We start from the raw sequence: 70561 nt of genomic DNA, 5'->3' as shown, positions 1-70561 counted from the left end.
CTCTGACCACCATCCTTGCTCCATGGGGATATTTGGGAGATGAAACCAGACTCAAGGAGCAATCTGCTCTCCCCACCCTGTGACACTTCAGAGAGGCTCAGCAGCAGCCTCAAGATGCAAAGATTTATTTCACATTGCAGGGTGCGAGAAGGCACAAATCTGAGGCCTCACATCAACATTTTTAGTGATTTTTATCTCAGAGTGAACTGTTATTCTACAATTACGCATAGCTGGCATATGTCAGTATTACTGATTTTCAGTCCCAAATGCACTGCCATGGAGACACAATGTGTCCTTCCCCCCAATCCCAACTTGCTTCTGTCAGGGTTGAGCACTGTGGGGAGGGAGCACAGAGGACACAGAGGAGCAGCCCCACCCTCAGCTGGCCTGCTACCCCAGCAGGTGCCAGCTCCCCAGGGAAGAATTCCATTTGCCGAAGGTTCATATCAGAGGGGGCATCTCGCTCAGAAAAGTCACCAGTCCTGGCACCGAGGGCTACAGAGAAGGGGCCCCAGACCAACAAAGCCCAATGGCATGGCCCACCCAAGAGGAGACTCCACCTTCCCAGCAGCCTCCCCTTCCCATCACATTGGTACATAGTCAGGATAAAGTAAGAGGAAGAGCAGAACCTGAGAACCCCAAATTCCTCTGCACCCCCCAAAAGCAAGTGGCAAGAGCAAATGGCCATACTCGCTGGCCAGGAGCCACAGCCAGGTCCTGCTGGGCAGCAGGTTGTGGCCCTGCAGAATGGACTGAAAGCCCTGAGCAGGAAGACAGAACCCAGACATTTCTAGACTCTGAAATACTCTTACTCCTACCGCCCTCTGTCACCCTCCATGATCCCTTCTGTCTGAGCTGTCCTGATCCTCAAAAAGGCCCAGCCCCCTTCCTCTGCCAAGACTTCTCCCTGCAGCTACCTGACCCTTATGAGTAGCAAGTGGGGCACTCCAGGGCACTCTGGGATTGCAGAGGGTATAACGGAGTCCACTGGGGATCACCAAGCCATGCATGGGATCCACGAAGTGCTGCACTCTTGGTTGCTCTTCTCCTTTTCTTGATCGGGGTGGGTTGGGGAGAGGTACAGCCCTCCTGGGGAACCAGAGCAAGCCCCCAGTGCCCTAGAAAATGGAGTGACAGCCCTTTGATTGTCCAGCAACCCACAATTTGTGCTTCCCAAGGGCAGTGGCAACCCCAGACAAATGTGCAGGCTGGTTTGAAAAAACAGTCCTGAAGAAAGGAACAACTCTGCCTTACTGCTGGGAGCCCTGCCTGGCAACAGTCCCCCCAAACTCAGACCCCAGGTCCTGACCATCCTGCGGGGAGAAGGCAGCCGGGCACAGAGGAGGCAGGACTGTCATTAGAAGGGTCTCCCAGTGGTGCAGTAGCACAGCTCAGTGGGACTGGTAGGGGACTCAGTTCACCAACAACTAAGCTCCCTCCCATGTTGTACTGGAACCAAACACGGGGCTTCAGAAAGGATTTGCTGAGCGAACAAATGAATGAAGATGGGAAAGGAAAGGTGGAAAATCCCATGCGGTTGTAGAATCTTCCTCATTTCAAAAATGAGAAAACAAATTCAGAGAGGGGAGGCAACTTGTCCAAGGTCATTCAGAATCAGTACTACATCCCATCACCCTTTGCTGCCTCAGAAGAGCCCAGGGAGATCTAAGACAGAAGAGGGAACAGAATGAGAACCCAGGATGGGTCTGGGAGGCACAGGGCAGAAGTCAGCAGTGGCCATAAGGAAGGAAAAGGAAGATGGTGGGAAGGCATCACCTGTGGCTAAACAGCTTACAGTAAGGGAAGCACCTTCAGAGTCCAGGGGTTCCTGCAGAAGTTAGGGGTGGATCTGGAGTTCCAGTAAGAAAAAGTTTTCCTCCTCCAAAAATCTGAGTGAGACTAGACAAACCTTAAATGAAGCTTCGGGGAAGACAGGACATTAGGTATGGGGATGAGTGCCCATGGTAACAAAACTGCCTACCATTTTGTAAGTCTGGGATAACTGAGTCCTGAAACAGAGGCAACCCTATGGGTCCCCAAACCCACACTATGACACTATGTGTCATAGTGTCAGGAACCGAAATTTGGGGGGCACAGGCTGGGCCTTCAGCCTATGAAAACCTTAGTTTCTTAGCCCTGATGGGGAAGTCTGGGCTCCTCAGGTAGAAGATAAGGACTCAGATGCCCTAGTCTCCCTATTTCCCACCTCCCACCTCTTTTCTGAACTGATTTCATCTTTAAGGGCCACTTCCCATCTTAGCCATTTCAAAAAGCCTTCTTAACTGCCCTGATTTCCAGTCACATTGCTCCTGACATGCCTTGGGCCTCCCAGTTAGTTCTTTGGTCTCTTCGGGACGTGGAAGGCCACCTCCCTAAGGCCCCTGGTGAGTGGGAGAGGAAAGGGGATGAGCATGCTGTCAGCAGCTGCTTGTCCCAGCCCATCCACACCTGCCACGGCTCAGGGCTCCGGGGCCTGCAGGAGATGGCTGTGTGGGGCAGACAGGTACGTTTTGTCAAGAATGTCAGCTGCTGCCCTGCTTCTGCAAGAGGGACTAGGGTGGCCTTGTACCCAGGAAAGGGTCCATGCTGCTGGTAGGCTGGAGGAGCTCAGTCCTCTCTGCCCCCAACTTTGTAACCAACAAGTTAATCCCAGCGTAAGCCACTGTGGGAAGCTGGGAAATAGAATGAACCCAGAAAAGGGCCAGTCACTGGGCTCAGAACACTGACTGGGTTCCTCTGTGCTCCAGGGTCAGGGAAACTGGGACAGGAGGTCCCACACAACATCCTGCCCCCCCACAAACACACATGTCTGTGTGTCCTCACTGTGATGTGAACTAGCTAACCAAGGCTTCAGTCCCTTCACCTGAGGAATCTGCCTGGCAGAACTGGGATATGTCCAATTGTCCAGCTCCCAGGGACCTCCTCACCATCACTCCTGGTGCAGGCCTAATGACTTAAACAGCAGGTGGTGAGTGGTAGAAGCCGGTGGGAAGCCACAGAGCTGCCTTGCACAGTGCCTGTCCTTCACGGCGGCCAGCCTTCCTCCCCAGCTCATGCCTCCTCTTAGCCAGCTCCAACCAGGCCACAGGACACTGAGGAGAAGCTGGGGAGGAACTGAAGATCCCACACAGACAGCCTGGGCACTGGCCACCCACTCCTTCACCCTGGCAACACGAGCCTCATCATGGGGCACTAATTAAATCCCCCTAATGAGGAAATAAGGATGCAGAAGCCAGAGCCGCCATGGCCTCCCCGGCCCACCGCCCTCGCCTCTCCATCGGACTTATCGCTCGTCACAGGATGTTTACAATAATTTTTAATTTGTGCAATTATTAATCACTTTTCTATCTGCCTCATTTGCATAATAATTAGTCATCTCACTGTTTGGCATGCCTGTGAATGACAGTGTTTTAAATTGAATTAAGATTTTAATATTCTATTTTCCTGCTTTCTTCCCTTCCACACGCTAATCAAAGTCAGATTTGGCAGCCAGAGGGAGGGTGGGGAGGAGGTTGGCAGGCACTGGACTTGGCCCGCTCTGAGTAGGAGCTGTGGAGTAGGGCATGTGGAGAAGCCAACAGCAACCAGCTCCCACCCCCACCCAATTCCCGGCACTGAGGGGGTTAAGCCAGCCTCGGCTAATTGCACAGAGGTAATGAGTGACACGAAGGCAGAGGCAACAGGCAAGAAGGGGGTCACACTGACTCTGTGGTACCAAGAGATCAAGAAAAGCACTTTCATTTATTTTCTTTTTCTAAATAGGATTCTTTATGCAAGGGCAAGTTGGAAAGCACATTACAGGCCAGTAATTGATCCCTAGTTACTAGTCTAGGTTAACTTTGATGGCTCTGAGTCCCCCAGGTGGGGAAGCAGGCTGGAACAGTGTAAATCCTATTGTAGTTTTTGAAGTACAAGAAAACAAATCTCCACAGTTGAGTTTGGCTCATCTGCCCCCTTCTCCATGCACCAACAGGCCCTCTGTACTACTGGGTGCCTCACAGAAGTGTAACAGGGAGTGCGGGATTTCTGGTAAGGGCAACAAGCAGGACACATGGTCCCATATTAGGTGTAGCTGTGGGTTTATGAATCTCTTTTCTTACCCTCAAGCCCCTCTTCTGTCCATTCCAGGAATTCAGCTCCAGCCCACAAGAAGGCCTGCTCCATCACCGCCTCCCTGCTGCTACTGCTGTTCTGCCTCACATGTTGCCATGGCAATCCCTGAGCTACCCAGGATACCCACTGCTCCAGAATTCTCTACTTGGGCAGGGCAGCTCTCCCTACAGGTGGCTTAGAACACTCCCCTTTTACCTTGGTATGATCACCAACACATACTCTGCAAAGCCCAACATTGGCCTCTCCCTCCAGGTGAGTAGGGAGAGAACTGTGGCTAGTAATGGGAGTCAGGCCATCATAGCAGAGGAGGTGGGGACTACACTCCAACTCAGTCACCAAGACTTTCCCCTGGCTAGAGTAAGGGGAGGACCCCACCTGAGTATAGAAAGCCCTTCTTCTCACAAGGAGCAAGGTCTCCAAACTCTCCTCCTGGGGATTAGGAAAAGGCAATAGGGAAGAAGGAAATGGGGTCTTGTTGCCTGAGGAGGACTGGGTGGGAGAAGGTAGAGTTGGCAGTTTCCAGGTGCCCTTCTGCACAGGGCTCCAAGACTGGTCTGAAGGTCTCTCCTGCAAGTCAGTCAGTCTGGTCAGGCAGAGAAGTGCCAGTCTACCTTGGGGCCCCTCTAGCTGAGGATATCCCAGAGTGCATGAGCCCCCCTGCCAGTGCATCCTAGAGTGCTAACCCACCTAGGAAGGCACTGGCCTCAGAGCTGGTAGTTCTAGAAAGCCACTTGCCTAGTCTTTGCCTGAAAAGCAGGATCAAGATTTATCAGAATTCAGGAAATGCACAGTCCAATCTGGGAATGACAGGGAGTTTTTGAGACAGTAAGCCCCAGGGTCTCAAGCCAAACTAGAGGAAGACACCTGTCCCCAGGCCAAACCAGAGGAAGCCCTTTGTAAACCAGACCCAGATGAGCCAAGATGCTACTCTCTGTACATCATCCTTCAGGAGACCCCAGCCCTATACAGTGAGACACATAGCTAGTGCCACAGCAGCCTCTGCTGGCTGCCTTCACCTTCCACACCTCAGCTAGGGACAAAAAGAAGACCAGAAGAAGCCCTCCCAGCTGTCATTACCAAAAGTTTCAGGTGACCTACAGAACCCTGGTTTAAACCTATTGACTCAGCATAATTGTTAATAGTGTACATGTACATGTGTGCACGCACACACAGACACACACACACACACAGCCACACACACACTTTTAGCAGTATCCCAGTCTGAACTGGGCACTAGTAGCTGGGCACTATAATCCTAGCTACTTGGGAGGCTGAGATCCAGAGGATCATGGTTCAAGGGCAGCCTGGGCAAATAGTTTAAGAGACCCCATCCCAAAATAACCAGAGCAAAATGGACTAGAGTTGTGGCTCAAGTGGTAGAACACCTGCTTTGCAAACAACGCAAAGCCCTCAGTTCGAACCCCAGTCCCACCAAAAAATAAAAAAAGACCAAAAAAAAAAATAGTATCCCAAATGGGATGATAAATTAAATGGCCTCTAAGCCACAGTCAAATTCAGAGTCTGAGTCCTATCCCCAGAGGTGAAGCTACTCCCTTTAGTCAGTACCACAGAACAGGGAATTCAGAGTCCCTGTCCTGGACCACAGCACAGGTATTGTGACAGTCCCACTTAGGGGGAAAAGGGGAGCAGATGTTGAAGGAAAACATCTGATAGAAGGAACAGAAAGGAGGACAGAGGAGCAGACAGTGCGACAGTGCAAGAGGCTGGGAAGCACTGAGGGAGTAAAATGCTCCCCGTGTCCAGTAGATGGCAACACTGAACAGTCCACATCAGCCCATTCCCATGGCTGCCTCATTCAGTTTTGGATTTTGGTCACTCTGCCTGTGGCTTCTGGCCTCCTACACTGCCTCTCTTTCCCTTTATCCTGCTCTTCATCTACTCTTCCCCAGATGACTCCCTAATGTGAACTACAAAATGAATAGGTGAAGACATTTTGTAAGCCCTATACCAACCACTCACCCCTGCCTAGGAGAGAAGTAAGACAGCTCAGAATAGTCTGCTCCAGGGCAGCTGGACTCCTGGAGCCTTCCTCCTGTGCTGGTGCCTGGGTGATGAAGGGCTCCTAGAGAAAGCCCTTTTCCTCCTGGGGTGGGAGTTCTGAGTGCAGAAGTATAGGGACCAGTGTGCCTTTCGTTAGGTGGGGGTGCAGCCATACAAATCAGGGAATTTCTAAGTGTTCTGTCACTCAAAGAAATTAATACAAATTAGCTGAAATAAACCCATGCACACTCTACATCAGGAGTCATCAGTTGTGCCTAGGATGGCAGCTACAGCCCTCACATTCCATAGCTCCCTGTGAGACAGAGAAAGGAGAGAACTCTGCTGGCACAGACAGGTTTTCCCATGCTGCCTTCCCCTCCTGAGTCCCATCTCTAGGTGAAGCAGTGGGCAGACCTGGGGGAGCCTGTCCTACACCCACACAGCTATAGTTTCCTTGACTGGCCCTGGGGCCTCCATCTCAGACCTCCTTCCACACTGTCCCTCCAGCCTAATGCCAAGATTCCCCAGGCACATGGGAAGAGCATAACTAGAGTCTTATTCCCCTTTGGACCAGGCAGGGGAGGATTATTATAAAAAGGAAAAGTAAGGGTCACTAAATTCCCAGGAAGACTTCAAAGACTCCCAGCCTATCATATTTGTACATTGTTCATAAACTAGCTGCTGAGTTCTGCAGGCTCACACTTGCACAGTTCTTACCTACAATGGAACCTCAACCTAGCATTTAGTTGAATTCAACAAATATTTATTCAATGTCTTATATAGGCCAGGCTTTGAGGTGCATGCTGGGGACTGTGGCCTCTACCTTTAATAAAATCTAAGTCTGGCAGGGGTAGAAAAACATATCACAGTTCACTGTAGCATAAGGAAATCTATGCTAGAGTCAGGTATGTACACACATTTTTGGAACCATATCCAAAAAGGAAGCATTTAATCCTCCCACTCTGTCGGTAGCCAGGGCCAGGGGAAACTCTAGGAAGGAAATGACACTGGAGCTGAGCCCTGAAAGATGAGGAAGGTTTTTCTAGAAGGGGTAGGAATAGGGGAAAAGCAGGACTTGGAAAAACCAGAGGCCTAGAAGTTGTGTTCAGCCAGGCAAAGTATGAAGTCCAGAGCCTGCAGGGAGAATGTGGGTAAGTAGGGAAGGGAGGTCCTTGAGAGAAGGCTGAGGACATTGAACACATCGTATAGAGAGGGGCTTCACCTTGAGCCTTATTCCTGTAGCCTCTGGAGGTGCTCCTGTCCTCAGTCTCTCCTGTCACTACTGGGATGACCTTACTTCCCTCACCTGGCTCCCACAGAAAGCCACAGACTCGCTGTCACTGAGCTGGCAAAAGCTACTCCATGAATACCTGACAGGCAAGTTCCATGTCCTAATGAACACTCATCTGATGTTACAGACATGACCATCCATCAGCATGGTTGCCTAGACCCCCACTAAGGACCTGGCAGCAGGGTGGGGTCTTAAGGTCTGCACTCACTCTGCTCTACTCCCACCCAGAGCAATTACCCCCAAATAGACTCATTCATCAGTATGGTGGAATAGCACAGGCTTTGGAAACTCTGTGGTCTTTAGCCTCAGTCTCTAACCCTAAAAAATGGCAAAATTAGTTGTGATGAGATGATGGTTGTGGTGAGTGGAGAGCACCTGTATTTAATGTTAAGTACATGATAGCTATTAGTTCTGGGTGTGATACCTTGGGCTGGGAGCTGGGGATTGAAGATGAGTCAGTTTCTGGCCATAGGACCTCACAATGAACAAATAGCAGGACAAATGCTGTCCTTAAAGTGCCACAAAAACCCAGAGAAAGGCTGAATTGGTAAGTGGACCAAGCAAGAGTTTTCTCAGTAGCCTGACACAGAATTTGGGTATCTCCCAGAAGGCAGCTGGTTGCTTGAGTAGTGGCTTTGTCTTTGCCAATGCTTTCTCTTTAGTTCACACTGTAAGACATTCCAAACTATGACTCAGAAGCTAAGTGCTCTCTAGCAAGATTGCCTCTGGAGATTAGGCACAAATAGCACCCCCATTCCAGCCTCCTCTTCTTGGGCACCAAGAAAAACTAGGACAAGACCCAGCATCCCACCTTCCACCTTTCATGTTGAGAAAACACAGAAGAACAAGAGAGTGTGATTTCTAGATGCTAAAGGCAACTATACTGAGTCCAACCTTTGACTACACAGATAAGAGACAGGGGAACATGGCTTCATCTCATCTCACCTCTGTATAAAAGAGATCTGGGGACTTCTGACAATAGTGCATCAAGAACCAATGGTGTGACTTGGTCACTATGAAAGTTAATTCAATTAAAAGCATTAATTAAAACATACTACTCTACTCAGATCAGAGCTCCCTGATCATTGCAGCCCAAGCTCACTATAACTGATGTTAGCAAAGGGTTAACTCAGCTGAAAAATTCAGCTATAAAAACTCTGTTTTTATCCACCTCAAGATGGACAATTCAGACAATGGTGAAGCCAGGGGGGAAGACAATTGAAAATGGCTAGAGTTGCTCAGGAATGGAATATACATATGTCCCAGGAGGGGTGACAGAGTGGAAAGTATCCAAATGAGGGCAGGAATGGCATTTCACAGAAATATGATTTACCAAGGTATCCCAGCACTAGAGTGGGTGTGAAGACTAGTTCTTGTTGAAAACCCTTTCTAGGGCTGGTGGAGTGGCTCAAGTGGTAGAGTACCTGCTAGGATTGATATAATACTGAATTTCCATGAACTACAGGGGCAGGGGAAGGGGGGGGGGACAGCAGTTGATCTAGTAAAATGATAGAAAATATTTTTAAATTAATTGGGGTGAGGGGGAATGGAGTGAATAGAAGCCATTTAAGGCAACTTAACTCTAAGATTCCTTCTTTATGATTCTAGATTCTGAAAGGGAGTCAGCTACTGGCAAATCCATACAGCTGACAAAATGCAGCTCTACCCGCAGTCTCAGGACACTTGGTAGGTGTGGAGGAGGGGAGCTGGAAACAGGCTAAGAAAAGACAGACATCAGACATGTGAAAGGCCAGAGCTTAGGTGCACAGGCATGAGCACACGCATGCACATGCACACACATACACGATAGAGATCCAAAGTTGGACTTGAGACTGGTGACAAGACCCAACAATCCCGAAACTTAGTAGTTCCACAACCCCCTTCCCTTAGCACCAACAGTAGGCTGTCGGTGGGGACACAGTTGCATCCACCACCTTTCCCTAGGCCAGTGCAGTGGCTTTTCACATTCAGAGAAGGCCCAGGGCAACCTAAGACACCAACCTCTGAACCAATGCCCACTTGTCACAGCACAAGTGTCCATTCATAAGCTGAGGGACATAGGACAAAGTGAGCAGATAAACTACTGCTAATCTGACCCAGGTCAGTGGGTCAAAGTGTAGTCCTTCAGCTACCTCTGAGCACTCTTAACTGTGAGCCCATGTCCTCTAACCACCCCTCTACTACCTGGCATTGCCCTTCTCCCTCTGCTCCCTGTCCCCCAAGTTCCTGCTCTCTACAACCCTCCCTCTAGCTAAAGCAGGGATGACAGGGAGAGAAAGACACAGAATACTTCCTTTCCTAGGCCCTGCTCACCTTCAGGGAATCAACGGCAGCCCCTCCCCACAGAATTCTCATTACCCACTCACTACAACCCGGTTTCCCACATTCAAGGCAAGCAAAATGGCCCCAGGCAGTGAGGGAGAACTACAGGGAAAGGAATCTGAAAGTCTAAATCCTGCAGGACACTTACACACTCACTCTACTCTGCCTCCTCCACTTGACACCAGTCAGTCAAAACTCTCACTTTCTTCATCAGCCCAAAGGTGCCTACTCTCTCCCAATCTCCCACCCTTGAACATCAAATGTTGAGTTTGACATTCTACTTCTGTCCAAAACATGACTAGCACAGGGAGCCCTCTCCTTCTCTCCCTCTCCCTAGGGAAACTGAGGGGTCTTCTTAAGGTCCCCAGGTGAAAACTTGCAGCATTAAAGCAGGGAAGGGAATAAAACCCTGACTGTGTTCTCTGAGCTCCTTCTTTCTCCTGCCCTTTAGTAGATACAGACCCCAGGGTACCTGTGCCATACCATGGGGAAGATCACCCACTTCAGTGGAGTTCCTCCAGACTATCAGAGAGTCTGAGGTTAGCTATCTTCATCGTAAGCCACACCCCTAACCTGTCAAACTTTCAAAGCCAAAAGATACAACCCAAACCTGAAATGCTGATTAAGAATAGCTGCTTTTCATCCCAGCAACAGTGGCTCATGCATATAACCCTAGCTTCTTGGGAGGCTGAGATTAGGAGGATTGTAGTTCAAAGCCACATGAGCAAATAGTTCACAAGACCCCTTCTCCAAAATAACCATAGCAAAATGGACTGGAGGTGTGGCTCAAGCAATAGAGTGCCTGCTTTGTAAACATAAAGCCCTCAGTTAAAACTCCAGCCCCACACACACACAAAAAAAGTAATTGCTTTTCAAAAGTGCCCTTAATATGTAAGGAACCATCCCCCACAATACCCACTGATCCAGCCTTAAATAAATTCAAATTGAGTCCTGTTCTGTCCCATTGCATTGGGACATCCACTAGCACCCTCCTCTGCCCTTGGTGGAACAATGGGTTGCCCACTGACTGCCAGGAAGTAGGTGGAGAAGAGGTCAATCCCTGCTCTTCCCTGTACTCTAGACACCCCCTTTCCTAGAGGTAGAAGACCTCACCTGCTTGATTTACTCTCCTTCAAATAGTGCAGCCTTCAATCCTATCCTGAAAGAGACCCTGGTTGTCCACACACAGCTTGAGAACAGCATACCTGGTGTTCAGGTAAGGTCAGGAGTAAGCCCAGCATGCATCAACTGAGACTGGGATATGCACCACATACTCAGCAGACATGCTCTGGAACTATCTTAACTATTTTAGGAGAAAATACTATTTATTAATCACCTACTGCATACCAGACACTATGCTAGATACTTTATTTCAGATCCTCTCTATTACCACAAGAGGGTATATTTTCCTGATTTTAACATAAGGAAATTGTGGCTCAGAGAAGTAGCTTGCTAGAAGGTAACACCTATCTGGTTTCTAATGGCTGCTTACTCTAGAAAACTGACCTCCACCGCTTCCTCTACTCAGTCCCACTATTGATCCTCCTAAATGAAGAGAACTCCCCACTAGAGGAAGGAGCTGCAGGGGGCTGCTTTTCAGACTCCAGAAGTCCAAGAAATAATCCCAGAAGATATTAAACACTACCTGCAGTCTCTTGACATCCAGTACTTCAAGCCTCCATGGTCCCGCTTCAGTACAATCCACAACCACGGAAAACATATCCAGTCCTGGGAGACACAACCTAGGACTTACAAGCCCCCAACTAAGGTGAGGCAAAGCCTGGCAGGGAGCATTCTGCATAAAGCAAAATCAGAATTCTCTGTCCCCAACCACCTTACTCCCCAACCCAGGGGATTCCTGTCCTCCAGACAGATCCTTGCAGAAGAACCACAAACCCAGGTGAACTGTAGTAAGGAGAAAGGGCTCAACACCTAGCTCTAAGGTCAGCAAGGATCCCTTGGGGAGGATGCCACACCAAGCACCCTCACCCAGCCTTCCCTTCCTCCTGCTTCGACTGAGCCAACTGGCAGCCCTGCATCTAGGTGTTGACCAAGCCATGTAAGAGCCAAGGATGGAATCCAAATTAACCTCATGACTTCCCCACCTAAAAGAACCTTCTGCATACTTTCTTCTCCCCTTAGATGACCACAACATGACCACTACTCATCAGATTTCCTTCCAGAGCCTTCCTCTTGGTCAGTCAATACTTCCAGTTAAAATGTAGAGCAGAAAAGTAGCACTAAGAAAGCATCTGGGTCACCCACAGCGTATCAGCAAGTATCAGAGGGACTTCCAAATCCCAGTGTGGAGTCAAGTCCTCGCACCTGGCCCAGACAAGCACAGCCAGGAGATCATGTGAGTAGCCATGATGATCAGCAAGCTGCAGCGCTGCTGGGGAGAAGGGCAGAAGAGGGGCTATTTCTCAACACAAAGGTCATAAGGTCAAAAGTCAGTCATCCTTCCATCTCATACAGAGCCATCTAAGGCAATATTGCGAAGAACCCATTGTCTTGGAATCTTGGCTTTCCCTCTAGCTCAGCTTCACTTAGTCCTCTCACCTCACATAAAACAAGTAAGCGCAAACTGCATGTTGTTCATGATCGACATTTAGCCATTCCTCTGCGTGTCCATGGGAGACATAAACTCCAACTGCAGCCAGGAGGCTGGGTAGCCAGGCCGACCTGCCCATAGAAGAAAATCAGGCATTACACCTGCCTGTTCTTGTCCTAGCTTCTCCCATTAAAGCCTGCTTCTGTGATGCTCACAGCCCTCTAAGTCATGCCTGCCCAATTAGAGGACCTAGCTGAAACCCAAAGGCAGTAACAGGTGCTTCACAAATGTTAAAGAAATGATAGGCCCATTCCAAAGTTGTAGATGAGGGGAAACTGTTACCCCCAAGTGACCAGGGACACAGAGCCTATGACAAGGACAGCTCTGCTCCCCAGCAACAAACATAGTTCCAAATTCCTAGTTTCCAAGGATCCCGTTCTCCAAGCTTCAGCCGCTAGCAGCCTGCTCCAGGGTGTTTTGGACATGCTCCCCATGGTCCTATGCTATGGCTACAGGTGCCTTGTCCCTCTGCTGAGTCGCAGCATGACAACCGAGCAGTGCGAAAAGAAACAGAGATAAAATAAATTAAAATTTCACTTCCAGAGAAGAAATAAAGAAATTTTAATTTGAAAGTACCTGAAAATACATTGTCTAATTTAAGCAAACCCACAAATGAGAGGCAAGAAAACAGTGCCCTTCCGATTGGAGTGCCTGCATTGGCTCACAAGGGAACCCCTACCTGTAGAAACATTTGTTCCCCATGCAGCAAACATATCCAGTATATGCAGAAAGAAACAACCCCCGGCTGGTCCACTACTCATGTGCATCAGGAACACAGCTGGCCAAAGCAGGAGACAGCTATCCTTGGGGGAGTGACCACTGCCGAGTTTGATGGAGACACAGTGCCCAGAGTAAAGTGATCAAGCTCTCTGTCAAGAGGTAATCAGCATAAGAGTCCTAAACCTTCCTTTACGAAGCAAGAACAAGGGAGAATTTACCTCAATCCCACTTTTCTTGGGAAGCCCAAAAATGTGACTTTCCCTACTCTGCAACCATTCAGACTCTGAGCTCTCCCTGCTGCACAGGTGACACACACATGCACTTAACAACAGCTTGACACATAGTACTTAATGAAAGGCAGCATTTAAAACCTTTCCCAGACATGCATTCTTCTCTTCCCAGATGTCTTATTTACCTCCTCTCAAGCCCTTGGTAAAAAAAGTCAAAGGTAAGTGTCTCTGTAACACGTTTGGTGTCCTCAAAGCCAAGCTCCAAACTGAAACCACCAACAAGCAATTCTTCCAGGACTGGGGAGCTCAGCCCCAAGTGCACTATGGACTGCCCAAAAGCAATGAGAAGCCCTTGGTAAGATCTGTGGGGTCAGGAGAAAGTCCCCTGACCTCCCCCTCACCTCTCATCTTGCTCCCAGGGTGAGGATGGGTGGGGCAGAACTGCAGGAAGAGGAAATATGATGTTTAAGTTTTGGTTTTTTTTTAATTTTTATTTTATTCATATGTGCATATGATCAAGTTTTGGTTCTTTCCCAATTCAGAGCAATGTTGAACAAGTTAGCCTCTCTGCACAAATGTTTCCTCACCTGCCAAAAGAAAATAAAGAAAACCAACTCTGCTTACTAAGCACTAGACATTGCATTTTTACCTGTGACAGAATAAAGTCACACTCCTTGTAATTCCTTAGCTGGCAGAGGATGCAGAATGTGATATGCAGTGGGTGGGGAGGTAGGCAGGGGAAGTACTCCTTTGTCTGACTGCTCTCTGTCCCCAACCAAGGCAGTGAAGCCACAGGCACCACTTGGAGATCAAACCACCGCCAGGACTGCCTACATGCCCTTGTTTTCTGAAAGGGTGGAGCTGTGTAAGCCCAAAACCAACAGCTTGAAGTTTGAGGCAAGCAGCTTCTCAGCTGAGCACAGGAAATCAGTCAGGTACAACGGATAGACTGAGTCACTCCCATGCACAGTAACTTAAGTCTGCACATGGCAAGGAAAGCTGTGTCACAGGGGAGGTGTGACTCGGCTCCAGCCGAGTCTCTCTGCTTTACTTCCATAGGCCAGCTACAGAATGTGCACCAGAACACCAGAACACCAGGAGAAAGAGGCTGCCTGCACAGCCTCTGTGAAAATACACACTTCAGAATACATATCCACCAACCAGCTGACATTTACAACTGAGGTTGCTACTTCCACAGCCTTCTGAATGTTTGCAAGGCACATCCTCACCCGAATCCATGCCTTGTGAAGCTAACTGAGCAAGGGTGGATACCCTCTTTAGAAAGGAGTGAGGCAAGCTGGGTGTGATGGTATACACCTGTTATCCCAGTACTTGGGAGGCTGAGGCAGGATGATTGTGAGTTCAAGGCCAGCCTAAGCTACATAGTGTGAGCCTAGGCTATATAGTGTGACGCTGTCTCAAAAAGACAAAAAACAAACAAACAACAACAAAGATCAGTGTGTTCTAGGAGACCCTCTAATCAATGAACCAATGAGTGAAAGCACCAAGCCTGAAGACCAAGCCTTCACAGGTCAGCACCACCATTGATTTCATTATATTCTATCCAAGCCAGAGTGTCTGCTCTTCTGTTGTTACTGTTTTATTTTTAATTGAGATATAATTCACATAAGGTTTAGTTTAGTTTTGTTTTGGTGGTATTGGGGTTTGAACTCAGGGCCTGTGCTTGCCAGGCAGGAGTTCTACCACTGGAACCACACCCCCAGCTCAGGTTCAGCCTTCTAAATAATACAGTTCAGTGGATTTTTCCAGTATCATTCACTGTCTTTTGAGTCTACTCTCTCCTCTGACAGTAGTGAAGAAGGCACATAAAAGGAAGGAGAGCAAGAAACTTTAATTTCGATTAAAAGAAAAGCAGTCTTCCAGGTACAGAAAAGTTTCCAAAGCCCAAGTAAGAGAAATTCTGATCCAAATCTAATACTAGGTGTCTCTCTTGAGAATCTTTCCCATATTGGAGACGGAATTGTGTTCTGGATCCAAGGCAGGGACAGGAAGAGGGGAGATACACAACTGAATTTAGCCACCATATCCCTAAGACAAACTAAGATCAGTATTTTGGAAAGTGTGTGTGTAGACCCAGGCCCCTGCTCTCTTTAGTTAAGAAAAGGCGTGCCACACTGCCATCTAGTAGCCAGCTCAGGAAATGAGTCAGCCACAGGCTAGGCATTCTTGGCTCTCTGCCCTACAGAATGTGCTCTTATCTTATTTAAAGGCAAAGGAACTAGAGAGAAAGAATTTATACATTTTTACCAAGGCCTACCAAATACAGCACTCACCTGGAATAGAATCTGTTTCCCCTATACTATAGTCTCTTCTTGAAAACAGAGCAGTATATACTGTAGTACAGACAATAACTGTCCAACATCTATTTTTCCCTTCTTGGGCACACATATTTCTCAGGCTCCTTGTGTTAGGGGACAACCATGTGACTAAGTTCCAGCCAATGGAATATAAGTGAAGTGTGTGCCACTTCTAGAGCTGGCCCACAACATCTGCAGCAGTCCTCCAAGCTCCACTCAACTAAAATAACAACACCCAGACCAACCTTGGAAACCAAGTTGAAGCTGGCATCAGCCTGGTCCCTAATGGACCTCCTAGACTGCACCCCCCCCCCACCACCACCACCACTTCAACCTAAACTAGCTGAGCATTATAGGAGTGAGGAGGGTAAGAAAACCTCTCTTTGGAGTCTGCTCGAGCAGTTTAGTTGACCCTAAGTAACCGGCAACTCGTGTCAATTACATCACAGCAAGACCTGGCTTCTGGGCTGATGGAAGGTCTTTCACAGCACACTGCACGTTCTTCCCTGCCGGCTCTCTTTGGTTTCCTTCCCCCTTCACTCTCCATTCTAGTCCCACTTGATTTCTTCCCACAGATGCTAGTGAGTTAAGGTGTAGATTCTCTTAAAAAATAATGTGGGCTAGAAGTATGGCTCAGTGGTAATAGGTATTAGGCCCTAAGTTCAATTCCCAGAACCCCCCAAAAAATGTTTTGTTCAATTAGCTAATTTTTGCTGTAAATTTCAGTGTTCGTTATCTTCTTCACCTGGAGTCTACTATGTCAATAAATTCCTAACAGCATGCATCTGACTTTTTAAAAACAATGTATGTATTGCCTTAGCGATGATAACTAAGGTACTTCTTGCTATCTAAACTACACATGAATATCCTTCTATGTAATTACTTGAGTATTTGTGCAAGTTTCTCTGAAGGTTATAGCCAGAAGTGGAACTGCGTTGATGCATATACATATTTAATATATTATTTTTTACTGTTCAAAAACAAATTACTACCCTAAATACAAATTACCCCCCAAGTATTGTAGCAGCTTATAACAGTAACAACTCACGGAATGAGAGAAAATATGTCCAAATCACATATCTGGTAAGGGATTTGTCACCAAAACATTTGAAGCTTTTAAATCTTTTTTTTTTTTTTTTGGTGGTATGAATCAAATCTGGGGGCCTTACACATGGCACAGACTAGGCAAACAGTCTACCACTAAGTTACGTCCCTAAGTTCCCACAAATAATTCTTCACATAAAAGCATGTGTGTGTGAGTTGGTTCCTCGTATATATGACAAATGAGATAAGGATTTGAATTAAGAAGATATATAAAGACACTCAACATCATTAAGCCATTACGAAAACGAAAATCAAAACCACAATCTTCATGTCCATGAGGATGGCTATAATCAGAAAGATAAAACCAGGCATGGAGGTACATGCCTGTAATCCTAGCACTTGGGAGACTAATGCAGGAGGATCATGAGTTTGAGACCACCCTGGGCTACATAGTGAGTTCAAGGCTAACTTGGACTACATAGCAAGCCCCCATCTCAAATTTAAAAAAAAAAAAAAATATTTATATATATATATATATATATATATATATATATATATATATAAAGGAAGGCATGGCGACACATGCCTCTAATCCCAGCACTCAGGAGGCTGAGGCAGGAGGATCAAAACTTCAAGGCCAGCCTGGTCTACATAGCAAGTCTGTGTTAAGAAAAAAAATAAGTAGAAAATACTGGTAAGAATGCAGAGAAATCAAAACTCTAAAACTTTTCTTTAGAAGTGTGGCAGTTTCTCAAAAAGTTTAAAACATGAAATTACATATAACTTAACAATTTCACTTCTGAAGAAAAATGAAAACTTGCATCTAAAAACTTGCATGAATTGCTCATAGAAGCACTATTCCTAATAACTGAAAAAGTTAAAACTCAAGTGTCCATCAAGTCATGTATGGATAAAGAGAATGTATACATCCACACAAAGGAGTATCATAAAAAGGAATAAAGTAAGATACATGTCACAACATGGACAAACTTACGTAAAGTAAAAGCCAGTCGCGAAGGACCACCCACTGTATGATAGCTCTATTCATATATTATAGATAGGCAAATCTAAAGATGGAAAGTAGATTAGTGATTGTCCATTGCAGGGGAAGTTAGGAGACAACCAGGAGTGACTGGTAAGGGTACAATTTCTTATGTCTACAAGGTGATGAAATATTTTAAAATCCATGGTAGCGATGATTGCACACCTATGCGATATACTAAAAACCACTGAATCTTACACTTTAAAGGGGTGAGTTTCACAGTGTGAATATTCTCTCTAGATAATGTTTTCTAAAAAACATTAAGCATCTATTACCTCACAGTTCCTTTGAGTTAGGAAGTTGGAGCTGGTGGTCTGGCTCAGCAATCTTGACAGGCTGTGGTCAAGTTGACAGTCAGGGCTACAGGCATATGAAGGCCTGGACAGAGCTGAGGGGCTCGTCCCAGGTGGCTGGCACTCATGCGTGCTGCTCTGGGTGAGACTCAACACCTTTCCATAGGGCCCCTCAGTCATGAGACTGCTTGCGTGTCCTCATGACATGGAGCCTGGCTTCCTCCAAACCAAGTGGTCCACGAGAGTATAACGCAGATGCTTCTATGTCTTTTTTAAGACCCAGCCTCAGAAGGCACACAGTACCAATACATCCTACTGGTGACACAAGCCAGTCCTATTCATTGTGGGAGGAAACCTACACGAGGCTCAAACACCAGAGGGCAGGGATCAGGGAGCCACCTTAGATTCTGGCTGCCACACTTGATGAAAATGGTACTACTAATAGCTAGGGATTTTGTGACATTATCTTCCAAACACTATTCTAAGCTTGAAATAAAACTATAAGGTAGGGACTATTATCTCTATTTCACAGATGAAGAAACTAAGGCATAGAGAAGTTAAGCAGCTTGCCAAAGGTCACACAGCTAGCAAATGACATAGATGACAGGTACTTTCAGGCAGTACAGCTCCAAAGCCCACTCTTTAAAACTATGCAATATTGCTTCCCAAATCTTACTTAATTTCAGTTAAGTGTTGTTCTTTGTACTCCACAATGGATACATCAGTTGAAATTCTCCCTGAGTTTTCATTCTCCATGAAAGTCAGTCTCTGCTCATTTTTGTTAAACTAATAGCTGTAAAGTTTTAATTTTAGTTAATTACTAGTAAGGCAATATACTTACTGGCCATCTGGATTTCTCTTCTGATTTTACCTATTCATTTACATATTTTTATTTTGCTATCTTTTTCTCCCTGATTTGCAAGAATTCTTCGTTCCCTTATGTATGCAATCCCTAGTCCATTTCAGACATGACAGTTACTTTCTTCTAATTCATTCCCATCTTTAACTTTCACTATGGACCATTTTGCTGAATAGAAAATCTTTCATTATGAAATAGTCAAAGCCGCCAGGTCTTCTAGATTATGATTTCAGATCATATTTAAGAACTATATCTTCACCTTAAGGTCACAAAAACATTCATCACGTATTCCTACTAGCATTATTTTATTATTTGTTGCTATTGGGAAGTCAAACCCAGGATCTCCACTGAGTTACATCCCCAGTCTTTCCCTTACTAACTTATTAAGCTACATATTATTTAGGTCTTTAAACACTTTAGGGTTTGTTTTTGTTTTTGTTTTACATCCAACTTTATTTTTGTCCTTACACACAATAACCTAATTTTCTGAGCACCATTATCCATCTCTTTCCCACTAACTTGTGACACTACCTTTATCACATCATGTCTCCAACAGTCCTGAGTCTAGTTTAGTACTCATTCTTATTTTCTCAGAAGAAATATCTACCACTGAGAAAGCTTATACTCCCACTGCTTGCTAGATTAATAAAAAAAACAAACATTGATCATTCCCAAGATCCCCAGGAGCTCAATATTAGCTGAAATTCTTCCCCAAACAATACCAAGTTAGGAAATGCTTTTAGGAAAATAAATATGTTTATTTAAAAAGAAAAACAAAAATCCTAGCCAAGAACAAACCCTCATAACATAGAAATCACGGCTTCCTGTGAAAGCTACCCATGGACAGTGTTGGCACACTTTGGCGCCTTAGTCCAAAGGTCAGGTCTCTGACATTCTTCTGTGTCAAAACACATTCAGCAAGTTTCTGGTCTGTATGGGCCCTGATTATTAGCACAGACAACTCTAGAGCTGGATGTCTACCTGTCCTATGCCACTACCACAACACACAGTCACCCACATAGCCTTAGAGAAGTTACATGTCCTCAACACTCCATTTGTAGGCAAGTTCCTCCACTGCCTTCTTGCTGGCAAGCCTGGCAAAACGCTTCTGTTCAAATCCATTGGATCTGTAATCAAAAGAGACATGCTAATCAGCCAGAACCTTGAACTGGGCATTTATTTTAAAAGAAAGAGAACAGTTCACAATATAGTGAATAAGGAGGAAAGTAAGGCAGTTACGTGAAAATATTTAAGGCATATGCAATAGAATCAAAGAAACAAAATACACAATTTATCCTCTTTTTAGTTCTTGTTCAGACCCTTCTCCCAGTCTTTGACAACTATTTCAAACCTTCACCACTTTCAAAAAAGGCCCAACTGGCTCTTAGCTAACATTCACATCTTATAATTTATCCATTCATTAAACAAGCATTATTGAATTCTCAGATGCACTGGGGTAGACAACTGCATGAAAATGAGTGACACAGCACCTATCTTGATGAACTCACAAGACTAGTGGAGGGAAACAGACATGTAAACAATAATTAAAATAAACGTACTGGGATGGGGTTGTAGCTCAGTGGTAAAGCACCTGCCTAGCACATACAAGGCTTTGTATTCAATCCCCAGCACTGCAAAATAAACAAATACTATAAACCATGGTTTAAAATGCATGGGATACCAAAGAAACTGAATAGGGACCTCACTCAGCTTGGGGAGGTATGATAAAAAGGCAACATGAGGGATGGACAAGAATGATTAAGAGAATCTTCATAGGAGTGGTCCCTAAGCTAAGCCGCCTGAAAAGAGAATAATTTAACCAAAAGGCTGGAGATAAAGGGCAGAGATAGTAGTGTCAGAAGATCATTTCAGGACAGAGCAGACCATGAACAAGAACAGAGGCATAGAAAGAACAACCCTGGTATGTGCAGGAACCCAAAACAAACTGGAATGGCTGGAGCCTAAAATATGACAAAGGGAGTGGCCATGAGTCAAAGCTGGAAAGACAGCCAGAGAGGCCAATCATAATTAACTTTGTAGGACACAGTAAAAAGATTTCATCTAGAGAAGATGGGCTTAAAGCAGGGCATAAATTACATTTCAAAGAGATCACTGTGGAGGTCCGAGGCACAACAGTCACCACAGTGGCCCAAGAGATAGACGAGGAACACAATGATAAACAGTGGTAGCAACATGGAAGGCAAAATCAGTAAGACTCAGCAGCTGATTAGGTACAGAAGGACAAAGAAGGAAGAGGTAAATTTGCCTCACCAATTAATAATTTGAGTGATCAGATGAAAGAGAGCATAAGAGGAGGGGAGGAGCGCAGTTCAGACTATGCTACATTTGAGGTACCTCAAGTGCACATCAACAAAGGAATCTACCGTGCACCAAAAAACCTTCGCCTGAGCTGGAAGTGCAGATTTGGAGTCATGTTCACAGAGACAGTGGTTGAAGGTCTGACTAGGTAAGATTTAGCCAGAGAGAGCAGATGGAATGAGAGTAGCTAGGATAGAGAGTCCTGAGAAACATTTAAGGGGTGACAGAGGAGAGGCTCACAAAGGTAGCCAAGAATAAAAGATAAAAGAACTACAAGTAGGATGTCATGGAAGCCAATTTAGAGCAAGTTTCAAGGAGGCAGCAAGTGAACCTCGAATAATTCCTAGTAGTTATATGTATTCTGTCTCCTCTAAACTCCTTTTTTTTCTTTTTTTGGTGCTGGGAATCAAACCCAGGACCTCATGCATGCTAAGCAGATTTTCTACCACTGAGCTACACCTCCAACACCTTATCTAAATTTTTTGTTTTGTTTTGTATAAAGTCTCACTATGTAGCCCAGGCTGGTCTAGAACTCGTGATCCCCTTGCCTCAGCCTCCCAAGTACTAGTATTACAGGTGTACAACACCAAGCCCAGCATCTAAACTTCTTGAAAAAGCCTGTATTCACTGTCTCAATTTTCTCACTTTTCATTCATCCATTAAGACATTAGAACCTGGCTTTTGTTTTGCTATGCCATGGAGCTAGCTCTCATTCAGGTCATCAATGACATTCCTTGTTGGCAAATCCAACAAATCCTTCTTCCTTTTCCCCAAATTGGTCACCAGGTTATGAGATTTTATCTTCTAACCACTTCCCTACTCCCTTCCCTTCCCTACTCTGAATGCATGATCTTGATTACGGCTTGCCTGAGCTACTGCAACAGCCTTGTATTTGGTCTGCTTCCAAACTAGTGACTTTAAAATATTCCACGTTACTGCCATAATGATTTGTCTATCTAAAATGAAGAAATGGTTAGGGGTGTGGTTCAAGTGGTAGAGCATCTGCCGAACAAGCATAAAGTCCTGAGTTTAAATCCCAGTACCACCAAAAAAATAAATAAAATACAGAACTGATTTTAATCCTTCAACAGCTCCCCATGCCTCTAGGGTATGGACCATGCTCCTCAGAAAGGCTTCCAAGGCATTGTGTGAGTAGGTCCCTGCCTACATCTCTAGTTCATCTCATATAACTGTTTCACACTTACACTATTCAACAACAAACTGCTTATGACTGTGCCCCACCCTGTAACACCATGGTATCCTTACGACAGCATATATAAGATCCTCTTCCTTTAATATCCTTCCTTTCCTTCTATCTTGGCTGGATAGTGATATCCATGAGATTCAGCAAATCTAGGAAGCATTTTCTCAAGGCTGAACACAAGTATGCTAACACCTTCGCTAAGGGATGAGTGGGGTAAGTAATGGAAGTGCCTGGGAAGAAGGGAAGGTTATTATGAATGGCACTATCTCCAACCTTAAAAACACACATGTGGGCTAGGGGTGTTGCTCAAGTGGTAATACACTGCCCTAACAAGTGCAAAACTCTGAGTTCAAACCCCAGTACCATCTCCCAACCCCCAAAAAAGTGCATGGGCATTTCCCCCCCTAGCAACAGGGAATCAGGGGATTTTTTTGCCTTGGGAAATTAGTACTTAAAAGAACCAACAATAATATGATCATGGGAAGGACATATGAATAACAAACCAAATCCTAAGCAGAACCAAAAAACAAATTGTGGAATTCACAGTGGAAAGAGCTTAGAACTAAAGAGTCCATGGTTCCAATTCCAGCTTTAGTTAGTTAGTTATCCTGGTGGTACTGGGATTGAACTCAGGGCTTCACACTTGCTAGGCAGGCACTCTACTATTTGAGTCACTCCGCCAGCTCCCTGTTTTTTGTGTTGGGTATTTTCAAGATAGGGTCTCCTGAACTATTTGCCCAGGTTGGCTTAGAACGCTACTTCCTGAGTAGCTAGGACTCCAGGTGTGAGCCACTGGTACCCACCTAATTCCAGCTTTACGTAGTGAGCCTCATGACTCTAGGTAAACTGATTATTTATCTAGTCTTCAACTTGTCTTTTAAGTAATAAGGGCTAGATTGATTTTTTTTTTTTTCCTTGAAGAACTTGGGGTCTTGTATTTGCTAGGCAGGTGCTCTACCTTCAGCCATGCCTCATCTTAGATTAACTGATTATATGGAGCTTCCCAACTGCAACATACTATAAATACGTTCTGGAAGGATTCCCTTGCAGTGAATTAAAAGGAGGCAAAACCAGAACTAAAGAAGAGGTGTGGCTCAAGCAGTAGAGCACCTGCTTTGCAAGTGTGGAGCCCTGAGTTCAAACCCCAGACCTAGTCCCACCAAAAAAAAAAAAAAGGAGACAAAACTAAGAAAAGTTGATGAAAGAATGAGCAATTAGACAGAAAGCAGTTAGCCATAAGTGATGGGAATATGAAAAGGAACCATAAAATGCAAGATCCTTCAATGTCTTTAAGAAAAAATATATTGTAAGTAAACTTAACAACTCTTAACTTTTTTTTCTTTAAGCCCCTATTAAAATCAAAATAGCCCACCAAGGTCATGGGCTCAAGAAAATTAGAGGGGGAAATCCCGGAAGGGAGGGAATTGCAAAAGGATAAACCCAGTTAGGTGCCAGTGGCTCACGCCTGTAATCCTAGTTTTTCAGGAGGCAGAGATCAGGAGGATTGCAGTTTGAAGCCAGTGTGGGGATTTGGTGTTTCACAGACTGCTCCTACATGGCAGGTTGGCTTCAAAGAAGAAAGGTATTTTGTCACTCTCCTTACCTCGGAGTGCTATATAGCAAGGCACCATCTTGAGAGGGAGCCTATTGCTTGAGACTGAGCTATTCCAGAGACTTGAAAATAAGGAACAATCACCAGCCCAAGGAGACTTAGGACATTCTGCCTCAGTGTCTGGGTGGGACAAGGCCATGAGAGGTGGCCATAGAGAGAAAGTTTGATGCTGGCCTGCTGACAAGTTTGAAAATAGGAAGCTTGGGCAGTGAAGGGCACCATGGATAACAGCCCTCCACTTCCTGGTATGAAGTGAGTCCCATTATTGTGGAAACAGAGCACCAAACTCATGGCTAGCAGAGGGCTCAGCTTCAGGGACACAACCTTCTGGCTGTGTATGTCTTCTGCCAGGCAGAACTGGGAACTCTGAACCCATGAGTGGTGAATCACATGATTTCCCCAGCTTCCCTATCCCTCCACACATACCCCTCCCCACCACTGAGGAACAGCCAGGCAGGCTGTGAAAACACTGAGACTGGCCTCCAGGACCTGCTCCTGGCTGTGTATGTTTACTGTATGGAACTGAAAGCTCTGAGCCCAGGACTCTCGCTCACACAATTTCCCCCAGCCTCCTTCCTCCCACAAGATGATGATCTGCTGGGCAGTCTGCCAGCCATGCCCAAGATCCCCAGTTCTTCCCTACCAGTACAGAATTCAATGCTCTGTTTTCTTCCCACACTCTTAACACGTTCAGGGGACACTCCTAGGCTTGAATTTTTGCTGCCCCTGAGGACATAAACTTGGGGGCTTGTGGAGCAAGTGGGAACCTACCAGGCCCACAAGCTCCTTGTATACAAAGAAGGTAAGCTTCTAAAGTTAAAGCAGCCAACTGACCCTTGACTGACAACCTATATACTAGGAACTGCAAGAGACTCCAGCTAGTTTCCCTCTATCTTAGTGGCGCTACAGATCAGGCCTGGAGCCCTGACCATGTAGATGTATGTTGGCCTACTGAGCTGTACCCCCAGTCCAGTGGTAAGAAACTGCACCTCAATCCTGCTACGACACAGTCCTGCCTAAACACTGAGAATATTTCAACTGAAAGACTACAGGTGATTAAAACTTCCAACCAATGTCCTGGCCTCAGATGTGCAAATCCTAATACAGAAACACAAGAAATATAAAAAGACAATGCAATATGACTCCTCTAAAAGTCAAAGGCTTTACACTAACAGACACTAGTGAAAGTGAAATAGATCAAGTCCCATACAAAGAATTCAAAAGAATGATTATAAGAATGGCTGTAAACAGTTCAAGCAGTACAGTGCCTGCCTAGCAAATGCACAAACCCTGAGTTCAAACCCCCATAACTGAAAAAAAAAAAAAACAATTAAATTAAAGAGGACATGAATAAATACCTAAATGAATTCAGAGAGAATACAAATAAACAGGTGAACAAAATAAGGAAGACCATCAGGATATGAATGAGGAATTCAACAAAGATATAGAAATCCTGAAAAAATCAAATTGAAATTCTGGAAATGAAGAGCTCAAAAGTCAAATAAAAACCTCAATTGACTTCACCAATAGACTGGATCACAATGAAGACAAAATATCAGGGACTAAAGACAAGGTAGCTAGATGAATCAGAGCATTCAGATAAAGATTAAGAAAAAAGACTTCTGAGACACCATTAAAAAACCAAACCTACAAATCATAGGCACAGAAGAAGTGGAGGCTATAGGCATAAAAAACATATTCAATAAAATAATAGCAGAAAATTTCCCAAATGTTGAGAAAGGAATGGTTTTCCAGGCACAGGAAGTTTTTAGGACACCGAGCAGAAAAGAACCTCCCCAAGGCATATTATACATAAAACATTAAGTATACAGAACAGGGGAAGAACATTGAAAGCTGCAATGTTCCAAGTCACATATAAAGGCAAACTCATCAGAAACTCTAAACGCAAGGAGGACATGGAATGATTTATTTCAAGCTCTGAAAGAAAGTAACGACCAACCTAGATAACTATATCCAGCAAAGCTATCATTCATAATTAAAGGAGACATAAAAACCTCCCATAATAAACAATAACTAAAGGAATTCATGACCTGTAAATCAAAACTGTAGCAGATACATAAAGGAATCCTACACATAGAAGAGGAAGATAAGGACTAGGGATACAGCTTACAGGTAGGGTGATTACCAAACAAACATGATGCCCTAAATTCAATCCTACACAACACCAAAAAAAGAGGAAGATAATTACAAAACAGAATTAAATTAGAAATAAATAGCAGTAAGACTTCCACAAAAATCCAAATATTTGGAATTAAACAACCTACTCCCAAATAACCCATGGATCAAAAGATAAATCAAAAGAATTAAAAAAGTATTTTGAACAAATTTCAGCATTTCCAAAAAGAATTCTCAGAGAACTAGGAAGAAAAGGAAATGTTCTCAACTTGATACAGAGTACCTATGAAAAACCTGTAGCTTATAATATATTTAATGGTAAAAGGCTGAATGTTTTCCCCCAAAGATTAGAAACAAGGCAAAGATGTGTGCTCTTACTACTTCTAGTCAACATGTTAACTGGAAGTGCTAACTAATGCAACAGGGCAGAAAACAAAGAAAAATATATCTGGAATGGAAAGGAAATAAAGTAGTGTAAATGTGAAGCTGGCGTTAGCTTCTAGATATAAAATCTGATGTGATCTACAAACAAGATATTTGACAAAGTGAGCTTTACTACAAGGAAAACAATTGATCAAATGACCAATTCACAATACTATAAAATCATTCATAGGTGAAAAACACAAAATACATTTCTTTGAAATGGCTTCAGATTCCATATAACTAACCTGTAAGGAACTAGCCTGCATGTGTTCCTTACAATACACCTTCCTTTTCTGCTACTTATGCATGAGGCTGGATTTTCTTCCTGTACTTCAATTAAACATTTCACAACAGATGAATACAGAGTCTAGTTGTCAACTATCAAGCAGACATTTATGAGATTTGCAAAAATGTCAATCAATGCTATCCTATTATTTTTAGAAAAATAGCTATTTTTCATTTAAAAAAAAACAGTAACCATATTAACGTGTAATAGCTTACTTTATATAGTGAATTGATAAATACTTTTAAAATATTTTTAGTTTTGGCTGGGCACTGGTGGCTCACACCTGTAATCCTAGCTACTCAGGAGGCAGAGATCAGGAGGATTGTGATTCAGGACTGCAATTCAAAGCCAGCCTGCACAAATAATTCGTGAGACCCTACCTTGAAAATACCTGGTGGCTGTGTGGCTCGAGGTGTAGGCCCTGAGTTCAAGCCCCAGTGCCACAAAAAAAAAAAAAAAAAAAAAAAATTTCAGTTTTAATTTTAAGTACAATAAATTCCAACAGATATAAACCACATAAACAAAAGCTTCTGGGGTCCTCAATTTTTAAGAGTATAAAGGGGCCCTGAGACTAGATGTTAGAATGTTTTTTGTTTACTCGTTTTTCTGCAGTACTGGGGATAGAATCCAGGGTCTCACATCCGGGTAGTTAAGTACTCTACCGCTAGAGCTATGCTCCCAGCCCCTCTGTTATTATTTTATACGAGGTTGGCCTTGAATTCTCAGTCATCCTGCCTCTGCCTCTCTAGTAGCTCGGATTACAGGCATATGCAACCCTCACAGCTTAGAATAATGTTCTTTAGCAGGCAAGAGGAGATGGATCTGCTACATGAGTAGAAGAGCTAACTTTAAGAACAGGAACAAATATAGTTGGTCCATCTTAATAGGCAGGAAGTTAAGGGTATGCGGGTGCAGGCACTGGCAGGTGAGCAGATGAGGTGGTGAGAGTGGCGACATTAGCAGGGACTTACACCTAAGACAGTGAATATAACTGATGTTTAAGCAGTGCACTTGAAAGATACAACACACATATAGAGGACTCCAGACCACAGTTTATCATTCATACCACTAAACCTCAGAAGATATTAAAAGTGACTGATGTCCAAAACAAAGGACGTCCTGTCTGGATCACTTCAGTTGTTCGTTCAGGCCTTTTAAAAGTATTTTGAAAAGGAAACAGCAGGGAGGAAAAATGTTCCAAATGTGAGAAATAGATCTGTTGACCTCAGACAGAGAAACAAGCAAAGCATATATTATTTGCCTTGTAGGTACAGCAGAAAGAAAATGAGTGTATAACGATTTAACTAACAGTGGTAGGGAAGATCAGGCTTAGGAAGAAAACAAAAATGTAGGAAATAGAATTACCTGTCCACTCCATCCCAGCGATATCCAGGCCAGATATTGAATCTGTTGGGAGGAGGTGCTGGGCCATTGTAGCGAGGCCTCACTAATGAAAGAAACAAAAAAAAAGAAGTTAGGGGCTGGGGGAATGCCTCAAGTGGTAAAGTGCCTTCCCAGCAAGCGTAAGGACCTGAGTTCAAATCCCAGTACCTCCAAAAAAATTTAGCTACCTGTGTAACTTTAATTCAGAGCTGTATGGCAATGGGGAAAAAACTTCTACACAGATATTCCTATTGAGTCAAACCAAAACTCCCAGACAAATACAAAGAAGTTTACATTGTGTTCTTTGCACAGAGCTATGCATAACCTCATACTCTCTCTCCACTATGATCATTTCCAGACATCTCACCTTTCTTATTCTTGTCCTCCTTGGCCTTATTCTTCTTGATGAAGCTGGCCATGGGGTCTCCCTCTCTTTCTTGTTCTCGCAGCATCCGGTCCAGATCTTCATCATCAATATAGCGAGCCAGAGGCTTTTGCATCTCCTTCATTGCATCTTCCACATTTTGTTGCTGTTGCCGGCTCTGGGCAAGCCTGAGTAAAAAAAGAACCATCCTGTTTGATGTTTCCATTCCTACCCTGACATGGACCACAGTGCCACATTTGGAGAACTACCTCTTTGTAAGCCAAAATATTTCTAGGCCAAATTTAAAAGGGGCAAAATTCCCAGAATACCAACTGAAGTATAGAATATATATCTTCTAAGAAGGTTCAGCAAGCTCAATGTCCATTCCCGATGACAGCATTAAAAGCAGAGAAACAACATGCTCCAGTCCCTGCAGCCTTGTTTTCCTTTCCAGCAGTTCCCTTACCCTTTACCCCACTGGGCATACAGCTCATCTCGTGCTGAGTCCTTTTCTGCTTTTCTCCTTTGCTCTAAACGTTCCAGTTTTAAATTCCTCTTACGACCAGACTTGTCTCGAAATACAGTTTCAGCGAACTGAGATTCAGCTGCAAAGGAAAACTATAATTTTTAACATAAATAGCAAATATCAAAATCAGAAACAATATTCTACCTGATGAAATCAACTGCTTGAAATTTTGATGCTAGGTAAAACTTTTGCAACCAAACCACAAAGTAGCTCCTACCAACATCTAGATGCCTATCAAGGAAAGGCCTGAGAACTGACAATTTTGAGAAGGCAAGAACCACTTTAACTATTCAGAGGTTAAAATGATTCATTTATAAAAAAAAAAAAAAAAAAAGAAAAGAAAGCTTCCCATGTAAGAAAGCTGGGTGGCAATGGGGAAAAAAATTCTACATACAAATCCCTATTGAGTTGAACCAAAACTCCTAGACAAATTGTGTGGGACAGCTACAGTGATTCACAACTATAATCCCAGCTATTTGGAAAGAGGAGACTGGGAAGATCAAGGTTCAAGGCTAATCCAGGCACAAAGTTAGTGAGACCCCCACCTCAACAACAACAAAAATCTGGGTACAGTGTACCTGCCTGTAATCCCAGCTATGAGAAAAGCATGAGTAGGAGGCTCATGGTCCAGGCTAGTCCTGACAAAAACATGAGACCCTATCTCAAAAATAATCAAACAAGAAAGGGCCAGAGGTATACTTCAAGCAGCAGAGCACCTGTTTAGCACTCATAAGGCCCCAAATTCAAACCCTAGTACCACCAAAACAAAAACAGAACCATAGAGCTGAAATGTGACTGCAACCAAAACTAGAAGGTACAGTAGGGTATATTTTTAAAAAGAAAAGAAGAAAAGCTACATGAGCCTGGACTGGCTTCTGCACTTTGACATTTTTACCTTCAAATGCCATGGCTTCTTGGTCCCGATTCTTGAGCTCCTGATGCTCTTGCTGTATGTCTGTTAACACCAACCCAGCTTTAGCACCAGAATACATGTGTGTAGCCTGTGCAATGAAAAGGGAGAATCCAACATCAAAGACAATGCATCAGCTCCATAGGTCTACACAGTTAGCTGCATTTTTGTCTGATGATCAGCAATAACCAAACTCAAAACACAAGCTTTATGTTCCCATTACTGTCCACAAGATTCACAACATAAAAAAGAAAAACTAGTCTAAATTTCATGGAAAATTTAACAGTAGCATCACAGCTGAAAAAAGCAGATGGGATTGGAGGCGTGACTCAAGTGGTGGAGCACCTGCCTAGCAAGCTTGAAGCCGTGAGTTCAAACTCTAGTATAGGAAAAAAAATGTAAACACAAACCAACAAAATATTACAAAGAGGGCTAGGAATGTGTATTTCTGACTTTTCAGTACATAAGCTGCACACATGAAGGCTCACTCTCAGACCATCTGATGAGAAACCTGCATCAAGCTCTGAGCTATCCAAAAGAAACATTGATGAAATACTCCATTTAAAGCACAAACTCAAGCAAACCTAACTGTGGATATATACTAATAATAATAATAGGAGATATAACCAAATGAAAACTTTCTACTAACCTCCACAGTGTATCAAGACAGCAAACCCCAACCCACAAATGGAGCACATAATATATCCTGACATCATCCTAATGCAACTAGATTTAATTAATATTACATTGTCCATGGGTTAAATGGATACAAAAATATCAAGGAGTCCAGTTAATATAGATACTTTGTTTGTTCCTCCAAAAAGTTAGGGACTGGTTGGGCTAATCTCTCAGAATCTTCTACAGGGAAGACTTACTTGAGAAGACTGCCTTGGAGGGAAACATGCACACCATAGGCATCACTCTGTCTCTCAACCAAATTACCAGCAAGATTCCTTTACTACTTCTAGTGTTCTTTACCACATAATTACTCAGGATTCGTGTGGGTTCTTCTTTATATAGATTTGAAACACAACAAAACACTGACTTCCCAGACAGTATGATTTGTAAAAGGAGTCTTAGATTTTTAAGTGCCTCCTTTTGGTGGCACTGGGGTTTGAACTCATGGCCTCATGTTTGCTAGGCAGGTACTCTTAACCACTTGAGCCACTCCACCAGCCCTTACTTTTTAAGCTTGGATGAATACAGAGTTGTAGTTCAGTTTATAATAAATCACCAGTACCAAATGCTTAATTTGTCCAGGCACTATGCTACAAATTTTACTTACACTAATCAATTAAACTTCACAATAACCTTATAAAGTAGATGCCACTATGATTCTCATTTTCCAGGTGAAGAAGCCAAGGTCTTGTCCAAATCTCACAGAAAGTAGCAGAAGTAGGAGTCAAATCTGTGATCAGCTGGACACAGGTTTGTGCTCCTAATTTCCACTCTGCCAACTACAGTCCTCAAGTTGTTCTTTAAAAAGCAAGTTTTGCTGGTCTTATTAAGATGAGATGTATAGAATTTTGAGGCTATAAAGGCAGAAGCCTCAGGAAATCTGGTATAGGTGGAGCATCCTTAATCCAAAAACCTGAAATCCACATGCTTCAAAATTTGAAACATTTTTGAGCATCATGTTGGTGTTCAACAAGTATTTCTGAAGCCAGATGCCAATGGCTCACGCCTGTAATCCTAGCTACTCAGGAGGCAGAGATCAGGAGGATCATGGTTCAAAGCCAGTCTGGGCAAAATAGCTCAAGAGGCCTCTCTTGAAAAAAAACATCACAAAAAAGGGCTGGTGGAGTGGCTCAAGGTGTACTCAGATTAATTGCACTATCTCCTTTTCCTCCTGTGGCTTGCTTCTCTGGGACTTGTATAAAGCTAAAAGGGAGGATTCACTCTAAGAGAAGACAAGGCTTTAGTATGTGTGAGGCCCTGGGTTTAATTTTCAGTATCACCAAAAAAAAAAAAAGAGAGAGAAGATATGAGAAGCTATGGCTCCTGGAAATCCCTACCTTCTTTCCAGGAGGCCGACTCCTTCGAGGTGGAGACAGATCAGAATCAGAAGATTTGGTCCTCTGTTTCCTCCTTGGTGGTGAGAGGTCAGAATCAGAGTTTTGTTGTCTTGGTCTATTCCGTGGAGGCGACAGATCTGAATCAGAATCCTGGTGCCTTGACTTTTGTTTATGCCGTGGAGGAGAAAGATCTGAATCAGAGGCTTTCTGGCAGTCACCTGGGTAGGAAGAAGAGTTCAAAATGTGACTCTCGATGAGGTGCTTGTATGCAATTTCCTAGGGCTAGAAGAAGAATCTAGAAATTAAAGAATTAGGACTAAGGACATAGCTCAGTGGTATAGTGATAGACCGTGGATTTGATTCCCAGCACTACCAAAAAATAATAATTAATTAATCCCCTTGGAAGAATCTTTAAAAAGAATTTACCAAGCTAGGGTACAATATCTCTTTAGTGCTCCTGTAAAGAACTATTATTAAACAAAAGTATAGATGACAGAAAAAAAGACAACTCAACTCTTAAACCAACAGGACATGGGGTTCTATTCCCAAGTAACTGGTAACTAACGACTGAAACAAGTATACGAGAACCCAACAGACTCCTCTATGCTAGCACTACAACCCCTGCTCTGTCTACCAGAATGGGCAAAACAACTTGGAATCAGGCTTCTATGGTGCGGTAAAAGCCAGAAACACCTATAATCTGATGAGCTCAGATTATAGAATAGCAAAATATTTTAATTTTAAAATTAAAATACTACCTAAGAACAAAAGATGGGAGTAAAAAAAATTTCATGGCATAGGCCAATTTTCTAGATAAAAGAATCACAGCTCACATCCCTAAAAGCAATCTGCACTATGTACCAACAGTCTTTGAAACATCCACACCTTCTGATCTAGTAAATAAACTTCTTAGCTTTCCAGGAAACTGATCTAAAAGTAATTAAATTTCTAGAGATCTACTGATCTCAAAATGGGTAAGAGTTTATGTTTACAAATTTTGTCAGAGAATTATAAAAGCAGCCAGATGCTGGTGGCTCATGCCTGTAACCCTATCTCGAAAAATACTCCACACAAAATAGAGCATGCAGAGTGGCTCAAGTGGTAGAACACCTGCTTAACAAGCATGAGGTCCTGAGTTCAAAACCTTAAAATAGAAAACTAGCATTAGAGAATAGTTAAGTAAATTATATAACACCATTAAAAATTTTATGAACAAAGAAATGTCTGCAGATCTGAGGAAAATCATGTTAAGCAAAGACAGCAGGCAAGATAACACATGCAACAAGCATGTTCTGCATGGCCAGGCCCAACTACATCAAAAATGCGTACCAAAAAAGACCCAAAGGACATTGGTTGCACCTCAACAATGACAGCCTCTGAATGACAGAATTTTGTCACATTTTTCTGCTTCTATAACACATTTCTATATATTCTAAAGTTTCTGTAACAAATATGTACTTTTATGTGGATGAAGAGAGAAAATAAAAGGACATATAAAAACTTTCCTCTCTCAGGGGGCACCAGTGGCTCATGCCCGTAATCCTAGCTACTCGGGAGAAATCAAGAGGATAGAGGTTCGAAGCCCCATGCAAATAGTTCACAAGACCCTATCTCAAAAACACCCAACACAAAAAGGGACTGGCAAGTGGCTCAAGTGGTAGAGTGCCTGCCTAGCAAGTGTGAAGTGCCACCAGGAAAAAAAAAAGTTTCTTCTCTACAACAGTAAGTTTTCAACTCTCCTAAGCTCAGCTTCTCATTTTTCAAAATTTTTCCAAAGAAATTCATTCTCATACCTAATTAAGCAAGTAAAGGTCCAAAAACAAGCTCCCAGGAATCAAGTCCCTCCATGGACAGTCACATACTCACCTTTAGAATCAAGTGGCTTCTTATCTCCAAAATGGGATTTTGCTTGCTTTTCTCGTGCAGGAGAAAGGTCCGAGTCATACTCATGTTTGCTGTTCTTTGAGAGTGAGGAATGAGAGGGTCCCAGCCCCTTCCGCTGTGGAGAAGTCTTGCTGGAGGCTCTTTCTGGGGCCTTACTACTTTTGGTTCTGGACAGTGAATGAGTGACACTAGGTGCCAAATTGGGAGAGTCATTATGGGCCCTCCTGAGATGCCATGTGTCTGAGGAGTCAAGAGTCCTTCTAGGTTGGGATGTGTCAGGGGAATTACTGTGGGCCCTTCTGGAGGAACAGATACCTGAGGAATCAGGATGGACTCTCTTAGGAGATACACCTGAAGAATTACGATGAGGCTTCCTGGGGGGAGAAGGATCTGGGGTGTCATGACGGACCCTCCTAGGAGGAGAAGTTTCTGGGGTATCCTGGCAGACCCTCTTAGGAGGAAAAGGATCTGGGGTGTCATGACGGACCCTCCTAGGAGGAGAAGGTTCCGGGGTGTCATGGCGGACCCTCCTAGGAGGAGAAGGATCCGGGGTGTCATGGCGGACCCTCCTAGGAGGAGAAGGATCCGGAGTGTCATGGCGGACCCCCTTAGGAGATGAATCTGGGGTGTTGTGACGGAAATGTCTATGTGACGATAGATGTTCATTGTGTCCTAAATACAAAAGAAAACAATCAGAATCCAACTAATGTTCTGTCCACCCTTCACACCCATTTCAAAAGCTCCAGCATCAATTTGCAAAGCATATTAAACACATTTTTCATAGGATATCCTGTAAGACAAGCAGGTCAGGGACCCTTGTTTTACAGACATGAAAACAAAGACTCTGAGAAGCTAAGTGATTTCTTACCTAAGATCACAGCTACTAAGATGAAAAGACAGGCTACAATTGTTATTTTCCTGATTCCCAACCCACTTTCTTTCTAAAACCTCATTTGTAGATGGTTCAAAGTCTGGTTCCTCCTGGTAATTGTCCTAGATAATTTAGTTTGTACTCAAAAGGCAAAACAACTAAACCTGTATACATCAAAATAAATCCATGAGATTGATAAGCTCCATAATAATTATTAAAAGGGAGTGAGAGTAGAAATCAGTGAGGATATTTCAAATAACAAATTGGGAAGGGATAGTGAGAATGAGGCAGAAGAAAAAGACTGTGCGTTTGTGTGTATGTGTGACTGCCTGGATCTTTAGATAAGGAGATCAGAAGATTCTCTCCAGAAAAAGGATTATGGAAAAGACTGGAAATAAAACTATAAGATAAGACACAAAATAATAGATAAGACTAAAAAGGATTCTGATAAAATAATCCTGAGGATGAAGTTTTCATTCATCCAGCTAAAGAATAAGGTGATGCACCGAAAATTAACTGGGGCAATGGTGATCACATTTATAATGTTTTTTGGTTTTATTTTTTTAAACCAGAACTGCAGGATAATAAATCTAATGGCACAGAGTATAAAAGGAAGACAAATTCTGCTTAGGAACTTAGTCTTTCATCCTCCATGTGTGAAAGAGGAATAACAACAGGTATAAGCTGGAGTTAAACAGCTTTCAAGAAGTAAGACCCTTGTTTATAAAAGAATGAAGATGAGGATTAAAAAGAAAGCCACACTTCCACTGGCCACAGAGCCCCACTTGACTGCTGGAATCAGGACTGCATCTCTCTAGTCTGTGTCCCTTAGTAAGAAGATCACTCTGTCAAGTTCTTGGAAAGGGGGGAATGACTGCTAAGCCTCAGAGATGACTTACCAAAGAGAAGGAGGCTACAAGAACCAAATGCCTATTAGCAATTCAACAATTCAACAAACATATCAAGGGCACCTCCTCGTGCTAAGCAAGGGAAATAACACGGAACATAAGATGCCTCTGCCCTTTGTGAACCAAAACAAACTTTCTCTCTTTAAAAAAAGAGCCTCTGTCCAGACAGACATGACCAATAAATACCTTTTATCCAATTCTCAAGGACTCAAAATATGTTTTTAAATAAAGAGTTAAATTATTAGTGAGACGCTCTAGAGTGGACAAGTAGAGAATAATGCAATACAAAATGCCAATATTTAAGGAGAGACTAGGGAAATTTACTCACAAATCCAAAGGACAAAAACACTGCTCCCTGAAAAGGATAGAGGTGACCAAAGTCTCCAAATTATTCCCAGGTTTCTTATCAACCCCTCCCAACGTCCTCCTTATACACCAAGTGCTCTCCTATTCTGGACCAGAAAGGACAGTGTGCTGAAAGGCTACAAATGAGTCACATTCTGTTTTCAATAACCCTGATACCAAAATATAGGAACAACAGGGGCACCTGGTCTCTAACTTACCATATCTTACTACTTCTGCAGAAGTAAAGAATTCTCTTTCCCATTATATTTTTCTGGATCAATGACACCCTAAAACTGCATTCCTCTAAAAGAAAAGTGCACAAAAGGCCTACCCCGTAAACAGGAAATTCATATTTATCTAATGTTGGAACTCACCTCCCAGAAGCTTCCACTTGGTGCTGGAACGAAAGGCCTCCATCTGCTTTACCTCTTCTGGACGCTCATCCACAAACTCGGCTACCTGTGGGAGTATGGACACTACATTGAGGACAGGCACAGGACCCAGCCAAGAGCACCTATCTCAGGAGCCTGCCTCTACTGACACTCCTATTCCTAACACACAGTGCACACATGTCAAAACATGTAGCGGTCCTCAGTTAAGTGTGCTCCATAAACATCTGTCGCTATACTGAGTTAACTGTAACTATTTCCTGCAAAGGTTAATTTCTTTATTACAAGCCTTTTATTAAACTTCCAGCTACACAACTGCTCCTCATAAGCTAAAAGCTAAATTTCTTTTACATTTTTACTTGTACATCCAGAGTGAAAACACAGGCTGCCTCCCTACCTTGCCTATCACTAATCAAGGACTGTGGGCCCTAGGAAGCCTCTCTTATTGTGAATAATCAAAATATGTTCTTTTTTTCTTTTTCTTTTGGCAGTAATGGGGTTTTAACTCAAGGGCCTACTACTTGCCAAGCAGTGCTTGACCACTTGAGCCACACCCACAGGCTTTTTTTGCTTCAGTTATTTTTTTGCTTCAGTATTTTTCTGTGTTTTTGCCCAGGGCCAGCCTTGGACATTATCCTCTTCCCTCATATATGTGGTTACAGATATGTACCACCACACGTGGCTTATTTGTTAAGATGGGGCTCTGACTAACTTTTTGCCCAGGCTGACCTCAAACCATGATCTTCCATCTCTGCCTCCTGAGTAGCTGAGATTACACGCTTGACCAAGCCTGATAGGTCTTCTTGAACTCAACTAAAGGGAGATATTGAGATGTACATGGAATCATAGAATCTTCAGGGATAAAACTGCATTTTACATTCTCCAAATTCCCAAACAAATCAGAATTTTCTTTTTAGTATCCCTGACAAATGTTCACTCATTCAATCCCTCCCTGACAAGGAACTCACTGACAGAAAACTCATTATCTTACAAGACAGTCCACTGCACTTCTGAACATGGTTAGAAAGTTCTTAGTTTTACTGGACGCTTATCTACCCTCTTACAACTTCTTTCCCTCCATACTAGCTCTGACTTCTCATGCAACTGACCCCCTCCCACATGTCAGACTTTCAAAGATGACTGGCATAATAAATTCTAGTTTCAGAGTAGCAACATGGCCAAGGCACTGTGTTTTGTACTATATTGTCTTACTCAATGCTCACAATAATCTTGTGAAGAAAGACTAGTACAATGACCTGCAAACTGGGACTCACAGAAGTTCAGTGACTTTCTCAAGGTCACAAGCTAGCAAGCAGTAAAACTGGAATTCAAATCCAGGTCATGATTCCCACCTACTACTACTCCTTTCCCAAGATACAACCATAATTCCTCACATAACCTAGCTTTGAGAGCTCTTTCTGGGCATAACACAGGCTTTCAGATAGGTTGACTAGAGATCAGTGTCCCTAGCTCTGCCACTGAGCATTTGTCTAACCTCTGGCAAATAATTCCACGCTTCAATCTCATTTGTAAAAGCGGGACTCGAAGACTGCCCTAAGGATTGAATGAGATCACTTGTGTAAGCATGGCAGTACTTAGTACATGGTAAATATTCAGTGAATTAAGCCTGTTATTTATGCACATGTGCCAGTGCTATGGTAGCCATCATACTTATTTTATCACCATTATTGGTGGCTGTGGTGATCTTACAGTAACAAAAATGAATTCAATAATCGATATCTGTTTTGACCAGTGCAGAGAGCACTAAGCTTAAAGCCTCCTGTTTGGGGTTTTGCGACATCATAAAAGCAAAAGAGTCAGACATGATGGCACACACCTGTAATCCCAGCACTCAAGAAGCGTAGGCAGGAGGACTGAGAGTTCAAAGGCCAGCCTGGACTATGAAGTGAGACCTTGCTGGTAGAGTGGCTCAAGCAGTAAGAGTACCTGCCTAGCAAGCAGGAAACCCTGAGTTCAAACCCCAACACCAGTAAAACTTTTAAATGCCAAAAGCTATTATCAAAGGAACGAGAAGGCAGAAGCTGGGAACCAGTGGCTTGCACCTGCAATCCTAACTACTTGGGAAGCCAAGGTCGAGAGACTGAAAGCTCTAGGACCACCTGGGCAAATAATCTGTGACACTCCACTTCCAAAATAACCAGAGTAAGGCAGGCCTGAGGTGCAGCTCAAGCAGCAGAGTGCTTGATTTACAAGCACAGAGCCCTGAGTTCAACCTCCCAGTCCCACAGAAAAGAAAAAAAAAGAGAAGGTACATGGCGAAACACACTTACAATACAGACATATTCCTATTATATAAACACCAAACAAATCAATAAAAAAATCAAAATTCCAATTCTCTAAAATTTAGATAAAGACAAAACAGAAAATTCACAAAATATAAATGACCAATAAACATGAATTACTCAATTTCACTAGTGTTCATAAAGAAACTGATACCACTGTTCACCTGCAAAATTAGCACAGGTTTGCTGTTGCTTTTGGTGTTGCCAATAATGCTCGAGTAGGGATGAAGAGGGAAAACTGGCATTGTCAAATACCTCAAGTTGGAATGTAAGTTGGCAGCACTTTTTAGGAAGCAATATGAGAACATAATTCAAAAGGGCCATACCCTCTGACACATTGACTTCATCGCACAGAAGTTAAGAAACAATTCCAAGCTGGGCACCAGTGGCTCACACCCATAATCCTAGCTACTCAGGAAGCAGCAATCAGGAGGATCATGGTTTGAAGCCAGCCTGGGTAAATAGTTCTTGAGACCCTATCTCGAAATACCCAACACAAAAAAGGGCCGGTAGAGTGGCTCAGATGGTAAGAGTGTTTGCCTAGCAAGCATGAGGCTCAAACCCCAGTACCACCAAAAAATAAATAAATAAAAACATTCCAGACTGGAGGTGAGGCTCAAGTAGTAGAGCATCCGCTTTGAAAGCATGAAGCCCTGAGTTCAAACCAAAAAGGGAGGGAGGGAGGAACAGATGCTACGATGATTCATACATGCCTACCCACGCATATATTTAAAAATGAAGTAACACCGGGCTGGCAGAGTGGCTCAAGAGGGACATGAGGTCCTGAGTTCAAACCCAATACCACTTAAAAAAAGGAAAGAAATAACCCATGTGTTTAAAATAGTACAGGTTAAATTAATATACATATGGAACTACCATGCAACCACTAAAAACTACAAAGAATATTTTAAAATCGTACTAAAGTATTTGTAACATATTATGTAAAAGAGTAGATGCCAAAAAATTCATGTACCATATGGTCCCAATTATATTCACAAATATAAACTGGGTATGTAAGCACACACCCATGATTCCAGCATTCAGGAGGCTGAAGTAGGAAGATCATGAGTTCAAGGCTAGCCTGGGCTACATGGCAAGACCCTGACTCAACAAATAAATAAATAAAATAATAAATCAATAAAATAAAAGTATGTATAATCTATAAGCAGGAAAACAACCCAAGACATGCATCTAAATGTTAACAGTTACTGTCTCTGAATGATCACAGTATAAGTAACTTTAAACTTTCTTATAATTTCCAAATATTCTATAGTAATACTGCTTTTACAAAATGAAACAAATGTATGTATTAATTAGAGTGACTTGCTCTGACTAAAGGAAAACTTTGCTCCTTATAATCACTATTTTCTTCTAACTACTATAACCCATCTTTAAAATACTTGTTTTAGAACTGTTCTGGGAAGTTACATTAGATTCACTCCTCTGGAATCCATTTTTACCACCTTTCAATACAGTATAGCTTACCGATAGCTCTCCCTTTCACCTGTGACTCAGAAATCCTCAGCAATGATTCCATGAATATATCATGGAGGTTATTAGCCTATGCTTTCCTCCACCTGGCTCTTACACATCCTTCAAAACCCAATTCAGATACTCACATCTTTCATAATGGATCCCAATGGAATACAATGTGCTGCCTTCTCTGTGCTCTAATGACACTTGGTGCCTGTGTGGAATTTATCCCTGCAATTTATCTTAGAAATGATTTGAAATCCAGGCTCTTATTGCACAGACAGTATGTTCTCATCATCTATGCATTCCTAGCACTCAGGCTAAAAGTATGTCAAAGGGGAAATAAAATGCTTCCTTCAACTGAACCTGAACTGTGTTTTTAAAGTAGATTCCAACAAACTGAACCATGGGTAATTCTAACCATGGCTCTATCACTGGGTTGAGGAATTCTGCCTCTCTCAGTTCCCACGTCTAGGCTGATGGGGCCCTCCATAAACAGAGAAGTCAATATTCACATGGCTCCTTGATGGGGTTACACCCATTTCAGTCCATCATAAGTTGGAAAAACCGTAAGTGGAAAATACACTTAATATACCTAACCTAGCAAACGCTCGAGCTTAGCAGCAGCACAGAGCACCATAGAGCAGTGAGGGCTGCTTGTTTCTCCTGTGATCACATGACTCACTGGGAGTTGTGCTTCGCTGCTGCAGTCCAGCACCAGGAGAGGTATTATATCTGAATTGTGCTAGCCAGGAAAAAAAATCACACTCGACATTCAAAGTCTAGTTTCTGCTGAGCATGTGTTGCTCTCACACCATCGTAAAGTCAAAAATTCAAGTCAATCCATTAAGTCGGGACACACTATATAAGCATCATGAAAGACTAATTCATGCAGCTCTCTGGAAAAGTATCACCTTTTCTCTGTGCTCAGCTTTCCCGTTACAAATCAACCCCAAAATGGGAGTCAAGACTGAGAAACTCACATCATTTCCAACTCATAACTACATGACTCTCCAAAAGATACATACCACAGGCAAATCTCCATCATCTTCCTCCTCCTTTTCTGGCTTAGTGGTGGAGATGGCTGTCCAGCCCACATCATCATCAACAATTCGCATCCTAAAAGAAACAATAAAAGAATCAAAAAGGAGACTCATTTGGGATAGGAGGCTAAAATTTACCCACCAGTCTGAAAATAAAGTTTGAAATCGGACTAATTCCTGCACTGTCCAGTCTTTATCTACAAGGAATTTATTCCATGCCACTGCTGCCTCAGTTCAATACATCACTGGTCATCTTTTGATGACTGGAATGAGTCAAATTCCTTACCACGTCAGAGTTCACAAATGCAGCTCCTTCCCTCTGCCAGACCTACTATGCCCATTTTATACAAGGAAACTCTTATTCATTCTTCAGGTCCTAACATAAATATAACTTCCTTGGGTCTATCTTCCTTACCTACCCTCTCCCCACTCCCAGAATAACAAGCCCCTCCTCACACACTCCTGGAATATCTTCATTGTACTTATCACCAAAGAAACAATTGTTTGTGTATTTAATTACATAAAGCCTGAATTCCCATTAAACTATAAGCTAAACTGAATAGGGACTGTGGCACTTTTTTTTTTTTTCTTCAGTATTGGGGTTTCGACTCAGGGCCTTGCACTGCGAGGCAGGTATTATACCACTTGAGCCAAAATCCAACCCTCCCTCCCTTTTTTTGAGATAGAATCTCACTATGTAGCCCAGGCTGGCCTCAAACTCACTATGTAGCCAAGGCTGGTCTCAAGGTCTCTATCCTCCTACCTCAGCCTCCCCAGTAGTAGGATTACAGGTGTGAACCACCACACCAGGCTGAAGGAAGTGTTATTGCTCACAATGGCATTCTCAACACCCTGCAGCATCTGTTACAGGAGGTAGTCAGCCCTCTATATCAATGGGTTCTGTGCTGGAAAAGTCAATGTATCATGGATTGAAAAATACATAGGGGAAAAAAAAGCTGATGTGTACTGAACAGATAAAGATTTCTTTGGGTCATAATTCCCTAAATAATACACCATAACATCTACTAACACAGCACATACACTCCATTAGGTATTATAAGTAATCTGAAGATAAAGTATACACATAGATATGCACAGGTTACACACAAATACTATACCATTTTGTGTAAGGAACAAGTATCCGTGGATTTGGAGAACCAGTGCCCCAAAGATACTGAAATGTGACTATGTGTAACAAATGTCCGTTCCATAAATGAACTGTGATGTGAAGGGCTATCTGAAAACCCAGGGCATATGATCCAGAATCTCTACTCACAACCATGTACTATAAGCAGTACTCTCAATATGACTCTCTCTTTAAAGATTAGGAAACACGATCAGAGAGATGAAACATCTTTTTGTTGTCTTTTTTTTTTTTTTTGAGATGAAATATTTTGCCTTTAGTGGCACCACTAGATTTGAATTCTGATCAGTGCTGCTCCAAAGCTCAAACTATTTTCACTGCATGGCACTGCCTTCAAAGATTCAAAGAATCCACACAAATCAGAGAGGGGAAACAAAAAACAAAAATAAGACAAGTCCTTTGGAACTATTTGACTTCACTGAGTGTATAGCAAAATACAAGAAACTAGATGGCTTAAAAGGACAAAAATGTATTCTCCCAAAGGTTCTGAAAGCTAGAAGGTGAAATCAAGTCCAAACTTCAGGTGTCCACAAAGAAAGCTCCCTAGGAGCCTCTCAGGAAGGAGCTTTGCCTCCTTCAGCTCCTGACAGCCGGAGGAAGATAAAGGCTGTGGCAGCATCAACCCGATCCAGTCAGCCTTCACTACACACCCTGTTTTCTCTGTGTCCACACCATTCTCTTCCTTTAGGACACCTGTCATACTGAATTCAGCACCCACCTAAAAACTCCTCGTAACTGATTGCATCTGCAAAGATCCTATTTCCAAATAATGTCCTGGTGAAGTTCCTGATGGGGAGGAATCTGGTGGCCCAGGACAATGGGCCACTTTCTCACTTGAGATAACAGTACTTACTTTACCGCGCTGTTGCGAAGCTCAACTCAATTCGCAATCATGAGAAAGGTGCCAGCACGAGACACGAGCTTTGCAACCGCTGTTACGGTCAGCAGTAGTCAGTGTCTCTGTTCGCATCAGAGTCCCTGGGATCTGGGGCTCCCAAAGGCAGTCTCTGGCCCTAAACATCCCAAGGCAGAAGCTTTGGGTTCGTGCCATCATTCTCAGGCCACGACAGCCAACGCCGGGCGGAGAAGGCGGGAAAAGCGAGGACGCGGCGGCCGGGCTCGAACGCGCGGAAGGAAGGCGCTGCGCACGGAGCACGGGCCAGGCTCAGGTCCAGGCGAGGAGGAACCGGCGGCAGCGGGAACCAGCGCAGCGCGGCTGCCGAGGGGAGCGCGGAGGGTCCCGCCCGGTCCCGCCCAGTCCCGCCCCGCCGTCGACTCACCCCTTGCCGCCGGCCCCCCCGGGCTTCGGACGCTTTTTACGCCGCTTGCGACTGGCCTCAGGAGTCCCGTCGACGCCGGCATCTGCCCCGGACAAGTAACGCTTCAAATACTCGGCCTTGGAGAGCGGCGGAGCTGCCGCCATGGCAGCGGCGACGGCGGGGAGACGGCTCGGCGCCGGGGACAAAATTCCTGAACGCGAAACGTACGGCGGCCGCCCAAGGGGCGGGCCCGGAAGCGGAAGTGGCGGCGGAGTGCGCTTGGAGCTGCCGAGCTGACAAGTGCGGCCGCCGAGAGACGCGTTTGCAGGCTCTCGGGGACCGTGCTCGTCTCCGGAGCCCACTCACATTCTCATGACGACGACGCAACCATGTGTCCTTCCTTCCATGCATCCTATTGCAGCAAGCACTGTCCCGTCGGCACACCCATCCAAACATGGTTCTCTTTTAATACGGAGTCCGAACTTCTTAGCTGTGCGACTTAGGGCAAGTTACTTAATAAAATGAGAATGGCACAAAATCAAAAGTTGCGAGGTAATATTGCCAAGATAATACTGCTGTGCTAAGTGTGCTGTCTCGTACATAGTTACCAGCACATTCTAGTTATTTCTGTTGGCGTGAGCATCACTGGGTGAATGGTAGTCTGCTCTAATAGGCTTCCAAGCACCACACGAGAGAGGATGTCAGAACCGGGCCTGTAATCCCAGCTACTTGGGAAGTGCAGGTAGGAGGATCATGGTCCCAGGGCAACTTGGGCAAAAGCAAAAGCCCACAGATGAAAAACCAACTAAAACCAAAAGCTCAAGTGGTTATCACACCTGCTCAAGGCCAGAAATTCAATCCCCAGGACTGCCAAAAATTTTTTTTAAAAAGTCAGGAACTCCAAACTCCTTATGACTATGAAAAACAGGTAAATTTCTAAGACCTGTGACTTTCATAAGTTCCATATTGGTAGCCCTAGTTGTCTCTTGAAGGAAATTGGGGCAAGTCCAGTGAAAAGGACATGGATCTGTTTCAACATGGCAAAAAAGCTAGGAAGGTTGAATTCTAATATTCATGTTTTAGGGAAAACCACTTTCCTTCTGGAGGGGTTAAGGGCTCTATGTGAAGTCTCAACCCTCACAATTCTCAGATGTTTTTATTATCGTAACTTTCAGATGGTAACTGAGACTTTGAGAACAAATTGGTCAACTTTGCATTGCCACATGATTCTTGAAAGAAGCAGCTAGCCATGTGGATGTGAGAGGTAATCCACTTTTTAAATAAAATATTGTATTTCATATTCTTGTATTTCATTCTGTAGAAGTTAAATTTTTGCCATTGTTTTGAAGTATATCCACCAGGCAGGCATTGTTATACTTTAAAACATTTATTTACTCATTCATTCATCCATCTTGGGATATGTGTTCAAAAAGTTCTTCACTTATAAAAGAGGCTTTGAGATCACTGCCTTGAAGCATTAACTTTTACCACTGGGCTGCACTTGGGTGGCTGTAGCACAAGCCCAGAAAGAAAGTGGGTTGTGTCTGAAAGCTTGTGAGAAGGGGACACTGGACAGAAAAAATAGGAGTTTACTAACTGGAGGACCCACAGGTCTCCCTGACCTGACCTCTAGCCTATAGTTTAGAGTACCTCAAACTGAACTCCACAGCCCTGCTTCCATCCGGGGTCAGCAGGCATTTGCAAAGCCTCACACTTCTCCTGGAATGAACATTAGTGTTACAGCACTCTTGGTCGCATCAACCCATCTCCTGCCCACTTCTGTCTTTGTCAGTTCCAGCCCCTCTACTCCTCAATAACCTCAGCCTGACAAGACCCACGCTCACGTCCCAACCCTACGGCACAGGGCAGTTAAGCAGGATCAGATGGGTATGTGCTTGGCGGCCAGATCTGAGCTTTGCCCTCTCCCTGCAGTTCTATCTAATAAAACAAATAAAGTAACCTGGAAATATTCAGAGCTCAGCCATCAGAAGATGACTGGTGTGGGTTTGAAGCCTGCCCCATAGAAGCTATTTTTTTCCTTCTGAAAAATAACCTAACTTCTAAGAATGTTTCCTTATTCTGTAAAGTAGAATCAGGGACTTCAGGATTTTTGTTAGAATTAAGTACATAAAAAAGCAATTCACAGTTAACTCAATGAAACCCTACAAGTAGATGCCATTAGTATCCCATTTGACAGACCAGGAAACAGGCATTAGAGGTGCCAAACTAAACTCTGAGGTGGACACACAGCATAAGCACTGACTCTTTTCACAGTTGAAAACTGCCATTTTCCTGTAAAGGGAAGTATGTAAATTCTTTTTAAAATAAGAGTAAGTGCCTGGACCACATAGTGAGACCCTGTCTCAAACAAAAACCAATAATAATTAAACCAACTAGTCTTAAACATCACCACTCTAAATTTAAGAAGCCCCATTCCCTGCAATGTGTGCGGGGCAACTGACATACCACAGTGTACAGAGCTATACCAACAGCATTATTCCACAGAAGTCCTACCACCACCGAAGCATAGCAGCCAAGTCAAATGCCCCACTCACTCACCGGGACGCAGGTGTACATTCACTACCTACCTGTGATTCACAACCCAGTGTGCTTAATGAGCTTGAAACACAAAGCAGAAGGCATGCTCTCACAAATGGGTCACGTCCTTCTTTTAAACAGTCACGAAACTGCTACTCAAGTTTTATTCTTATAGCTGCGTATCTACAAGTTCTCAGGCAGGCACTTTTGACCGTCTCACCTCCCCTGGTCTTAGCACAGAACCCTTCCCATACCTCATTCCTATGTTACCTTCAGTGCCCTAAGCGCATGTGATCTAAGAGGAGGATGAGTCATAATCTGCAGGACTGCTTTATAACAGATTTCATTCACCATGTCACATGCTGCACATTGTGAAGCAAGGTACAGTTAAGTGACATACGCTCTTCTTCCAGCAGGCCTTGTGAGATGAAAATGGAGTTGAGAAATATTTTAAGTGTGGTGTGAAATACGGATGCCAGGCCCTGTCCCTATGAAAGATCGGGCCGCACCTAGCTGGGTCATACCGGTCTAGACCTCAGCATCAGTCTTTGCAGTTTCAGCAACTCCAGTTGTAATTTCCCAGTAACTGGATGGAGCCTGGAAGGTGCTTCACATTGACTCAGTTATAAACCAGAGTGCATTTCCCTTCCCAATGGGAAATGAAGCTGATCACAGAGCACATGGCCCCAGGGAAGTCCACTCAAGTGCCCACAGGGTAGACAGAAGGCCGTCTGATAATCTTAAGATTCTCAAGTCAGCTGGGAACACAGTCTTAAGGTGGAATACTAGCATATAAGAAGTCTAATCAAAGTGTTGTGGCTTTAGTTTGTGAGCCAATTTGCTAACCTGTGGTGTTTTTTTCCTTTGTTGATGGTACTGAGGAACTGAACCCTGGGCCTCATGCTTACTAGGCAAGCACTCTACCATTAAGCCATAACCCAGCCCCAGTCCCAAAATCCTTAAGTAAAGCAATGACCAAGGATACAGTATCACGAAAGCCAAGAAAAAGTTTGATAAGAAAGAGCTGGTCATTGAAACCCAAAAGAAATGGGAGAAATTTGAACATTTTTCAAGTGGCCAAAAACTTGTGACTTAACAGGGCTGTGAGAGTAGATGCCTGATCGCTAAGTCACATGTAAGTATACAATTCTTTAGAGTTAAATCTGTAGCACAAAGCAATAAGGGTTTGTTTGTTTTTTGTTTCCTTTTGGGCGGTACTGGGGTTTGAACTTGGGGCCCCATGTTTGTCAGGTAGGCGCTCTTACCACTTGAGTCACTCCACCAGTCCCAAAGCAGCAAGGTTTGTGATAGCATCTCAACTAACTGATCTTCTCCTGCAGCCTGCACAGCAGGAGTCGCCTTTTGCTCCTGAGGGAGCAGACTTCTGCAAAGAGCACTGACAACTGTAGGCAGCCCCTACCTCTCACACTCTACAGCTCATGCACTTGCAGTTCACTCTGCCATAAGTCTATTTCCCCACTGGATTAGGCAGGCTTCCCTTACCTCCTTCTCAGCTCTGCCAACAGACCAAGCTCTTCCCTGACCACTGTATCTAAAACACCCCCCCACCCCGCCCCACATGCATCACATTCTAACATGCTGTTCTGCTTGTGTGTTTCTTGTCAGTTTTCCACACTAGTCAGGAAAGCAGACTGATTTTGCCCACTGTCTGGTATAAAGTAGGCAATCAAGCATTTTTCTGTTGTTGTTGGTACTGAGGTTTTAACTCAGGGCCTCACACTTGTAAGGTAGCCCTTTTCTGTGTTGGGTATTTTTCGAGATAGGGTCTCAAGAACTATTTGCCCAGGCTGGTCTCAAACCACGATCCTCCTGATCTCTGCCTCCTGAGTAACTAGAATTATAGGTGTGAGCCACCAGCACCCAGTGCAAGCATCTTTTGAAGGAATGCATGAAAAGCCAGCTCCAATCTCCAAGTGACAGTGGCCACACTGCAGAAAATCTTTAGAAGGCTGAATTGTTTTTTGTTTTAAGACAAAGTCTCATTATGTACCCCATGCTGGCCTCAAACTTATAATCCTCCTGACTTAGCTCCAGAATGCAGACCATGCACCATCACCTACAGCTTAGGAGGCTGAATTTTAACATGGTATCTGAGAGAATAGAGTAAATGCAGAGGCCAGTGTTGTTTGAAAGTCATCATTTTAATAACTTCACCTGTGCCGCCCCCGGAAGACTCCTTTCCCGTTGAAAGCCAGTACTTTACGTGCCCAAAGCCAATTCCACACCTCAGCTATTGGTCTTTCACCTTCACCAACTTCAAAGGCCCTACCCAAGAGAACAAAGCACTGGTAGAGGAAGGGTAAAGAGTGGATAGGAAAAGGTGGATGATGACATGCCCCGTGGTTCATTCCTGGGTGTTTTCCTAAGCCAATTCAAAACCTCCAAAATAAGGTCAAGTAACACAGCAGGCTTGCACTTGCATCACAAGCTGTTTAGAAAGTGTGCCTAGATCTCCGATGCGGGACAGGCATCCTCCACACCAAGGGTGAGGGCAGGGAAAGGACATGCCCAGCTATATTCCAACAGTAATAAATAACTCTGCAGCAGCAGCAGCAGTACTGGAGCTGGCCCATGAGCTGCCTACAACTACCGCTGTGGGGCCAGGCCTGCCTCATAGCCTTCAGTCTTCATGTCATTGAGCCCTAGTTCCTCATTTTGGTCAAAGGTACGCTTGTACCGCTCCACCTTCATCTCCGGATCATCTTCAGGTGCGTACACATTCTGCAAGGCCAAGAACAGACAATAAGTGCCTGGGCCATCCTGCCTTTCCTCCTCCCACAGGCAGCTGCTGACTCCCATTTTCCTAATAATTTAATGACTTTTATATTCTTTTCTAAGGGCCTCCATTCCCCCATGGCTAAGCTGAACTAATGGAAGCAACAAAGTACACATGGACCAGGAGTGGGACAGAAGGAAAGAATCCTCCAAATAACTTTTTGGGGGGGTTTGTTTTTGTTTTGTTTGCAATGCTACGGGTAGAACCCAGGCCCTTGCACACTGTAGGTAAGCAATGACCATGGTAGGTAATCATTCTACCACAGAGCTACATCTCCAGTCCCTAAAACATTTTATATCTGCTGCTTCTTAGGAAATGTGTAGGGAAGTGGAGAGCGGGGAAGGGGAAAAGAGACACAGGTCTTATCTTCTACTCCTGCCCAAAGATCAATGGTAAAGAGCAGTCCAACTAAAATCAAGTCTTTCAGTTTCTGAGGATATGGTACATATTAAAGAAAGATCAAAAAATATACCTCCACAAAACATCCAACGGTCTACTGTACCTGCAAGTAACTGTTTCCTGCTGGATCATCCAAGATAAACTGAGCCTTCATCTTACCCTCAATGATCTATGAAAGATGATATAGCAAGTAAATTTTACATGACTGTCAAATAAAAGCCAACCCAACTTACACTGCAGAATCCCCGGTTTAAAGAATTGGTGAGATGCCTTTGGAAATGGAGTGGAAAGGACTCCATTTCAGACAGTCCTTAAAAAGTAAGGACTAACTGAAAACTACTCAAGAAGCAATTCAAAGTCAAGCACCAGTGGCTTACACCTATAATCCTAGCTACTTGGGAGGCTGAGATCAGGAGAATGATGTCCTCATTTGAGGCCAGCCCAGGCAAGTAATTCACAAGACACCATCTCCAAAATAACCACACCAAAATGAACTAGAGATGTGGCTTAAGGAGTAGAGTGCCTGCTTTGCAAGTACAAAACCCTGAGTTCAAATTCCAGTCCCACACACAAAAAAAGGGAAACATCCCCAATCTCATCTCCTACTCAAAATGGCCAGTAAATGTGTTTGTTTCTCTAGAAAAGTTACCACAGCAAGCTATTGACTGGGGGACACTAGTGCAGTGGAGGGTAGCCAGAAAAAACAGTGTCAAATATAAGTAAATTACAAAAGGCCAAATAATTCTAATATCTAAGAGAACACAGAAACAACATTCAAGAAAGCTTCCTAGAACTAAACCATGTGAGTTTTCCTGACTGAATAAATTCATCAAGTGCTGACTAAGCACAGTGGTTGAAAATTGACCCATACCAAGGAACATCCTAAAATTTCACATCATAGAGGACAAAAAGATTACAAGGATATAGCAACAGATCAGGGATCAGAATGGCTCCAGACTTCTCGATAGTCAAACTGGAAACAGGAAGACAGTATCTTCAACATTCATATAAAAAATTATCTCTAGCCTAGAATTGTATTCTCAGTCAACAAGCAGTCTAGTTCAGGAATGAAGAAATTTTCAAGCCAGGCCCCTGTGGCTCATGCCTATAATCCTAGCTACTCGGAAGGTAGCGATCAGGAGCATCACAGTTCAAAGCCAGATGTCCCACAAATAGTTCACAAAACCCTATCTTGAAAGACCCTATCACAAAAAATTGGGCTGGCAGAATGGCTCAAGGTATGTGGGGAGCGGATTATGTGAAGCCTATGAGAGCTGGACCTAAGCACAGCTGTGCCCAATGTTCTGTAGGCTGAGTTTGGCACAGCCCCAGCCAAAGAACAGGGCGAGATTAAGATGCAGAGCAGCTGTTTTTCCTAAGATGTTTATGTCAAATATTCTATAGGCTGAAATTTGGCACAGCCCAGAGCCACAGAAGAAAGCTACAAGGCAAGATGCAGCTCAGCTGCTTTTCCTAAATTGTTTAACGCAGGTTCCTCTTGTTACAATGTCACACCCCTCCCCATGAACCACTGCTCTACCCTGTTTACCCACTGGATATAAAAAACTAGCTGAAGGAGGACATGAGGCTTTTGTTTTTGGCTTTTGGCTTTTTGAATGAAGCAAGGCTTTTGGATGGGGAAGGTTTTTTCATGGGGGACTTTTGGATGAAGGGAAATTGCTGAAGGAAGAACTGCTGAGGAGAATTACTGAAGGAGAATTGCTAAAGGGGAATTACTAGCAAGCATGAGGGCTGAGATTTTAAGAAATCGAAAGAGAGAACATGGGACAGTGAAAGTCTGCACTGAGAACTTTACACATAGGCTTTAGAAAAGCTAAGCTAAAGAAAAGCTACAGAGAACATGGGACAGTGCAAGTCTGAGGGAAAAGACTTTAAGAGAGATTATGCTAAAGAAAAGCTAAGGGAAAACATGGGACAGAGTGAGTCTAAGGAAAGAGGCTTTAAAGAATAGAAAACTTTTACAAGCAAGGTTTTAAAGAACTGTAAAGGAGTAAGGCTTTAAAGAATAAAGACAGAGAAAAGAAGCAGAGTAAATGACAAGAATAATAGAGAAAAGAAGCAATGAGGCTACTGTGCCCCTCCATCTGAGCACCCAGAACATCTGGCCCCAACTTTCTGTCTGTCTGTTTATCCTGTGTCCTTTCTGCATCTTCGTCCCTGCCCCCCAGTTCTGCATCTGTCACCCCCAGTTAGGTTCAAGAATAACAAGGGAGTAAGAGAAAGCTCTCTCCAAAGGTGAAGGCCCATTACCGAAAAAAAAAAAAATTCAACACAAAACAGGACTGGCAGAGTGGCCCAAGTGGTAGAGTGCCTGCCTAGCAAGCAGGAGGCCCTGAGTTCAACCCCCAATATTGCAAAAAAAAGAAATTAATTTTCAGACATTGAATGTCCTAAAAAATTTATTTCCCATACACTCTTTCTCAGGAAGCTACTGGAGAAGATGCTAAACAAAATAAGGAAGAAAACTACGGAAAAAAGAGGTCTTGATATACAAGAAGCCAGAATAATCCTGACATGATGGCTGGATGTTCAGAAAGTGGCAAGAAATGGAGCATGAGGACCACAAGTACCTACCGCCAGTGTCCTCTCACCTGATCCAACTTCTGGCTAAACTCCTGCAGTTTCTCTGATTGGCCAGGATTGGAACTGTCGCCCAGTGTGAAAGGGTTCTTGGTCACCTGCAATAAAAGACATCCAAATTGCTACACTATGGCTTTATGCTCATGAGCCTGATCACAACCAGGCAGGAAGTGGCAGTGGGTGTCCGGCCAAAGAAGCCTGGTTTCCACTGATCCCACGGCCACCTTGCTAACCTAGGCATCCACTGCAGGGAATCAATCTACCAAGAAAGCAAAACTGGCAATACAAAACAAAATTTACAAAAGTCCTTTTATAATATCTACTCCTACTTTGCAGAACAAATGCAAAGAAAAAAATACAGTTTATGAGGACAAGCTAGGCATGGTGGTACACACCTGTAATACCAGCACTCAGGAGGCTGAGGCCAGAGGATTGTGATTGCAAGGCCAGGCTGGGCTACATGGTGAGACCCTGTCTCAAGAAACAAAATGAAAAGGTAAGTATACAGTCATCCTTGGGTATCTGCATGAGTCCCAAAAAAATCCATGGATGCTGAAGTCCCCTGTACTGAATGGCATAACATTTGCACAGAACCTACACACATCCTCCTGTATATTTTATATTATCTGTAGGTTACTTATAATACCCAATGCAATACAAATGCTATGTAAATCGTCATGCTATATTGTTTAGAAAAAAAATGACAAGAAAAAGTCTGTACTTGTTCAGTACAGACGTACTTTTTCCCCTAAGTATTTTTAATGTGTGGTTGCATACAGTGGGGCCAAATGTACGTGCTTAGTCAACACACATATATGTGTATGTTAGGGATTATAGGTGCTTCAAAGACCCTCATTCCATATTTTACAATAAAATTAATGACTTACCCAGGATCACAATAACTACACTATTCCAGAGTTAAGCTTCCAAATTCCCATTCAAAATTTCCCATAAACTTCTCTTCACAATCCAAAATAACACTTAAACCAGGTGCCAGTGGCTCATGCCTATAATCCTAGCTATTCCAGAGGCAGAAATCAGGAAGAGCATGATTTGAAGCCAGCCCAGGCAAATAGTTCTTTAGACCCTATCTTAAAAATACCCAACACAAAAAACAGGGCTGGCAGAGTGGCTCAAATGGTACAGCACCTGCCTAGCAAGTGTGAGGCCCTGAGTTCAAATCCCAGGACAACCAATAAATAAATTAACAAATAATAAAGTAATTTAAATCTCTTGAACCAGCTTTAAGGCAAAGAATCCCCCAGTCAGTTAATCAGCTCCCAAACTAGGATTTTCTTGTTTGGAAAGGAGAGGGGTTGAAACAGGGTCTTGCTACCAAGCCCTGGAAATCACAATTCTCCCGACTCAGTGCACAGATTTCTGGGATTACAAGAGTGTTATCACCATGCCCAACAAAACCAGGCTGCTTGAGGTTTTCCAGCCCCTTTCCCAGCCAAGTTGCTGAAGAACCTATATACTATACTCAGGGGACTCACCAGTTCCCGGATGTCTTTCAGCAGTCCCTCCAGAGTGGTGAACTTGCCCCCAAGGACAGCCATTCCCAGTTCAAATTCCAGCTCTGGGATTTCCACACTACATGTCTCAGACTGCGAGATTAAAAAAAAAAATTTTTTTTAATCAGGGGATGGGGGCACAGCTTAGCACTCAAGAGGCCTTGGATTAGATCCCCAGCATAAAAAATTTTTTTAATTTAAATCAGAGGCAAAGAAAGTCAACCAGAGGCCCCCTGCCCAATTAATACCACTAGTGACAGTGTGAGAACAAAGCTTTTCCCAGTTTTCTCTGACTTCCCATTTAAAGCTAGAGACTCATTCCTGTCCATCTGAACCACCAAGATGAAACCAACATAATAAATTCAAACTGAGTCACAGCTCCAAGCTATCAGGCATCCTGTCCTTAGGGATCAGAGGAGAGGAACAGGGCAGATACTAGAGGCCAAAAAGCTGCCACTTCATCAATCAGAAAGTGCTTAAGGACTGCATTCTAGATATGTAGCCCCAAACCCCAACTGCAGGTAACCCTGCTGCAGAGCCTTGCCGCCCAGAAAGTAAGAAGGTGCCTCCTGTCCCTGAAGGTTATTTTACAAAGACAATCTCCCCAAGAGAACTGTATGAGGACAGCCACTTTCCTGACCAGGTGGTTACCTTGAGCAGATCTCTGGTCATGTCTGAGGGATCTGTGATGTGGAGGGTGATTCTGGTGCCCAACGGTTCTACTGCTCCTCCAGATTTCACCTGCACAGACAGTAGTCATGAGCAGCAGCAGAGAGAAGTCCCCAAGCCTCTTTGGACTTATATAGGCTTGGCTCTCCAAGCTGACCCACTAACAGCTACCAATGACAGCCTTCCAAACCAACAGTGGCAGCAGTGACCTCAACAACAAACACTAAGAACTGCCAGAAGCAGAGTGCCCAGCCCCAGTAGCATGCCAAAGTTTAACCCAAATTGTCAAAAAAAACCCCTGTATTGACCATTTTAAAAAAACCTGACTCTTGAGGGTTGAAAGAAACTTTTAGGCATTCACTCCAATCACTCCACCCACTGTACCCAACATGTACATCCCCTTTAAGAATTTAATCGGGGGATGGGATGTAGTTCAATGGTAGAGTGCTTGACTAGTATGCATAGTGCCCTGGGTTCAATGCCCGGCACCATGCAAAAAAAAAAAGGAAAATTAATCAACTTATCAACTTATGCTTGAATACACTTGGGACAGGGAGGTTTGTAACCCTCCAAGGCAGCCCAATCAGCTTCCAGACAGGTCTAGTGAAGTTCTTCATTACAGAGTCAAACTCTGCCTCCCTGAATTTCCAACCCTCTGAGAAGTTGGCCAAAAGTCTTTGTCTCTTCCATATAGCCAACCTTTCATAGGTCTTACACAAGCTATGGCTGATCTAACTTCTCTTCTCTAGGATTCCTTCAGAGGTTCCACAACATACCCTAAGCCTAAGGGAAAAACCCAACCTATCCCACTCTGAAGCAATAGTTCTAGGAAGGAACAGAGTGACCAAAGAGTCAGCATTAAGCCAGTCTTCTAACCCACAAGTCCCAACTACCTCATTGGTCCGATGCCCGCAGTTCTCACAGTTGGTGGCCATGATGATAACCTCCTTAAAGTGGGGGATTTCTGGAAAATAGAGTTAAGGAAACTGCTTCCAAGAGAATAAGACCACCCTCCGGGGAAAACCAAAGCCAAACCCCACACAAACGGACACTGATCCCAAGACTGCAGGAAACATATCACAAGGCAGCCTCCGTATCCTCCAGAAGAGGGCAAGTTCCCTGCCCAAGGTTCACAAGTATTTGAAGATATGGCTCAGGCCACACACAGACACCCTGAGATCCTGGCTTGGTTTTCTCTTTGAACCCAGCAGCCAAGGTACACAGTCAAAAGCAACATCTTCATCACTGACAAAGCATATGCTTTCCTTGAAGGGATGTTCCTGGCCTGAATATAATCTTCATGTCTGAGTCAGATCACAAAAGATACGCACTAGCTTCATGTTGGTCTGAGCCGGAGCATTGCATTCTGGGCAGTTTGTGTTGAACTGGAGCACCTAGGACACAATATGGAAACACAGGATGAGCCCTCCTAGGTAGGACAATCAGGCTAAAGACATTCATCACCCATATTGGTGATGATGAAGACAGACAATGAACAATATCAGTCTCAGCCCACAACTCTGCTCCTTCCTCAGCAGGAGCCAATATGACTCACTTCATTTCTGAGATCTTCCTCTTCTGCCTTCTCGTCTGGTGCTTCTGCCTAAAAGAGCAAAGACATAAATCACAAGTTAGAACTTAGCCTCAACACCTAGCTCTGGAGCAGGAGAAAATGCTTTCACTCACTTATATCAGGTGCTATCTCATGGGTTGGACAGAGAAGCCAGAAAGCAAGCCCTAATCAAGGGAAGAAGAGGACTCAAGACAGGATAATAGCCACTGCTATTCTTTCTGTGAAGTTTACCCTAAGTCCTAACATGAACCGAAATGAGAGGCACAGAAAGCTAAGATAAGGTACATACAGCAGTAGTGGCAAAGCAAGTTTTCACCAACTCCAAGCAACCCAAAGTGCAAGATAATTTCAGAGCATTCTTCTAGCTCCTTCACCGTACTTACTTGGAGGCCCAGCATCTCTGCCTGCTGTAGGGTCCGGCTGTAATGGGTGATGACCAAGGCATCATCTTTCCGGGGTGCATATGGGTTTTCTACAAAGCTGTTCCCTGAAGGATCATCAATGATCTAACAGATGAGTGAAGGGAGAGTAATTGCAACAAGAAATTATGTACAACCCTCTACTTCCACCTACCATCAACCACAGTGTAAAATTTCCAGTCTGAATGGTCTCCTAAAACCCCTTAAATCAAAAGCAACTAGTTCCTCAGTACTTACCAGAGTAAAAGGGGAGGTCACTTGCTTCAACTCCTTCAGTTTGGCAATGAACTCATCAATTCTTTCTGCCATGACCTCTTCATTTGCCTGTCACAGAGTTTTAAAAGCATTGTCACTGGCAGTGTACCTCATTAGCCAACCCATTCATGCCCACTGCAATTCTATCAGGAAGCTGACACATGCCTTAGTGTGAAATGTAGTAAGCAAGTCTGAAGTTTACAGGTGGTGCTGGAGGGACCTTATTTTCTCATTCCACCATTTAGCTCAGACACTCATACCAGGTTAGGGATACAATGGTAAATAAATCAAAATCCTCTGATAGGGCTCCCTAGCCAGCTAGGAAATCAGATGACTAAGTATGCAATTATAATATTTCTCTAATAGTAAGTATAATATACCATGGAATACTCAGGAAGCACAGGTAACCCAAGGGGATCAGGAAAGACTCTTCTGAGGTAATGCTACAGTCTGTCTGAGATAAGACCTAAATATACATTGGGGCCAAGTCATGGAAAGGACAATAAGTACAACATATGCAACCTCCTGGCAGCCCCAGCATCACCATATGCTTTGCCCAAAGTTCCCCAACATTCAGTCAGATACAGTTCAGTTAAGATACTAAACACTCTGAATCAGACACATAAGCAATAATCCCCTGAGCTGCTGCAATCAGAAAAGCCCAGCTCACCCTTCGTGTGGGCTGGTCCTGTTCTAGGCCAGAGATAGCACGGTTGATCAATCCTTCAACAGTGGTCAGAGCTTATGAAAGAAAATGTAATAAGTAAGTCTTGGTTCTGCTATCAATTACCTATATGACCCTAGGAAATTCACCTAACTCTGGGCCTTGATTTTCTCATCTGTAAAATGAGGAGGCCAAGCTCTAAGTTCTACTCATCTCTGATAAGTGATGGTAAAATTCTAAACCAAGAATTTCATGGTCCTACTATTGCAAGCTATTTTATCTGAACTTTCCACTCATATTAAGCAACAAAAATCATTAATGATGGCATAGCCAAAGTCATACACAAGCCACTAGGCCTGGTGTTGGTAGTTCTGAAAAAAAAAGAGTAAGATTCCAGCTATCTGTACAAGCCCAAATACTCTGGTCTTAACTTACCTCCCTTCTGGCTGAAAGCCGGAATTTCAAAATCCAGTTCAGGGATCCTCGTGGTGGCAGAGTCAGTCTTCACCACTTCTCTGTTCATGTCCTGGGCAGAAAGGAAAACTTTCAGTCCAAAGACGTCAACAATACAGTTTCTCCTCAGGAAATAACCAGACTGTCTTCTTCCATTAGACTCTAGTCCAGCCCTTCTCCCTCTCTCCACTCAGGAGGGTCCAGACAACTCCTTTGGAGTAGTACTGGTGGTGTGAGCCACACTGCCCAAATGGTGAGAATAATACCCGTAACAATTCCTGCTCATTTCAACCCTCTTACAAAACTCTCAAACCACTTTCACAAATCGTGTCGCACTTGAGCAAATGACAGCACCGGCAGCATTTCCAAAGGAGAAAACGAAGGTGTGGCTACAGGAAGATTTATCTGAAGTCTGATGACCTGGATCACAGCTCTGACTCCAGCCCCCACGATCTCTCCGGGCTCCTCTCACCTCCTGGCCCCTAACCGTCAAAGTGTAGCGCACTCCTTGGTCCTGGATCCTGCCGGCCGACTGGATCTCCGTGTTGTTCCAGCCACAGTGCTCGCAGGAAAAAGAGCTCACGATTATTTCTCTGAAGAAAGGGATCTTGGTGAGCAGGAGGCGCGTCATGCCCTGGGGAAGCAGATTTTAGTAAATAATCTATGAAACCTTCGTTCCCCGCCCTACTCCTCTGGGTGCCCGACCGGCCCACCTGGCTGAGTGGCCGAACCCCGCCCTCGCCGCCTAAGCCCTTCCCTCCCGCGACCCAGCCTCACATTGCGGTAACAGTTCATGCACAGCGACTCGATCTCGGTGGGCTGCTGCTCCTCGTCTTCGGCGCTGATGGGCCGGAACAAGTGCTCCGTGGCAGGCTGCCGGGCCGGGGCGGGCGCGGGGGCGGCGGTAGCCCCCGGGGGACCGGGCTCCACCGCCCCGCTGGCCGACATGACCCCGCACGCGCAGAGAACAGCCTTAGCTTCCGACTTCCGCCGTTCTCGTGGCCCCTCCCCTTCCGCCGTTCTCGTGGCCCCTCCCCTTCCGCCGCTCTCACCGCCCTACTTCCGCCGGCTGCTGTTTCCCGCTCGTTCTTAAAGAGGCCGCAGACACTGGGCACTCCGACAAAGGTTTCCGGTCTCTAGGATTCTACGGTTCTGGAATCCATAGCCAGTAGATCCACTACTGCTAAGCTGTCACTTCTCCCAAGACGTGCTTTCAGACCCAGGGCAGGTTTTTTTTTGTTGTTTTGTTTTTGCGCCTTTGCAATGGCTTCACCGCACAGAGAGCCTTTTGGTCCATAAATCTGTTTACAAGAACTTTGAGGGCAAGTGGCCTGGCCTGGCTTGTCCCTGGGCATCCCTGACGAGGTGCTCTCCGAATTGGGTTTGCTTATAAAGCCCACTGTTGAGCCAGACACTGCTTGGGCTCCAGGGATCCCCCTCTCTTGAACTCTAGGTCGCCTTCTCAGTTTCTTTCCTTCCCTCGGTTTCCCTCGGTCACCCAGCCCCTATCCCTTTCTTTCTGTTCTTCCAGCTTCCTATTTCTGTCTGCATATTCAAGCCTCAAATACACAGCCCTTGTTTTTACTCTCACCCCCTCATCCCCACCACATCCGACCTCAGCTGGCTCACCTCCCCCTGCTTCCTAACAACAACAAACCCACTCTTTTTTTGGTAAGCTTTTCTTTCCAGCATTTCTTCTCCATGTACTGGGGCCACAACCCAGTTCTGTTGCTGAAAAGTGGCCAAATCCAGGATGTTAGGGATGACCAGTCTGTGGACACGAAGAGCCCAGATTCATGAGGGGTCTGTGCTGGGGTGGGGAGGTGCTGGGCACCCTCTGTGGGGCAGACTGAGCTGGGAGAAAGAACTGGGTTTACCCTTTTCCTCTTCCCTGCCTCCTCACCCCCGGTTTTGCAGTTCCTAAGTGATCCATGAAGCCCCTTAGTGAGTGTGTATATGTATATGTATATGAGGGGAGAGAGTTAAGAGTTTGTGGGTCCCAAAAGTCACAAAAAGCCAGAATCTGAAACAGCAGGAACAAAGGGGACAGGCCACCTCTGGAGACTCAGGTCCAGGAGGTCACCACTCCTCCTGTAACAGCCTGCATTCCAGGCACACCATCCTGTGGTAAGCAGGTTGTTGGACAATACAGATGCAGGAGAGGTCTCTAAACCAGATCAACCCCGCTCCCCAGGTGTGACAGACAGCTGTGTCTAGCCCCAAGCCCTGAAGCAGAGCCCAGCCAGAGCAAACCCTCTGACAGAGTAGGATTGGAGAGGGTCGGAATGAACAGCAAGGGATTAGAGTGGGTGATGGATGTGCTTTGAGGTCAGTGGTGAGGCAACTGCTCTCAGATATGGTCCAAATGAGAGTCACACCAAGCAAGCAAGCTTCCTTCATAATTATCTATTTCATTTGAGTCAGAAGTCTAGACTTCTAGACTTTGGGTATGATGATGGGGAGGGCACACAGCATGCCCCCCAGAGTGCTTAAGAGGCCCCCACCATTTAGAAAGCTTATCCCCTTATGTAGGTGCAGAGCTATATAGGGATATACTGACTGGTCCACTCCATCACGGTTCCACCACTTCTACCACCAGTATCACGGCCAGCAGGGGTATACACACACCATTTCCATGCTCTCATCACATTTTCCTCCTGTGCTCTTCTGTTCCCCCAACAGAAGCTGCCTAGGGAGACAGCTTCTCTGTGGACCAGCTGTAGCAATAACCAGGCAGCTGGAAGGGGCAGAAGCCAAACTCGGAGTTGTAGTGGCACAGGCTTCCAGCACCATCCTATGCAGCCAATCTCCCACACGCTCTTCCCCACTCCCTCCTCCCCTGAATTTTGCGAATGAGCACCGAATCTGGGTTTGCAAAGCCTGATGAGTGTAATGCATCCAGATGGGGGAGTGGAGGAGGCTGGATATGCCCAGATGGCAGCCCTTCCGTGATCTCACCTAACCACCCTCCGCCCAACAAGCCAGTGCTAGTGACTCAGGTCCAGGGCTCCCCAGACAGGGAGTTGGGGTGTGAACCGGAGCAAGGAGAACCTCAGGGTTCCCCCAAATGGCTGTGGCCCTGCTCACGAAGACTGTAGGTGATGTCTTCCCACAGGTCATCAAGACGGCTCTGCAGCTTGTTCAGGGCCTTGCCACTGTCTGGTGGTCCCAACCTAGGGGCGAAAGCACTGTGGCTTGGTGGGGGTGGTGCCAGCTGCTGCTGCACCTCCTCTGTCTCCTGGTCGATGGCGCGAGTGAATGCAGCAATCTGCAGAAAGGTGTCATGGCGGAAAGCCTGGAGTCTCTGGCGTACCTCCTCGGAGAGCAACTGGGGATCGCGGGAGGCCCCATCCTCAGCCCCGTCTGCGCTGGAGCTGACAAAGGCACTGAGCCCTTCGCGCAACTGGTCTAAGTTCTGCTGGATGCGCATGTGCAGAGCCCGGGCCTGCAGCGTGAGTTTGTGGGAGAGCATCTGCACGCAGCGGCTGAGACGCGCAGGGCTGGCGGCGGCGTGCGGAGCCACGCTGCGGTGCAACTCCTGAACGTGGCGCCCGATGCCGGTCACCAGGCGCTCTGTGTAAGGGTGGAAGAGCTCTTTGACCCGGCCGGTGTGGTGCAACACGCGGCTCTGCATGTCCTGCAGCAGGTTCAGCGCCTCGTCCACGCCCCCCAGCAGCTGGGCCTTGGTGCCTTCTCCCACCACACGCAACTGCTCCTGCAGCTCCTGCACATGCAGGCTCACCTGCTCCATGAGCTCCACCGTGTAGGGCTTCAGCTGCCGCCGCAAGCCCTCCAGGTTCCAGCCCACGAGCTCATGTGCCTCTGCCATGTAGGGCTCCAGGCGCGCCCTCACCTCCTCTAACTCCTCCTGCAGCTGCTGCCGTATGCCAGCAGAGTCCGGGGCCATCTGAAGAGGCTCCTTCCCCTGCCCACTCAAGGGGCCCAATTTTTCCAGAAATGTGTTCATATTGTTGAGGTCTTGCTCGAGGCTGTCTTTCAGTCTCCTGAAAAAAGGGACCATCAGACTGCCTTGCCCCAGAGCCATTGCACACTGATCCTCTGGGGGAAACAAAGGACATGGGGTGGTGGCCTGAGAGACGAAGTTTCCGGTTCTAATCTCCAGCCAACCACAACTCCCCACACACAAAGCGCACACACATTGCACACGCAGACCCAAAGGTGTTGCACACGGGCCAAGACTCACACCATTCTCAGGTCCCATGCCTTAGTAGGCAAAGGGACAGCAGCTATAGGGATGGCAGGGGGCGCTCAAGAGCCCGGGATAGCTGGGCCCTGCCAGTAGAGCAGGCACAGCTCACTTCCTCTGCCCTGGTGAGGACTTCCTTTCCCCTGGTGAGGACCACACTCAGTTAAGGAATCAGAGACAGTGTGTCACTGCACCCCACCCTCCCCACCCCCCCACCCCCCCCCCCAGGGCTGTCTCCTCCCACTCTCCCTGGCCACTTACGTGAGCTCCCGTTCCACCTTCTGCTGCTGGACCTGCTCCATCATGCCTTTGTCCCCGCTGCTCTGGCTGAAGTAGTCCCAGAAGCCTTTCCGTGCATGGGTGGTTGCACACGCTGAGGAGACAGATGGGGTGATTAGAGGCTGGGTTCTCCTCCCAGCAAGATGAACAGGTGCTTCCATCCAGCATCCACTCCCACCGCCATATTGAAGTCAGGTCGGAGACCCACCTGAGAGGAGGACCAGAGCCCAAGTGAGGATGGCAGCCATGATTGCTGTGATAGACCCTGAGAACAAAGGTGGATGCGGCCTGGTCAGTGTGAAGAAGCAAAGGAAAGGACTTGCTCTAGGGACCCTTCTCTAGGGATGACCTGCTCCAAATCCCGTTAACCCTTCCCTCGTGTATAGGGAGCCAGACTCTGGTTGGGGCTCAAGAGAACTGACCTAAGTGGATCAGGGAGGCTGGGAGACTCCCTCAGACAAGAGGGGCTGCTGCTTTCTCACCACAGTCACAAAGTAGAGAGTATGGAGCTCAAACTGCACTATAAAGCTTTCCCCGCCACCATCCTCCCCATTCCCGAGGCCCAGGAACAGCTCCCTGTCTCCCTTGCTCACCTGTCTTCCTGCCTCCCGTTTCATGGCTGGGAAAACTGAGGCATACCCAAGGTGGGAGAAACAGCTCTGCCAAAGTGCTCAAGAGGAGGTCTTAGTTCCCACTCCCAGCTCTGATATCTTGCAATCCCCTCCCTCACTTAGACACACCCCCCCAACCATCCCTCTGCCCTGGCTGCTCACCTGCTCAGTTCTGGGCACAGAGAACGAGCATTCTGCTTTATACTCCAGGGGCCTGGGCCTCTGACAACAATTGCTCTGAGCAAATACCACGTGGAGGTTCAAAGAAGGGTGACCTCAACTGCCTCCCAGCATTTGCCTCCTGTCCTTTTCCTGGCACTCAGAGGGTTAAATAAGTTCCCTGCTACCAGGGAGCTGCCACAGTAAAAGTGCTTCCTGGAAGCTTTGCTAGGGGTGGGGCTGAACTCACCTATTTCCCCCCAAATCCCATAACTTGCAACCTTCACAATGACCTGCTGGCTGGCCCACCAATAGACACAGCCTGTTTGTCTGCCAAAGGCCCTGCTCTTACTCAACTCTCCAGGGCCACTCTGCACCACCCAGCCAGAGGGACAGTGTCCAGCTGCTGGCTAGAGCCTGAACAGCCCTTACCAGTTCCACTATAGGGTACTCAGGCAGCCTGGGAAGAGCCAGCATTTATGAGGTTATGACCCTCCCATCTCTTCATTTATGAGACAATCCTGGATCAAACAGGGCAAGCCAAGCAAGGTGACAATGGGATGGTAAGTGGTGTCTGGATCAGCGATTCTGGGCCCCAGGGACTGGAGTAGGAGATGGACTCTCCACATGAGGGAAGGCTGAACTCCACTCCCACAGTCCCTGAGAAGGGAATGCCAGATAGCCCAGATCTTTCTCTGAGAATAAGCTCCCTCCATACCCTTATACACACTCACCCTTGTTCCTAAATGTACCTTGAGTCATTCCCTTGCCTCCACTTCCACTGCCGTTGTAGCCCCAATTGCCTCTTACCCCAACTGCACTCAGAACCTCTTGCAGGTCTTCCTATCACATCCATTCTCTACCATGGCCCATCCCAATCATTTCCTATCTCACCACCTGCTTGGCATTCCCTGAGTACTTCATCACCTCTCCCGGGACCCCTGCACCTTTGTATGTGCTATTCTCTCTGCTTGAAATAACCTACCTCCTGGTGAGTATATATGTTCTTTTTTTTTTCATACTGAATTTGTATTTGTTAGAATTAGGCTCAGCTGCAAGTGAGGGGCGGGAGGAGGAGACTAGCTTAAACAAAATAGAATTTTATTTCTCTCTCATGTACATTTAAACCAACCAGGGCTGCCTCTGTCTTGTTGCACTTTCTTCCTCAACAAGAGACTCACATCCAAGTTTATTACAGCTTCATCTACCAACTCCACCTCCCCACTGGCGGGAGGGAAGAAAAGGAGAAGGATGTGCTTCCTCCCATTCAAGATACATCCCAAATATGGCACTTAACACTTCTACTGACATCCCATTGGCTAGAACCTAACCACATTGCTACACTTAGCAGAAAAGGAGGCTGGGAAATGTAGTCTTTATTCTGAGTGTATGCTCAGCTTTTTTTAAAAAAATGGTTCTACCTCTCAGGAAGGAGGAAAGAATAGATTTGGGGAGGAAGAGAATAGTAGTCCCTCCTTCACAGCTCCAATGTCACTCTGAATGCTCTCTTCCTTGCTCTGGATACAGACTGGTTCCAAGTTTATCACATAACACTTTGTATATTTCAGCAATGCAGCATTTATTTTCTTGTAGTGCAATGATTTGTTGACATGTCTGAGAGTTCTTGGAGTGCAGGGGAACTAATTCATCTCTGTTCCTCCCTTCGCTTGGCAGAGTGACCAATACATAGGAAGCTGGGTAATTGAATTCATTCATTTGACTGATCAAGGCACCGAGGTTTGAGTAGGTTAAGTGATTTGTACACAGAGAGAAGTGTGGCCAGAAGTGGAACCCTGGTCTTTGGCTCTGGCAGCATGGGACAGCAGGAGATAAGGCTAGAGAGTAAACAGATCATGCCCAGGTCCCAAGGGGCCTGCTGTGAGCAGTCACTGAAGGGTCCATGATGGAATGATCCCTTGGGATGTTGACAAGGCAGAAGGCAGTAATCCACAGCAGGGAGGGTTGGCAGGACCATGTATGTTTGAAGGATGTTAAAGCAGGACAACTGATACCACTTCGTGACTCATGAAGGAGATGAAGTTGAAGAAAGAGTTGCCATGATTTCCAGGTTTCTAGGCAACAAGGTAGAAGACTGTTCTCTCATAGACAACCAAGTAAGGGAAGAGCAAGTTGGGACAGAAAATGGGAGATGGGTTTACCAGGAGTCCTAGCCTTAGTCAGACTGGGTTTCAGCAGGCACAGGCAAGCCCAGCCGAGGTCTATTTGCACAGCGGCTGAGAAGCCTCCTAAGAGAAAATTCACTTGAAAAGAAAGAAACAACAGGAACTGCCACCCAGTCATAACACCTCAGTCATCAAAGGAAAGGGAAGCCAGCCAGTGTGAAATGAAAGAGGAGCAACCATTACTTTTTCCTGGCAGTCTCAGACAGAGCATAGAATTTCAAACAGCTCCTAGATGACTGTCTTAGGGATAGTGGGCACTGATATTGCAGGCAGATAATTAGGGGAGCTTCCCATTTGCAGCTACCTACAGGTGAGCTCTTGGGAATCCAGTCCTTCGGTACTGCAAACTGAGATGGTCACTTCTCCAGCACTCCCAAAAATTTTATAAAAGGTTAACTTTCTGCATTAAAGCCTTCCATACTTGAAATACACCCAGTAGCTTCTGTTTTTCTGACTGAATCTAGATTAATACACAGCAAGACACACTCATACTTTCTTCTTTGATGGCTTTAGTGTTTAACTTGTTGGGGTTGGTTGGAGGCATACGTAAATGTGTATGTGGTATGTGTTGTGTGTGTATGAGATCAGTTTTTTATAACTAAAAATTTACCAAATATTTCCAAGTTTATATAGTTCTATCTAACAAAATACATTTGCATGTAGTTTACCTAGTTCAGTGCTGTATTTGCAGTGTCTAGGTCAGAACTTACTGCATCATAGGGTTTCTAAAAATATATGTATATATTGATGAAGGACTACTTGGAAGGACGTGTTAAAAACAATGAGGAACTAAAATATTAGACCAAAGTCACATGAAAAATGGGATAGTAGAGATCAAAGTTAAAGCATTGTGTAGTCTTTCCATTATCCAGGAAGAAGATAGGAATATTGATTATCTTTAGACTTTGATAGGTAGGCAGCAATATTAAAATTTTAAAGATAACCTGTTAAAAGACTAGAAAGAACGGATAAGTTTCAAAGTAGTATATAGGAGAAAGAGACTAAAGAGCATAGGATTGACTTCTAGTTCAGGATGATGTATTGATTGCATTCATTAGCTTCAGCTGTCCCTTGAAATCCCAATAAACTGGCATTACAGTGCACTTTTTAAAAATGCAGAGCTCCACAAGGAGAATAGGAAAGGAGATAAGAGCTATAATATTTTGGAAGCTACAAAGCTTCCAGGTGGTCAAACAATACAACTTGGGCACACCTGAAAAGACAAATTAAGAAGCCCCTGATTTACACCCTCAGTCTCTCCAGAAGCTCAGCGATTGTACCAATGGATTCTTCTCAAAGCAGGGGTGACATTGGGACTGAAAAGGCGGTAATTGGTTGAGAGTCTGTTTGAGCAGCGGCTGTCCTCTTTGACGCTATCTGCCCCACCACCAAAGCAGCAGAAAACCAGAGGTTTGCTCCCTGCAAAGGGTGAAAGAATGGCTCTCTGGCCCCTGGAAAACAAGATATTGCTGGAGGCCAGGGTTCTTGTTCTCAAAAGGAAGAATTTTTATATTAAAATCTGAGAACCCTTTCTTTACAGCTCCATGATATTCCGTTGTGTGGATGCTCTACTTTCCCCTCATCCATAATCCTGGCCAGTTAAGCTTCACACTCCAGGAAGGAGATTGGGAGAACATTTTTTTCCTGAAAAACTTGACAAGCCAAGAAAATAGACCTAAAGAAACAAATTTTTGAGAGTGTCTGTGATTCTGACAGTCCTTTCAAAGGTGACCGATGCACTCAAAACTACACATCAGCTTTTTTTCTCCTAATTTACTCTGAAAAATACTTAATACCGAAAAGCTGAAGGAACAGTGCAACCATCGCCCTTACACTCACCACTTGGGTTCAGTGTTTGCTAAGGTTTTGCCAAATTCTCTTTCCCTCCCTCTATAAATCTCTCTGCGCTTAATGATTTGGAAGTTATAGGTGGCATTCACTTTTTCCTTGCCATTACTTCAGTTTTCATACTTTAAAAAAGAAGGGCACTCTATAAAACCACAATTCCATTGTGATGCGTAAAAAAATGAGTGATTCCATCATATCACCAAAGCTCAGACTATGCTCAGCTTTCTATTGTTGTCTTGTTTGTTTTTTCTTTTTGTTTTGGGAGTGTGGTACTGATGTTCAAACTCAGGGCTTTGCACTTGCTTGGTAGTCACTCTGCCACTTGAGCCACCTCCCAGCCCAGTTTTGTTATTTTTTAACTCAAGATTCAATCAAATTTTATGCATCACAGTGGTCATTAAACAGTACTACAAACTAGTACTACAAACTGTTCCCGTTTTGTCTTTGAATGACATTAACTTTTAGAAAAAGACTAGGCCAGTTGTCTTGTAGGATGTTCCATGTTCTCAAGCATCTGCTTCTTTCTTTGTGGGTTCATTTGCCTTATTTCACTATCTTCTGTTTTCTGTAAACTGGATTCTAGGTCCAGAGGCTCCATTATGTTCCGAGTATGCTTAAAATATTTCTGACAATGTAGAAAGTCCTTAAACTGCTTTTACTGATAAGCACCAACTCCTTACTTGGGCTCATGAATTAACTAAAACCAGAAGCAAGCCTCAATTTGACTAAGCCATTCACCTTGGAATCCAGGAAGGATGAGACTTATCAATAACATGTTTACAAGGAGGAAGGAAGAAACTGCCTCAAAGGAAGGAAACATCAGATCCTCCCCAGGAAAAGTGATAACAACTTCTCTGGAACCTCTCCCAAAACAAGGGCTGAGAGAATGACCCCCTGGAACACACGTGTGCCTGGGACTGTTTAACTAGATGGACCTTTCGCCCTTGCTCTAATTCTTTGTCTATTGAAAGCTAAAGTTAATGTCTGTACCTCAAAGACTAAAGCTGGGCTGAAGTGCTTACTTCCCAGTGTGTCCCAGGCCGTGCAATAAATCTCCTTTCTCTGCCCTTCACCCATGCCTCTTTATTTGTGGTATGGGGTGGGGTGGGGGGAGTGAGTGGCTTGACCTGTCAAGTGGAAGCCCAGGAATTTGGGCCTGGGATCCAAACCCGGTTTCAGCAAGAGTGTTTTAAAGGGGATATGGTTCTTCACATTACGAGCCTAGAGGTACCACTGAGTAACGCAGTCACTGTCAGCTCTCGTGGTTGGAAAGATATGTTTGTCATTAGTAAGTAACAGAACCATGATCCCTTAGTACTTGAGATTTCTTGACATCTAGCATCCTGGTGAATTTAAGATAAGAAGAGGTATTCTTGCAGAAGCCTCACTTACATTCCTATTCCCTTCACCCTTTTCTCCCCAGCAAACATACAAGTGACCATTTCTAAACCATTTCTGGTTTAGTCTTCCAATAATTCTTTGTCCAAAAATAAGTAACTACATGCATATATTTCCCTTCCTTTTTTATTTTCATTTTTGATAGCACTGGGTTTGAACTCAGGGCCTCCTGCTTTCTAGGCACATGCTCTACCACTTGATCCTTTCCACCAATCTGTTTTTTTGTGACGGGTTATTTCCATGATAGGGTCTTGTAGACTATTTTCCTTGGGCTTACTTTGAACCACAATCCTCCTGACCTCTGCCTCCTAAGTAGCTAGGATTACAGATGTGAGCCACCAGTGCCTGTCTTCCCTTCTTATCTTATACCACAAAAGAGAGCTGATCCTTTCTCAGGAAAAGTGGAGGATGTGTTCCAAAATAAGGAAGTAACCATGAAACAGGATGGCTGGGTCTAGTGATCCAAACAACCCAAGGTAGGAGACCTGGCTTGCTCTATGACGCAGCAAGTCTCAACCTCGTCTCACTGTCTCCTCAGCCAGCACCTCTTAGGAACCATGTAACGCTCAAGAAGTGACCACCCCGAGGGCTGCGAAGGGAGTAGAATCATTTGTGTTGCACGACAGGGCTACACCACCCTATGTGAGGAGTCTCCCTCAGTACCTGGGTTGATTTCACTAAGGCTTCTTCAAGTGCATCAAAAGATATTCCAGATATTTGGGACATTTTTAGCTGTTCTGCCTCCCAGCCTGGACTTGATTTATGCTCCCTCACTTGCTTCACTGTATTCCAGGTTTACATAACTGGGTGAGAATATAGGGTTAGATTATTAAAACATATAGAATGACCAAGTAAACAACAGCAGAAGACAATGAGCAATGGCAGGGAGAGAAAAAGTCATACTAAAGGTTTAGAATAATGAGCTTATAATAATATGTGGTGACATAAACACTGCTTATGATATCATAGCTTTTTATTGTTTGAGACAGGGTGTCTGTTGCCCAGTCTGGCTCCAGCCACCTTAGTTCTGGAATTACAGGTGAGCACTACCATGCCTGGCATCATCATCATAGTTTTTTGTTTTTTTGTTGGCTATACTGGGGTTTGAACTCAGGGCCTTGTGCTCGTTAGACAGGTGTTCTACCACTTAAGACACACCCTTAGCCTTTTTTGTTTTAGTTATTTCTCAAAGAAGGTCTCTTGTTTTTGCCAGGTCAATTTAGACTGCAATCCTATGTCTACCTCCCATGTAGCTGGGATGACAGACAGGCCCATACTACCTCACCCAGGCTGTTGGAGATGGGGGTCTTGCTAACTTTTTTCCCAGGCTGGCCTGGAACCAGAATCCTTTCAGTCTTCTCCTCCCAATTAGCTGTGATTACAGGCACAAGCCAACAAGCCTGGTCACATTATCATAGTTTTAATAAGAACTGTGATATAATAAATTAAGAGGCAGAGTCAATGGCTCACACCTGTAATCCTAGCTACTCAGGAGAATTGCTGTTCAAAGTCATCCAGGGCAAATAGTTCACAAAAACCTTATCTTGAAAAAAATCTGTCACAAAAAAAGGGCTGGTGGAGTGGCTCAAGGTGTAGACCCCGAGTTCAAACCCCAGTACTGCAAAAAAAATTAAAAATTAAAAAAATAAATAAGAGCCGAGGAAGAAGTCAGTGGATAGAAAGTGTGTGAATATGGTAAATGTGTGTGTATGTGTAAGTGTGTTATACATACATGAATATGGAATAGAAATATGTATAGAAATGTTTCACTCTTAAACTATGTGTATTTTGATTTAAAAAACAAAAATTAAAACTATAGAAAATTGCTTATTGAAAGCAACAAAAGTGGGTTGTTGCTGTGACTATTCCTTTCTGTGGTTCAATAGCCTTTGGAACTAGTTTTCAGGAGAAATTTTGAAAATTTTGGATAAGTGGGTGAGAAAAAGCTTAGAATGCTGTAAGCAGGGCTTAGTGTGTTATTCTGGTGGGAGTCCAGAGGACCAGAGTGCTGACAAGAATGCAGACAGTAAAGACTGCAATCCTGAAGTTTCAGATGGAATGAGGACTCTGTTGTGAATTAGACCAGAAGTCATTCTTGTCATATTCTGACAAGGAACTTGTTTACATTTTGTCCATGCCCTGAGACTTTGTGTAGGGTTGAAGTTAAAGATTATGGGTTAGTTAATCTGGTAGAGAAAATTCCAAGACTGCACATCATTCAGGCCATGGCATCGATATTGCTGGCTGTTTTTTAGCCAGATTTATAATGAAAATTGAGAACAGAAAGATTTGCAGTATGGGGGGAAAAAAGGAGTGTACTTAGAGTTGGGACCAAGGAAGGTATTGTTGCTGA

At 44.5% G+C, this 70561-nt stretch overlaps 3 protein-coding genes across 6 annotated transcripts; all 3 read right to left on the bottom strand.

The window, feature by feature from the left end:
- Positions 1–17284: 17284 nt before the first annotated feature.
- Bud13 (BUD13 homolog) lies at positions 17285–47732 on the bottom strand. 2 transcript variants are annotated; one of them, XM_074066678.1, is made up of 10 exons: positions 43663–47732; positions 41224–41314; positions 36405–36489; positions 33889–34578; positions 32023–32240; positions 29993–30098; positions 29038–29176; positions 28575–28759; positions 28190–28271; positions 17285–19971 (listed from the first exon to the last, which is right to left on the bottom strand). In XM_074066678.1, the coding sequence occupies exons 1-10, from the start codon at positions 43803–43805 to the stop codon at positions 19878–19880; spliced, it is 1833 nt and encodes a 610-aa protein (XP_073922779.1). In that variant the 5' UTR covers positions 43806–47732; the 3' UTR covers positions 17285–19877. The 2 variants fall into 2 exon arrangements, with proteins under 2 accessions (XP_073922779.1, XP_073922780.1); XM_074066679.1 differs by lacking the exon at positions 43663–47732 and adding an exon at positions 43236–43501.
- Positions 47733–48322: 590 nt separating this feature from the next.
- Zpr1 (ZPR1 zinc finger) lies at positions 48323–58520 on the bottom strand. 2 transcript variants are annotated; one of them, XM_020158347.2, is made up of 14 exons: positions 58301–58519; positions 57996–58157; positions 57506–57596; positions 57077–57147; positions 56389–56475; positions 56116–56238; positions 55715–55762; positions 55487–55553; positions 55053–55123; positions 54142–54231; positions 53473–53583; positions 51988–52074; positions 49479–49544; positions 48323–48921 (listed from the first exon to the last, which is right to left on the bottom strand). In XM_020158347.2, the coding sequence occupies exons 1-14, from the start codon at positions 58469–58471 to the stop codon at positions 48787–48789; spliced, it is 1380 nt and encodes a 459-aa protein (XP_020013936.1). In that variant the 5' UTR covers positions 58472–58519; the 3' UTR covers positions 48323–48786. The 2 variants fall into 2 exon arrangements, with proteins under 2 accessions (XP_020013936.1, XP_020013937.1); XM_020158348.2 differs by lacking the exon at positions 49479–49544 and having other exon boundaries at positions 58301–58520.
- Positions 58521–59422: 902 nt separating this feature from the next.
- Apoa5 (apolipoprotein A5) lies at positions 59423–62904 on the bottom strand. 2 transcript variants are annotated; one of them, XM_074066680.1, is made up of 4 exons: positions 62783–62904; positions 62218–62274; positions 61992–62103; positions 59423–61527 (listed from the first exon to the last, which is right to left on the bottom strand). In XM_074066680.1, the coding sequence occupies exons 2-4, from the start codon at positions 62255–62257 to the stop codon at positions 60576–60578; spliced, it is 1104 nt and encodes a 367-aa protein (XP_073922781.1). In that variant the 5' UTR covers positions 62258–62274; positions 62783–62904; the 3' UTR covers positions 59423–60575. The 2 variants fall into 2 exon arrangements, with proteins under 2 accessions (XP_073922781.1, XP_020013938.2); XM_020158349.2 differs by lacking the exon at positions 62783–62904 and adding an exon at positions 62603–62758.
- Positions 62905–70561: the final 7657 nt, after the last annotated feature.

Source organism: Castor canadensis, chromosome 2, assembly GCF_047511655.1.
Source record: "Castor canadensis chromosome 2, mCasCan1.hap1v2, whole genome shotgun sequence".
NCBI classification, from domain to species: Eukaryota; Metazoa; Chordata; class Mammalia; order Rodentia; family Castoridae; genus Castor; species Castor canadensis.
Note: the sequence above shows the minus strand (reverse complement) of the source record. Positions and strands in the feature narration are given on the sequence as shown.

Excerpts from the sequence above, each read along its gene's own strand:
- Bud13 (XM_074066678.1), bottom strand. The coding sequence starts at position 43,805 with ATGGCGGCAGCTCCGCCGCTCTCCAAGGCCGAGTATTTGAAGCGTTAC. Across the intron at positions 41,315-43,662 it reads GGGGGGGCCGGCGGCAAGGG|GATGCGAATTGTTGATGATG; the intron begins GTGAGTCGACGG and ends TGTTTCTTTTAG. Across the intron at positions 29,177-29,992 it reads AGAAGCCATGGCATTTGAAG|CTGAATCTCAGTTCGCTGAA; the intron begins GTAAAAATGTCA and ends TTTCCTTTGCAG.
- Zpr1 (XM_020158347.2), bottom strand. The coding sequence starts at position 58,471 with ATGTCGGCCAGCGGGGCGGTGGAGCCCGGTCCCCCGGGGGCTACCGCC. Across the intron at positions 55,554-55,714 it reads AGGAAGATCTCAGAAATGAA|GTGCTCCAGTTCAACACAAA; the intron begins GTGAGTCATATT and ends ATTGTGTCCTAG. Across the intron at positions 53,584-54,141 it reads TGACCAGAGATCTGCTCAAG|TCTGAGACATGTAGTGTGGA; the intron begins GTAACCACCTGG and ends TTAATCTCGCAG.
- Apoa5 (XM_074066680.1), bottom strand. The coding sequence starts at position 62,257 with ATGGCTGCCATCCTCACTTGGGCTCTGGTCCTCCTCTCAG. Across the intron at positions 62,104-62,217 it reads GGCTCTGGTCCTCCTCTCAG|CGTGTGCAACCACCCATGCA; the intron begins GTGGGTCTCCGA and ends CTGTCTCCTCAG. Across the intron at positions 61,528-61,991 it reads AAGGTGGAACGGGAGCTCAC|GAGACTGAAAGACAGCCTCG; the intron begins GTAAGTGGCCAG and ends CCCTTTTTTCAG.